Source organism: Spermophilus citellus (genome assembly GCF_964194105.1).
Source record: "Spermophilus citellus genome assembly, chromosome: 2".
Taxonomy (NCBI): Eukaryota; Metazoa; Chordata; class Mammalia; order Rodentia; family Sciuridae; genus Spermophilus; species Spermophilus citellus.
In genome coordinates, this window is record NC_138183.1 from 12,656,545 (window position 1) to 12,728,633 (window position 72,089).

Here is a 72,089-nt window from a genome sequence, read left to right on the forward strand (position 1 = left end):
CAATAATAACCCTAAATGTTAATGGCTTAAACTCACCAATTAAGAGACACAGGCTAGTTGAATGGATCACAAAACAAGACCCAACAATATGCTGCCTACAGGAGACACATTTGATAGGAAAAGATATACATAGACTGAAGGTGAAAGGCTGGGAATCATTCCACTCATATGGACTGCGGAAACAAGCAGGAGTGTCCATACTCATATCAAATAAAATAGATTTCAAGCCAAAGTTAATCAAAAGGGATAAAGAGGGACACTGCATACTGCTCAAGGGAACCATACACCAACAAGACATAACAATCATAAATATATATGCCCCAAACAATGGTGCAGCTATGTTCATCAAGCAAACTCTTCTCAAGTTCAAGAGTCTAATAGACCACCATACAATAATCATGGGAGACTTCAACTCACCTCTCTCACCACTGGACAGATCTTCCAAACAAAAGCTAAATAAGGTAACTATAGAACTCAATAACACAATTAATAACCTAGACTTAATTGACATATATAGAATATACCACGCAACATCAAGTAGTTACACTTTTTTCTCAGCAGCACATGGATCCTTCTCAAAAATAGATCATATATTATGCCACAGGGCAACTCTTAGACAATATAAAGGAGCAGAGATAATACCATGCATCTTATCTGATCATAATGGATTGAAACTGAAAATCAACGATAAAAGAAGGAAGGAAAAATCATGCATCACTTGGAGAATGAACAATAGGTTACTGAATGATCAATGGGTTATAGAAGACATTAAGGAGGAAATTAAAAACTTCTTAGAGTTAAATGAAAACACAGACACAACATATCGGAATCTATGGGACACATTGAAAGCAGTTCTAAGAGGAAAATTCATTGCTTGGAGTTCATTCCTTAAAAAAAGAAAAAACCAACAAATAAATGATCTCATACTTCATCTCAAAATCCTAGAAAAAGAAGAGCAAAACAACAGCAAAAGAAGTAGAAGGCAAGAAATAATTAAAATCAGAGCTGAAATTAATGAAATCGAAACAAAAGAAACAATTGAAAAAATTGACAAAACTAAAAGTTGGTTCTTTGAAAAAATAAATAAGATCAACAGACCCTTAGCCATGCTAACGAAGAGAAGAAGAGAGAGAACCCAAATTACTAGCATACGGGATGAAAAAGGCAATATCACAACAGACACTTCAGAAATACAGAAGATAATCAGAAATTATTTTGAATCCTTATACTCCAATAAAATAGAAGATAGTGAAGGCATCGATAAATTTCTTAAGTCATATGATCTGCCCAGATTGAGTCAGGAAGATATAGACAACCTAAACAGACCAATAACAATAGAGGAAATAGAAGAAACCATCAAAAGACTACCAACTAAGAAAAGCCCAGGACCGGATGGGTATACAGCAGAGTTTTACAAAACCTTTAAAGAGGAACTAACACCAATACTTTTCAAGCTATTTCAGGAAATAGAAAAAGAGGGACAACTTCCAAATACATTCTACGAGGCCAACATCACCCTGATGCCTAAACCAGACAGAGACACTTCAAAGAAAGAAAACTACAGACCAATATCTCTAATGAACCTAGATGCAAAAATCCTCAATAAAATTCTGGCGAATCGGATTCAAAAACATATCAAAAAAATTATACACCATGATCAAGTAGGATTCATCCCTGGGGTGCAAGGCTGGTTCAATATACGGAAATCAATAAATGTTATTCACCACATCAATAGACTTAAAAATAAGAACCATATGATCATCTCGATAGATGCAGAAAAAGCATTCGACAAAGTACAGCATCCCTTTATGTTCAAAACTCTAGAAAAATTAGGGATAACAGGATCATACCTCAACATTGTAAAAGCAATCTATGATAAGCCACAGGCCAGCATCATTCTGAATGGAGAAAAATTGAAGACATTCCCTCTAAGATCTGGTACAAGACAGGGATGCCCTCTCTCACCACTTCTGTTCAACATAGTCCTCGAAACACTGGCCAGAGCAATTAGACAGATGAAAGAAATTAAAGGCATAAAAATAGGAAAAGAAGAACTTAAATTATCACTATTTGCAGATGATATGATTCTATACCTAACAGACCCAAAAGGGTCTACAAAGAAACTATTAGAGCTAATAAATGAATTCAGCAAAGTGGCAGGATATAAAATCAACATGCATAAATCAAATGCATTCCTGTATATCAGCGACAAATCCTCTGAAACGGAAATGAGGACAGCTACTCCATTCACAATATCCCCCAAAAAAATAAAATACTTGGGAATAAACCTAACAAAAGAGGTGAAAGACCTATACATTGAAAACTACAGAACCCTAAAGAGAGATATAGAAGAAGACCTCAGAAGATGGAAAAATATACCCTGTTCATGGATAGGCAGAACTAACATCATCAAAATGGCGATATTACCAAAAGTTCTCTATAAGTTCAATGCTATGCCAATCAAAATCCCAACAGCATTTCTTTTAGAAATAGATAAAACAATCATGAAATTCATATGGAATAATAAAAGACCCAGAATAGCAAAAACAATGCTAAGCAGGAAATGTGAATCAGGCGGTATAGCGATACCAGACTTCAAACTATACTACAGAGCAATAGTAACAAAAACAGCATGGTACTGGTACCAAAACAGGCGGGTGGACCAATGGTATAGAATAGAGGACACAGTAACCAATCCACAAAACTACAACTATCTTATATTTGATAAAGGGGCTAAAAGCATGCAATGGAGGAAGGATAGCATCTTCAACAAATGGTGCTGGGAAAATTGGAAATCCATTTGCATCAAAATGAAACTGAATCCCTTTCTCTCACCGTGCACAAAAGTTAACTCAAAATGGATCAAGGAGCTTGATATCAAATCAGAGACACGGCGTTTGATAGAAGAAAAAGTTGGCTATGATTTACATACTGTGGGGTCAGGCTCCAAATTCCTCAATAGGACACCCATAGTGCAAGAGTTAACAACTAGAATCAACAAATGGGACTTACTCAAACTAAAAAGGTTTTTCTCAGCAAAAGAAACAATAAGAGAGATAAACAGGGAGCCTACATCCTGGGAACAAATCTTTACTCCACACACTTCAGATAGAACCCTAATATCCAGAGTATACAAAGAACTCAAAAAATTAGACAATAAGATAACAAATAACCCAATCAACAAATGGGCCAAGGACCTGAACAGACACTTCTCAGAGGAGGACATACAATCAATCAACAAGTACATGAAAAAATGCTCACCATCTCTAGCAGTCAGAGAAATGCAAATCAAAACCACCCTAAGATACCATCTCACTCCAGTAAGATTGGCAGCCATTATGAAGTCCAACAACAACAAGTGCTGGCGAGGATGCGGGGAAAAGGGTACACTTGTTCATTGTTGGTGGGACTGCAAATTGGTGCAGCCAATTTGGAAAGTAGTATGGAGATTTCTTGGAAAGCTGGGAATGGAACCACCATTTGACCCAGCTATTCCCCTTCTCGGTCTATTCCCTAAAGACCTAATAAGAGCATGCTACAGGGATACTGCCACATCGATGTTCATAGCAGCACAATTCACAATAGCAAGACTGTGGAACCAACCCAGATGCCCTTCAATAGATGAATGGATTAAAAAATGTGGCATCTATACACAATGGAGTATTACTCTGCATTAAAAAATGATAAAATCATAGAATTTGGAGGGAAATGGATGGCATTAGAGCAGATTATGCTAAGTGAAGCCAGCCAATACCTAAAAAACAAATGCCAAATGTCTTCTTTGATATAAGGAGAGTAACTAAGAACAGAGTAAGGACGAAGAGCACGAGAAGAAGATTAACATTAAACAGGGATGAGAGGTGGGAAGGAAAGTGAGAGGGAAGGGAAATTGCATGGAAATGGAAGGAGACCCTCATGGTTATACAAAATTACATACAAGAGGAAGTGAGGGGAAAGGGAAAAATAATACAAGTGGAAGAAATGATTTACAGTAGAGGGGGTAGAGAGAGAAAAGGGGAGGGGAGGGGAGGGGAGGGGAAGGGGGATAGTAGAGAATAGGATAGACAGCAGAATACATCAGTCACTAGAATGGCAATATGTAAATCAATGGAAGTGTAACTGATGTGATACAGCAATTGGTATACGGGGTAAAAATGGGAGTTCATAACTCACTTGAATCAAACTGTGAAATATGATATATTAAGAACTATGTAATGTTTTGAACGACCAACAATAAAAAAAAAGAACTCAAAAGGCTAAGCACAAAAAAAAACAAATAATCCAATCAATAAATGGGCCAAGGACCTGGACCGACACTTTTCAGAAGAGGAGAGACAATCAATCAACAATATATGAAAAAAAGTTCATCATCTCTAGCAATTAGAGAAATGCAAATCAAAACCACTCTAAGATATCAACTCACTCCATGGCAGCTATTATGAAGACAAACAACAACAAGTGTTGGTGAGGATGTGGGGAAAAGGTTCACTCATACACTGCTGGTGGAACTGCAAATTGGTGCAGCCAATATGGAAAGCAGTATGGAGATTCCTTGAAAAACTGGGAATGGAACCACCATTTGACCAGCTATTCCTCTCCTTGGTCTATACCCAAAGGATTTAAAAACAGAAAATATTGAAATATTAACACAAAATTCAGGATACCCATTTCCTTCTGAGAGGAAACATAAGAGTAGCTTGTGGGTAACACAAAAGTAGATTAAAATGTTTTATTAAGAATAAATATTTATGAATGGAAATACAGCATGCATAGAACTAAGCATACAGTAAAGGCACAATCTGATGAACAATCCCATAGGAAACACACCTACGTAGCCATCATTAAGATAAAGAAATAATCCTTCATATTGCCCCTTTCCATTCTTTCACTTAAGCGCTAATCTTATAGAAAATTATTCCAATTAAACCAAGTATCACTTTGGAGAATGTTTAACTTTTCATCTTGGTATCAGTACCCTGAGAAAGAACATAAAACTTAGATAAAATGCAATATTACTGAGTGTTCTCTAATCTATAACTAAAATTATTTCTCTTTCTATAGAATAAGCTTACATTTCTGATGTAATATCTTTTTTGGAAGTAGGAGGTTCACATATGTTTACATTGTAACAAATCATCTTTTTTTAGAGAGAGAGAGAATTTTTTAATATTTTTTTTTTGTTTTCGGTGGACACAACATCTTTATTTTATTTTTATGTGGTGCTGAGGATCAAACCCAGTGCCCCATGCATGCCAGGAGAGCGCATTACCCCTTGAGCCACATCCCCAGCCCAAGTCATCTTAACTCTTCAGATTGATGAGACAGCATGTTTACAACTATAACTCTTACACTTGACAAAAGTGAAGGTTAATCTGAATTTCTCTCTCACTCGAGTTTTATACCAACCTTATAATATGTGCATTGTTATCAGTGTTCTTGGAAAATGTGAATAATCCCATGTCTGCAAACACTGAACAACAAGACTTCCAGGAAGGACATTTGTTTGTTTGTGTGCTATAAGATCCATTCCCTTACCAAATATCCCTGCACAATTTACTTTCAGCGCCCTTTCTACTTAGGGGAAATCTGCAAACATACAAGAGAATAATGGAGTGACTGCCAACAATACTCCCCTCAGCATGGCATGGAATGTTCTCACCCTCCATCCTCTAAATCAGCAATTCTCAAAGCAGGTGATTTATCAGAGTCTCTGCAAAGTGGGGGGGCATAAGTAGCAATGTGGAAACAGCAGGGCTTTTCTCCATTGCTTTCTTTGTGTTTAGCCTTGATATTGAACATAATTTCTAGTATAAAACCAATATAATACAAGAGAATAATGTTTCCTGTAATTTAGGATTAGGTAATAAAATTGAAGATCATGGTTAAAAGTTAAATTTCTTTACCATCTCCTGGTTTTCTCTTAGTCTCCCAGCTATACATTCAGACATTCATAATATCATAAACTGTGACATCTAAAGATGGAAACAGGAGTTCCATGAACTCGGGTCACTCAAAGTCTCACTTTTTCTTCTTGCAGTGGCTGTTTGACTTTGAGCATCTGGGATAGGCTGAGCTAATGCCCATTCTTTATTTGTAAATAATTTTTATATTAATAGTTATGTCACATGAAAAAACTGAGGGTTACAGGAGAATGACATGGACAAGAGATTTCCTAAAGCTAAGATTTTGAGGAGCATCATGGTGTGTCTGTGAACCTGCATGTTTGACAGACAGGAAGTCTTAGAAGATGGGAAAGAAACATGGAATTATCAAATCCAAGCAGGGGACCAAGAGAGGAAATGGACCGTTGAAATAAAGAGAAGTTTGGATCAAACCAGTGGTAAGACCAGTAGTTGTATTAGTTAGCTTTTGCTGCTTAATAATCCCCAGACTTGGTGCTTTAACCAGTAGTTGGTGAGATGATCCTATAAGCTGGAGATTTGGCCTGGGCTGGGCTCAGCTGGAAGGTGCATCTTGTCTTGGCTAGGTTCAGCTGATCTCAACAGGGACTCATTCATGCCCCCACAGTCACTGACCAGATCACCTGGAAGCTGGCTGTTAGCAGAGGCACCTTTGTTCTCCAAGTGGCCTCTCATCTCTGTGCAGCCTAGCATAGGCTGGCTTACCTGGTGGTCTCTGGTTCCAAAAGCAGCAGGAACACACTCTGCCTCAGCTTGGAAATATAATAACATCGTTACTATATTATATCATTACTACAAAGCTATAGTCAAATTAAGTCACAAGATCTGCTCAGATTCAAGGGGTGAGGAAATAAATTCCACAATGGAAAGGAAGGGATGCAAAGGGAGAGAAAAGGGAAATTGCATGGAAATGAAGGGAGACCCTCATTGCTATACAAAATTACATATAAGAGGTTGTGAGGGGAACGGGAAAATAAACAAGGAGAGAAATGAATTACAGTAGATGGGGTAGAGAGAGAAGATGGGAGGGGAGGGGAGGGGGGATAGTAGGGGATAGGAAAGGTAGCAGAATACAACAATTACTAATAGGGCATTATGTAAAATTGTGGATGTGTAACCGACGTGATTCTGCAATCTTCATTTGGGGTAAAATTGGGGGTTCATAACCCCCTTCAATCTAATGTATGAAATATGATATGTCAAGAGCTTTGTAATGTTGTGAACAACCAATAAAAAAAATAGTAAAATTTTTAAAAAAATAAAATAAAATGATTACAGATTTCAAAAAAAAAAAAAAAAAAAAAGGAAGGGATGCAAAGTACTGTGACCACTTTTGCAGTCTACTACAGCCACCTGCACAAATTTTGGGGGAATTATCTCAAGAAGCATCTCTAGAAGAATTAAGAACATGAGTGGGTAAACATCACTTGGTAACTGTAACCACTTTTCTGTAAAGCATCCTCAGAGCCAATTTCATGTCTTTATTCCTCAGGCTGTAGACAAAAGGATTCAACATTGGTGTCACCACTGTATACATAACTGAAGCAATGACATCCTTCACTTGGGAATTGTTTGAGGAAGGAAAGAAATAAATAATTGCCAGGGTCCCATAGTACAAAAACACCAAGAAGAGGTGAGAGCCACAGGTGGACAGAACTTTGCAGATCTTCTTAGTGGAGGGGACCCTTAGAACAGTGGCCCCAATGCAGACATAAGAGCCCAAAATAGCACTCAAAGGCAGGAGAGTTAACACTCCCCCCTCAACAAGGATAACTAGCTCATTGAGGGAGTCATCTGAGCAGGTCAGCTTCAAGAGTTCAGTGAGTTCACAGAAGTAGTGAGGGATGGTGTTGTCAGCACAGAAGGACAGGTGGGACAGGAGGAGGGTATGCAAGAGGGCATGTATACAAGAGAAGAACCAGGACCCAGCCGCCAGTAAGACACACGGCTCCTTCCTCATGATGATGGCGTAGTGGAGGGGGTGGCAAATGGCCACATACCTGTCATAGGCCATCACTGCAAGAAGAAAATTGTCAACACATACAAAAAGTAAGAAAAAATACATCTGAGAAATGCATCCCTCATAGGGGATGGATAAGTGCTGAGTCTGCATGTTCCTGAGCATCTTAGGAACAGTGACAGATGATAAAGAGACATCAGAAAAGGCCAAGTGGCTGAGGAAGAAGTACATGGGGGTGTGCAGGCGAGAGTCCAGCCTGATGAGCAGGATGATGAGCAGGTTCCCCAGCACCGTGGTCAGGTACATGCCCAGGAACAGGGCGTAGTACATGCCTTGCTGCTCTGGCCGGATGGGGAGCCCCAGGAGGAGGAACTCAGACACACTGCTTTGGTTCATGGCGCTCTTCTCCTTCTTGGGGACAAATGAGTAGGAAGTGTGAGAGATGAGATGTGGTGGTTTTCCTCACCAGATGTGCATCATAGCCACATGCTGTTTTCTCTGGGGACTGCATTAAAATTCAGAAAAACTTCACACTTTGCTGTCTGACTCTACAGTCGGCCTCATTCTGGAAACAGGTCATCAGATTTTCACTGCAAACAAGGTTTCCTGCAAGGGAGACAGTGTAAATTTATTCACTTACTCAACCACATCCCACACACTATTTTTGGTACTGGGAACCTCACAGAAAATTAGATTCCCTAAGTCTCTTCCCTCTTGTAGCCCACACATTATAAGCATTTTATAGACAACTGAGCAAGACGGATGGCTTCGTGGCCTGGAGCCTTGAGATGGATCTCTAACTCAACAGTTCCTCACCTGAGTGGCCTTGGCAGCTGTCTCAGTGTGGACCTATGCCCCCCTTCTATAACATGATAATACTATTATTACCTGGTCATGGGGTTCTGGAGGAAATAAACAAGTTGATACTGTAGTAAGCTTAGATCAGAGCTCCACACACCGAAACATGCACCAGGGCCAGCCAGCTGCTCTGGCAGTATGAGTCCAACAGATAATTCTGATATCAAACTCCAGGAACTCAATAGAAGAGAAAAGTGATGTTGGCATCTGATCAGGCAGTTTCAGGCCTAGGGGAACAAAGGTTTAAATCTAGGAAATTTCACACCCTGAGAATCTGCAGAGGCCCAGATCCTGAACCCTGGGGATCAATTGCTTGATTGCAATGACATTAAAAATATGTTTTCTTCATTTCACCTAACGTCAATTCATCTCTCTTCCCCTCTCTCTCATTCTCTCTTTCTCCCTCCCTTCTTCCCTCCTTCTCTCTCTTCAATGTAAGAATCCTTACACAGAGAATATGCTCCCAGGAAACTTCCCATTCCAGAAACCTAAGAATTTCCTGATGTTGTCCATATGGGGATGTCTATTACATATAATTTGTAATTATTTAATTTTGACCATTTCTAAAATGTACCTTACCATTGATAATAGTTGCTGAACTCCTCGTAGGAAAAACCATTATTAATGTTAAAAAATTAAATTTAGGCATCAGGAAACTAAAGCTCAGGGTGGTTTAATAATTAGTCTAAAACCACTAGGGTAATAGTGGAGACAGTCACAATTCCAAATTTTGCCAGTGTTATCAGATTCTCTTCTCAACGATTCTACTGGGTGTTCACCTCATTTGTTTTGTTATAAAATCCTGGACCCTGTTATGAATTGCTTCAAGATTTCAAATTTATCCCAAGTTACCTGCTTGATTTTCTGCCAACACTCACATATATGATGTCACTATGTTGTGTTAGGAACTTGGAAGTGTGGCCACATTTAAGAGCGAAAAAAGAAGCTGTGCAATAATTGTACCAATACAACAGGTCTACTCCAGAGCTTTCCTGGGCTAACCAGACAGTACAGCCACTTGCTTATGTCAGACATTGAAATTTGCAAAGGGCTCTTATGTGCATTTACTTCCATTAATCAGCAAACCTGAGTGCTTATGAAGCAGACATTCCATTTTTTCATGTTCCTATGTGGAAACAGAGATGTAAGACATACTTCAAAGGCATACTCAAGAGCCATTTGTGGATCCAATATCGAGAATAGAACTTCTGACAGTGTTTGCAAAAGACTTAGGGACTCCTCCACTGAGAGTTAAATCCGAGTTAGAAGTTGCATACAGAAGTCCTGGAAAGGGAATCCAGTGGGAGACTATCACTCCAAGGCACCGGCACCTGACAGAAGAGCTTCTTCAAAGAGCAGAGAGGAGCTCAGGCTCCTCAATCAGTGGGAAGGACCAGAAGGAAGAAGTGACAGATCTCTGACAGGGACCTGACTACCCACTGGTGTTCACTGGACCAGACTTCTTCTGGAACTCAAACATCTCTGGAAGAAAATTCAGAAGTTAAATGTCAACAAAATTACCTTGATATTTAAAAAGATAACCTTGATTCAAGTCACACTGTGTGAAAGGCAGCTGGACACAGCCTCATGGTTGAAGAAGGGAGCAGGGACGTGGAGTGTGAGAGTTCTATTTTTATAGTAGTGGGGCTTGAACCAGCCCTAGGCAAGCGCTCTTCCACTCTGTCACATCCCCAGCCCTGACAAAAAGCCTTTGAATAAGCATGTTTCCTCTATCCTTGTGTAAAATACTCTTCCTTGGATAGCCAGGAAATAACTAATGGGTTGAGAATCTCCAGCATTTGAGCAATGATTGTGTTCCCATTTATTTCATGTTTATAATATGCCACACGCTGAGTTAAATCTTTAGTCCCATCACTTTGTACAGTTCAGGCTGCTGAGCTTCACAGAGGTTCAAGTACAACTATAAAGAGTCAAAAAGCTTCATAAAGCTACAAAGAGTCCAAAGTTGAGGTTTGAACCAAGATGTGTGTAACACCAGGGCCTAAGCACTTAATCACTATCTCATTTCCCAGAGTGGAAATATGGCATTGTTGAAGGCCAAAGTGCCCAGACAGGGCTCATTATGACATAGCATACAAGCCTGAAACATAATTTGCTCCATTTTAGTTCACAGTCCTTCCTATTCCCCTCCCCTGCCCCATTCCCCTTCCCCTACTCTGCTGATCCTCCTTCTATTTAGCTATAGTTTTTTTCCATTAGTGTCTTATAGATATACATAAAGGTGAAATTCACTGTGGTATATTCATACATGTACCAAACATAAATTGGCCAATGTTGCCTGTAATGTGAGAGAACAATGTGCTGTTTTCCCAATATAAAATACATGCATACACACACACACACACACACACATTTCATAATTTTAGTTCCATCTTCCTCTATTCTACATTAAAATAGAATGTAAGTATGTTATGTGTAAAGTGTGTTATATGTAGACACATGTAAGTAGTGACATACACACATACTCACAATCACAGATCTCTCTGACCTATTTTCATTCTAGGAAAAACAGTCAAGAGTTGTACAATTTTCACACAAATTTACACACAATAGATAAATAAAACATTGTTACATACAACACAGCCCATTAACATCATACCTAATCATCTACATAGAAAGCACATACTACATACACACATGCAGCCATGTAATCAAATATGTCAGAGATGACATGTGTGCACATGTGTGTGTGGAAGAGGAGATTTACAGCTCTCCATAGTCTATATATACTTTCTCTATATAAAAAAAGAGTAGGTGTGTAAGTCACTTACTTACTAAATACATTGTATTATATAAAACAAAATAAAAAAATACATGTGCATGCATATGCTCACATAAACACACATACCCAGTGCCAGGAGATGATTCTCCTTCTTCCTCTGACCTGCAACAGTCTTTGGTGAGCTCAGAAACCTTCTGTTCAAGGTGATTTCCTGAGCCCTCACTTTCTGTTCAGAAGGACCAATATTCAATGAAGAAATTCTCCTGACCTAAGAATCTTTCAAATGTTGCACAGCTGTTTACAACTTGCAGGAAAATGGCAAGAAGATCCTCATTTACCAATAAGATTAATACCCCAGGGAAAATAGCCACATGCTCTGCTTAGGGAGAGAGCCAGCATGGGCTAATTGCCCAATTTCCTGCCTTGCCCATGGGAGGGAACCTGTGAAGGGACCAGAGGGGGAGCCACAGAAGTCCCTGGAAAAGGGGTACTTGGAAAGCCTCAGGGCCCTAGTTATCTTGGCTTCTGAGGTAGCACAGCATGGAGCTGGCCTCTCCCAGTCACATGCTGGTGGAGAGAAAGGCCACAGATTCTGACCCTTTAGAGAACACACTCACTGCCATCTGGGATTGTGCAGGTCTCCCCTCTCCTCTGAGGTACTCCATGGGGCAGGCACTGGGCTTGTTTAGTAGAAGGTGGACTGGACCCAAGGTCATCAAGCACAGACTGACCTGACTTTGCTACCAGCTCTCCCCTGGCACACTGGGTGCTCTAGCAAGGGCTGAAGTTCCCTGAGGACCTGTTTCCTTGGACCCATGATGGAGAGGGATAGCACCTTGCTCAGGAGGTTATCATGGGAGTTAAATGGAACACTATACATTAAAGCCCTGAACCCAGCCTAAGGGACTAACACCCTAATCAATGTGCCAAATGTGACAGTCCCCTTAATAACGGTTCCAGTTACTATAGCTGTGTAACACACTGACCCAAGACTTCATATCACTGAACAACCATTTTATAAAGCTCACACATTCTGTGGGTCAGGAATTCAGAAAAGACACAGTCTCTGATCCTCGGCTGGGAAGAACTGAAGAGGGGGTGTTACTTGAAGGCTCAGTCTGGAGTCATCTGGAGGCACAATCAAGCAAGTGTCTGACAGTTGATTTGGGTTATTGGCTGGGACCTGAGCTGGGCTGTCAGTAAAAACACCTGGGTGTGGCCTTTCCACACTGTCTGGGCACCCACGTCATGTTGGCTTCTACAGTGGGAGCCCTTAAATGCTGGTTCATACATTCACAGCTGAATGACCCAAGAGAACTAGGCAGAAACAGAGTGGCCTTTTCTTTTGTATATAAGAAGCACTCTTGGAAATACATTTTTAATTGATTTTATTTTTTAAATACATGACAGAGGAATGCATTACAATTCTTATTACATATAAAGAGCACAATTTTTCATATCTCTGCTTGTATATAAAGTATGTTCACACCAATTCATGTCTTCATACATGTACTTTGGATGATAATGATGTCCATCATATTCCACCATTCTTGCTAATCCCCTGCCTCCTCCCTTTCCCTCTCCCCCCACCTCTTCCCTATCTAGAATTCATCTATTCCTCCCATGCTCCCCCTCCCTACCCCTCTATGAGTCATACTCCTTATATTAGAGAAAACATTCGGCATTTGTTTTTTTGGGATTGGCTAGCTTCACTTAGCATTATCTTCTTCAGTGTCATCCATTTACCTGCAAATGCCAAGATTTTATTCTCTGTTATTGCTGAGTAATATTCCATTGTGTATATATGCCACATTTTAATCCATTCATCTACTGAGGGACATCTAGGTTGGTTCCACAGTTTTGCTATTTTGAATTGTACTGCTATAAACATTGATGTGGCTGTGTCCCTGTAGTATGCTGTTTTCAAGTCCTTTGGATATAGCCTGAGGAGAGGGATAGCTGGGTCAAATGGTGGTTCCATTCCCAGATTTCCAGGGAATCTCCATACTGCTTTCCATATTGGCTGCATCAATTTGCAGTCCCACCAGCAATGTATGAGTGTGCCTTTTTCCCCACATCCTTGACAAAACTTATTGTTGTTTGTCTTCATAATAGCTTCCATTCTGGCTGGAGTGAGGTGATATCTTAGAGTAGTTTTGATTTGCATTTCTCTAATTGCTAGAGATGTTGAACATTTTTTCATATATTTGTTCATCGTTTATTGTTCATCCTCTTCTGAGAAGTGTCTGTTCCGTCGTTGGCCCATTTATTGATTGTTTTTTTTTATGTTTAGCTTTTTGAGTTCTTTATATACCCTAGAGATTAGTGCTCTATCTGATGTGTGAGGGGTAAAAATTTGCTCCCAAGATGTAGGCTCTCTGTTTACCTCACAGATTGTTTCTTTTGTTGAGAAGATGTGTCCATCCCATTTATTGATTCTTGGTTTTAATTCTTGCTCTATAGGAGTCTTATTAAGAAATTTGGGGCCTAATCCCACATGATGAAGATTAGGGCCTACTTTTTCTTCTAATAGACACAGAGTCTATGGTTTAATTCCTAGGTCCTTGATCCACTTTGAGTTGAGTTTTGTGCATGGTGAGAGACAGGGGTTTAATTTCATTTTGTTGCATATGGATTTCCAGTTTCCCCAGCATCATTTGTTGAAGAGGCTATCTTTTCTCCAGTGCATGTTTTTGCCACCTTTGTCTAATATAAGATAATTGTAATTTTGTGGGTTAGTCTCTGTGTCCTCTATTCTGAACCATTGGTATATGTGTGTCTCTAAATTCTTCACTAAATGTAGTACAAGGTGTCACCACACCCACTGTCTGAAATGACACATCCCTCAAAGGGATGTGAGAAGAGCAGTCTTAGAAACACCTCATGTTTTATTGTGTATAAATTTAAGGTGCACAATAGGACATCTTGATATGCATGTACATAATGAAATGAGTGCCATAGTAAAGCCAATCAACACTTTCATCATCTCCCATACTTATCTCTTTTGTTTATTTTTAATGAAGATATAAAAATAGTATATATATGAATATATATACATATGTGTGTGTATATATATATATGGTATACACTATGATAAATGTATAAATAAAGAATAAAAATCTATAGAACTAAAAAATACAACTACTAGTTTATCATTAACAGACATGTAGAATATTTCATCCATCATTGACTAAATACACTTTCATCACAGCAGCACATGGATCCTTCTCTAAAATAGACCACATCGTAGGCCACAAAGCAACTCTTAGCAAGTACTAAAAAAAAAATAGAGATAACACCTTGTATTCTATCAGATCATAATGGAATGAAATTAGAAATGAGTGATAAAATAGAAAATAGAAGTTTCTATAACATCTGGATACTGAAAAATACCTTTTTTTTGAGAGAGAGAGAGAGAGAGAGAGAGAGAGAATTTTTTTAATATTTATTTTTAGTTTTCGGCTGACACAACATCTTTGTTTGTATGTGGTGCTGAGGATCGAACCCAGGCCACATGCATGCCAGGCGAGCGCGCTACCGCTTGAGCCACATCCCCAGCCCTGAAAAATACCTTATTGAATGACAAGTGGATAGCTGAAGGAATCAGGGATGAAATTGAAAACTCAGCCCAGGTTCCCGTCAACAGATGAATGGAAAAAGGAAATGTGGTAGATACACACAATGGAGTCTCTTCAGCCATAAAGGAGAATGCAATTATGGTATTTGCTGGTAAATGGTAAAACTGGAGGACACCTTGCTGAGTGAAAGAAGCTAGTCTTCTAACATCGGGGGCCATAGGTTTTCTCTCATATATAGAAGCTAAAGCAAAATAATGGGAAAGGGGGGTTGCATGAAAATAGAAGGGAGTTCAGTGGAGTCAAGTGAAGAGGTTGAGGGGGACAAAGGAGGAATGGGGAAAAGAAGGAACTGGGAAATGAACTTGACCACAGTATGTTATGCTCATGTATGAACACACCACAGTGAATTCAGCTTGATATCTATAAAACACCAATTACAAAACCAAGAAGGAGAACAGGGGAGGAAGGAGAGGAGAGAAAGAGGACGTACTGGGTTCTGAAATGGAGCAAATATATTCCATGCATTTGTGATTGTCAAAGATGAACCCCACAATTATGTGTGACTATAATGTACTAATGAAAACATTTTAAAACTATCTTCATCTCAAAAATTTGTTTTATGAATCCAATTAACTTGCATTCAGATAACACTTGTGTGTCCTTACAGAAGGAGAAATTGCTGCTCAAAATTCCATTTAAATTCCTCTAAATTTGCAGTGTGGGTTCTTAACAGAATGGTAGGCTGGAGAGTCGCTTTCCCTCAGGAGGTTAAATTTTAACCATCATAGGTGACACTTTGCTCCCATACAGAAAGCAATCTCATTACCTTTGCCATTCTCAAGCTATGCCTTCTTTCTGGAAAACAGGAAAGGAAATTCTAGAAAGCCTAATCCTGCTTCATGCCTGTCAACGGAGGTGGAGGTGAACCAATGATACCTACACAGAGAAGCCCAGTCGGATTAAAAGGTAATGAATGGAAAAGAGATGGGCAGGGGGGGAGGTGTGGCAGATGAAAAGAGATATGATAATGAGAAATGATGCCCAGGAAAGGAGGTGTCACTCTTTTCTTAAGAAAATATTATCCTTATTTTCTTTAAGAATACTATTCTTAGCTGTTCTGTCGTATGTGGTGTGCAATGGAATGGAAGAAGGTGCCCAAGATTCATCTTGCCCTGATAAGGAGAACTGGACTGAAGCCACACTGCAGCAGTTACCTGAGACTGGCAGTATGAGGTTTGGAGAGAAGACAGCAGAGCTCCTTGATGGGCTGCCCATGTCACAGGAGGTTAGGGTTACTGCTCTCGTCACATTGTGCTGTGCTGCACATTATCACATTGTGTATCCACACATATATTTCAACTGTATATGTTTATGTTATTTTGCTCATATGTTTCAATACTTTTATGAAGATGAAAATACAGTTTTCTATATTTTCATGGGGAAAACATTACAAATATTTGAAAAATAATCATAGGACTTAAAGGGCTCCTGCTACTTTTTTGTTGGCCTTTTGAGGCCCTGATCCATTCTGTCTGGGTCTTTGTCCTGATCCTGTATGGAAAACCTTCTCATTCAGGAGAAAAATGTTGTATCCCTAGCTGCCACCACACCACTACAAACAATGAATAAAAAAAAATGAGGACAATGAATAAGAAATTATAAAAAAAAAACTGGGGAGACTATGAGGGAAGTTGGGGAGACAGACAGAAAAAGGCTGGCCAGTGAGCATTAAAGAAGAAAAAAGTCTGGTGTTATTTGGTTGTAGGTGATTAAAGGTAAAGATAATATACTGTACATTGGAAAACAGTCACCAGAGGAGTTTTTAAATGTTTTTACCACAAAAAAAAGAAGACAATGGAGAAAAATAAATATACTTATCTTAATTTGTACATTACACAATGTACACATTTATCAAAACATCACATGGAACTCTGTAAATACATCAATATTCTGGGCCAATAAAAACAAATATATACTGATATAATTTTCCCAAACTCATATATGAAAACAACATAGTGAATCCCACCACCATGTCTCTTCATAAGAATGGAACTCTAACTAGAATAAGATATATTCAGTATATTCCATGCTTGAATAATTATATCAAAATGAATTTTGCCATCACGTATAACCAAGAAGAACCAATAAATTAAAAAAGAAAAAAGAAAAAAAGGAGTGACAAGTGAAGGAAAACAAGTTTTCTGATTAAGCTTACCAACAAGTAAATTCAAATTTAAATACAAAATTTAAACCATCATGAATCTATCAAAAGAAAATGTCTTGTCATCTTGGGGGAAAAAGCTTTGCTTTGAAAACTTTGCACTATCAAAAAAAAAAGCGGGGACTAAAATCTGCAATTACATTAAACTTGAAACTGTTTGATCCAGACACAGTGGTGCACACCTATAATACCAACTCCCCAGGAGGCTGAGGCAAGAGATTCCAGCCTGGGTAAAATGGGAAGGCATAGTTTCAAAGTAAAAATAATAAAATGATCTACAGGTATAGCTCACTGGTAGAACACTTGTCTCACACATGTAAACTCCTGGGTTCAATCAAAGTACAGCAAAAGAAAATGTTGACTGGTTGATCAAATCATGTTGAACCCTTATTTTTATAAGGGATACCTTATGAAATAAATAAATAATTTAAATAAGAAAGAATAAGGAGAAGACAGGAGTACAAGCATGTTGCAAAGCCTTTTCAAAAACTCTCAAGATCGACAAAGAAAACCTATACCCAAGGTGAAACACAATCTGAAAAACAGTGCCATATTGAGATTGACCAAAAACATCAAGTCAGAGAGGAAAGGATGTATGTGCAGGACTGAGGTCTCATTTCTAGTTATAGGAAACGCAAAGCACATCATGCTGAAAATATTGCTCTCCTGAGGAGCTCCTTTCATATCCCTATTCCTCAGACTGTAGATAAAGGGATTCAGCATGGGGGTGACCAATGTGTACAAAACAGACACAATGACATCCTTGTCATTAGTGCTATTGGATGAGGGGACAATATAGAGTGCAATAATGGCTCCATAGTACAGAGAAACCACAGAGAGGTGGGAGCCACATGTGGACAAGGCTTTGCAGATGCCCTTTATGGAGGGTCTTCTCAGGACACTGGCCCCAATGTGGCCATAAGAGACCAGAATGCACAGGAGTGGCAGGGTAATGACCACCACTCCTACAGTGAGGATGACCAGCTGATTGATGGTGGTGTCTGAGCTGGACAGCTTGAGTAAGGTAGAGAGGTCACAGAAGAAGTGGGGCAGAGTGTTGCCTCTAAGGAAAGAGAGACGGGCTAGGAGGAGGGTGTGCAAAAGGGCAATGGCAAAGGATAAGACCCAGGACACAACCACTAGCAGGAAACAGAGGCTCTGCCTCATCATTCTGGTGTAGTGAAGAGGGTGGCAGATGGCCACATACCTGTCATAGGCCATTGAGGTCAGAAGGAAACTGTCAAGATCCACAAAAGATAGGAAAAAATATGCCTGGCAAATGCACCCAGCATAGGAGATGGATTGAGTCTGCGTCAGCATGTTCATGAGCATCTTTGGGGCCGTGACTGAGGAGAAAGAGATGTCGGTGAGGGCCAAGTGGCTGAGGAAGAAGTACATGGGGGTGTGCAGGCGAGAGTCCAGCCTGATGAGCAGGATGATGAGCAGGTTCCCCAGCACCGTGGTCAGGTACATGCCCAGGAACAGGGCGTAGTACATGCCTTGCTGCTCTGGCTGGATGGGGAGCCCCAGGAGGAGGAACTCGGACACACTGCTCTGATTATCCCTCCTCATGTTCTTCTTGGTGCTTTTTGCTGGAGATGAAAAAAAAAAAGACACAGAAATGATAAAGAAGAAGTCCTTAAGACTATTACAAAATAAAATCATGGTTTTGTACTAGTCAGTAGGTGTTTTTTAACTGGAACATCTCAAGCTTTTTGCCACACTAATATGCTAGGGATGGTCTGGACAAAGCTAGTTATTTGTCTACCTAGGAACCAACACAGTATATTTTGGAGAAACCATGAAACATATGAATGATCATCAGATGAGACCAGGAGCCAACTTGAGAAACTCGGAAGTTATAATGCAAATCTGAGATTAGGGAATTAAGGATTGTATATTCACAATTTTGGTAGAATGTCATATTACAATTCTACCAATTTTCTTCCAATTTTTCTCTAGCGGGCACAAAATGCAGTGCAACAGGTGGTTAAACCCTACAAATCTCAAAGTTCCACTGTGACAGGAAGGAGACTTACAAGTTTAGAAATATTTAAGATGCATAACTGGAAACATTTTTTCACAGATCCAGAGAAATCAGAGTGAATTCTAAGTTGTCAAACCAAACCATGGAGATGCCCTGGGGGTCAATCACATTATCCGCAGGTCAACTGCTTCTTTGCCTTTGGCCCCCTTGGGAGAAGAACTACTTGTTGAAGCAGCTTGAGAACTCGCTCTTGGAGGAATAATGATAATGTGACTCACAAAGCTTCTTACCTTCTGTTGAATTGGGAAAATGTGGTTCAGAATCCATAACAAACCAAGCTTGAACTTGAATTTGATAACAAAGTTTTTGGCTTCTGACCCCATGCTAAATCAAGAACACTAGAAGCACTCTAATCCCATCACTCTCTGAACAAGAGTCAGGAGCTTATAACTCATCATCATTCCTGGACCCAGGGAATGCAATACAGTTCCTACAAATCTTGGTCTCTTACTCAAAAGCTGAGTTGTCAACATTCTGCTGATGCAATTTACTTGCAAAACCATAAAAGAGCCACTCAATGTATGATTTCACTCAACCCCGCACAAAAATGACTCCAAATCCATCGAATGCATCTGCAACTCCATTTCTTAATTGCTTCACAAACAATGAACATCTTGCGCTCAGTATTCAAGGTGAAGATGTATGAGTATTTGTTATTAATTAGTTTAGCTTTAAAAGAACAAATAAGGGCTAGGGTTGTGGCTCAGAGGTAGAGCTCTCACCTACTATGCATGAGGCTCTGGTTCAATCCTCAGCACCACATAAAAATAAAATAAAGATATTAAAATAACTAAAAAATAAATATTAAAACAAAGAACAAAGTAAAAAGTAAGTTAGTTCAGCTTATGTTAGAAATAAACCTTTACATGGAACTGCTATTTGAATAAAGAAATCCTATAAGAGATTTAGACCTCTGGAATAGTTCTGGGTCCTATGGGTCAAGGTTGACCATCTATTGCCTGGATTATAATGATCCTTTGGACCCACCTGTTTCCTAAAAGTCAAGGATTGACAATACTTCCTTCCTTCTCACTCCAGAACTCCATTGTCCCCTCCCCTTCCCTGCATTCATAAAGATATACAACAGAATAGCAATGATTCTGCATAATTTTTCATCTGATTAAACAATGTGAGGAAAAAGAGCTCTTTCAACTAACAACTGACATTACTGCTTCCCCTGATTCTGGATACCTAGAGGACCTTCATCTGTATCATCTTTCACACCAACTTTATCCCATCTTTCTCATTCCCATTTCTCTCTTGCCCCCTTTAACAGCTTATTATTTAGTAGTAAACTACACTACCATATGTGTGCAGAAAAAAATTGAAAAGCAGCCACATAAGATTGAAAAGGATTTCTGGCAAAAGATCAAGTGGGATGATAAGCACTGAAGTAGATGATCAGCCTTGCTGGGTGCAGTGGTTCACAACCATAATCCCAGAAACTTTGGAGGCTATGGAAGGATATTTAAATGTACAAGGCCAGCCTGGGCAACTCAGCCAGATACTGTCTCAATATAGAAATTTAAAAAGTCCAGGGGCTTAGCTCAGTGGTAAAGCACCCCTGTGTTCAATTCCCAGTATGATCAAAAAAAATTGTCAACCTCAATAATAATCAGAACATTAAATTAAATCCTCAATAAATCCAATTTATATCAAGAGTTTGAAAAAGTTAAGTTGGAGGATACTCTGATGACAATGGTGTATAACTGGAAATATTAGTCACATGTAATAGAGAATTTTTGTAACATGATTTACAGTTTAAAATGTGCATTGCCATAGACCATCCAATTTTACTGGCAGTTTTATAATCAAAATATGATCTGCATATGTCCTACTGGAGATGTAAATAAGCAGGTTCATAGCAATATTGTTCATGATGCTAGCAGGAAAAATAATTACAAAAAGAGTTGAGGTATTTTTACATAAGGAATATTGTGGAAATTCTAACCCACATAATATATGAATTAAAGAAAGTAATAGGAGGAAAAATGATACCAACACTATAATAGAACAGAGAAATAAAGAAGTATATGTATGTGCATATTTAATTTGGGTGGGTAAAAAAATGCCAAACCACTGGGGTCCATTAGTTTGGATGTTGGGAAAGATATTTTCATTTGGTTTATTTTGGGGCCCTGAAATCTGCATCATTGGTCTATGTGTCCTCAGGTTCAATTTTTGGTAGGTTGTACATAGCCAGAATTTTCTCCATTTCTTCTAAATTTCACAATTGTTCCATAATAGCCCCTAGTGATCCTTTGTGTTTCTGTGGTATCTGTTGTAGTATTTCCTTTATCATCTCTGATTTTATTTATTTGGGGTCCTCTATTTGTTTCTTGATTAGTCTAGCTGAGGTTTCGTCAATTTTGTCTATCTTTTCAAAATATGAACTCTTCATTTATGGTAATATTTTGTATTTTTTTATTCTCTATTTTCTTTATTTCAGCACTGATCTTTATTAGATATTTCCTTCTTCCAATTTGGAATTTGGTTTGTTCTTGCTTTTCTTGTTCTTTGAGTTCTATTACCAGGTTGTTTATTTAAGTTTTTCTTTTTTAGTTTTTTAGTTTTTAGTCAGATGTTTGATCACTGTGACCAAAAGCCCTGACAAGAACAATTTGGAGGAGGAAAGGTTAATTTGGCACTCGTGATTTCAGAGGCTTCAGTAATAGACAGCCATCTCCATTGCTCTGGGCCCAAGGTAAAGTAGAACATCATGTCAGAAGAATGTGGTGGATGAGAGCAGCTCAGGACAAGGCACCCAGGAAGCAGAGAGAGACTAAGCTCAGCTCACCAGGGACAAAATATACCCCAAAGGCATGCTCCAGCCTGCCTAAGGTGATTACCAGTTAATTCATTCAAATGTACTAATGCACTGATTATATATAAGACTCCCATATCCCAATACTTTCACCTCTAAACTTTCTTTCATTATCTCTCACATGAGCCTTTCGTGTAAATCTCATATTTAAACCATAACTCTGCCACTGGTTCCCAAAAGTTCATGCACATCTCACAATGCAAAATACATTTAGTTCATTTCCAAGAGTCCTGATAGTCTTAACAGTTTTATCATTTCCCAAAACTCTAACTCCAAAGTCTCCTCTGAGACTCAAGGCAAACTCTCAATGTGAGCCCCTGTAATAATCAAAAGCAATCCAATATATAAAGGAAAGGTGTAAATATTTCCATTTCAAAAGGATTATTTAAGGGCATAGAAAGAAGGAATGGGACCAAAGAAAGATCAAAAGACAGCTGAAAAAATATGCTCCATGTTCAACATCTGACATTGTTCTCTCCAAAGAGCCTGGGCAGCTCTTCCTCTGACTTTACTGATGCAGCTCACATGCCTCTCTCTTGGCTTTCTGTGCTCAATTCCTTCAGCTTTTCTCAGCAGATGTCCCACATTACTGGCATTTCTTAATCTCAGAGGTCTCTAGTGCTGCTTTGGCTCCCTTCTCACATTGCCATGCATCACCCTATCAGGGACAACCCACAGGAAATCGAACCCTGCTGCACACTGCCTGGCCTTCCAGACCTTCCTTTCAGATCTCAGTGGAAACCTCCATGAGCCCCTGTCTCCAGAAACCTGCACCTACAGAGCCAGCACCATGTGATTGTCACCAAGGTCTGCCACAATCTCCATCAGTAGCCAAGCCTCCAGGGACCACATCTAAAGCAGCCCTCTGAATGCCCGGGTGACTGAGCACGGTGAAACAACATCCTGGGCTCCATCGTACAACCCTGTACCCCAATGGTCTCTCCTCAAAAGAATTTTTACTTTTACACTCTTGAGCCTAAGATGGGGTTGTGAAGAGCGGTGACAAAGAATGGGAGAGCAGTGACTGAGTTTGGGGATCTCTGATGACTTCATGGCTGTGGCACACCTGCTGCCCGGGAATGTTTCTGTGCAAGGGCACAGGACGCCTAGCTACTATGTTAATGCCCCAGCTGAGGAGGCTCAATGCAAGAGTCTTATCAGCTTCAAACTTGACCCCAGGCACATAGCTCTCAAGAACAGAGGAATAACTGTGACTGAGGCAGCATCCAGCCAGTGCCCAAACACTCACCAGCTGTGGCCACAGGTCAGGCTGGATGCTGTTGCTCTCTATGCTGCCTTTGACCCAGGTAACTTTCCATCTTGACCAACCTCTCAATGGTCACAATGGGGGACCTTCCCTTTAAGCGTCCTGGGAATCGGGCAACTTCTTATCCTGGCCTTCCGCCAACTACTGCCACAATTGGGGAACCATCCCCATGTGCTGCTGGAGTCCCAGGCAGCTTCCCCCTGGGACATACCCAACAAAAATTGATCCCCATCAAGACCTCACTGGCAGCAGAGGTCTTGATGGGGGTCAAAGCTACCCTCCCACTTGGATCTGAGCTCTCATTTCCTGCCACAGTGAATTGCAGGCATCTGCTCCTTCTCTGCCTGGCTTCCATGGAGGCTGTGTGGAGCTGGGTTAGGCTCACACTTCCTGGGGCAGGTCTGCTGCACCCACTGCCCTTTTTAAACTCGTAGTGATTCCTCTACAAGATCTTTCTAAAGGGATGCTTAAGAGTCTCACTGCAGGAGTGCTCCGTCTGGTTTAGTCTGCTGCTATCTGGAGGTGGGAAGATGCAGTGTGGATTCAAAGGGCAACTGGTCACCCTTAAATGGTTGTGGACCTCAGCCCGGCTTTCCAGTCACACTTTGGTTCTAAACTGTTTGACTTACTTTGAGGACACCACGGGTCCTGTCATGCTTTAATTATTTATTTATTTATTTTTCCCTTATGTTGACTATTTTATTTATTTTTTTATTTTATTTTTATTTTTATTTTTTTTTATTGGTTGTTCACAACGTTACAAAGCACTTGACATATCTCCTGTCATGTTTTAATTTGGTCTTGTTTTTCCCAAATGTTGTTACAGGAGTGAGCTTATGTGGTTTTCTGATCCCTCCCACCTTTCCTCTCCCTGGTCCAAGTTCAGGGTTAGCCAACTCTGTGCTTGTTTTCTGCTGCAGTAACTGACCTTCTAGTCTCTCCAGATCTCAGACTTTATAATACTGGGTCTTAGAGCATTTATTCTGTCACCCACCTCTCAGATCAGCTGTTCCTTCACTGCCTCCTTTCTGTGTTGTGAGGAGATCAAGAACCACTTCCTAGTTGTGCTCCACCATCTTCTAATCCTGACAAGTGACTTTTACAAACTATTAAGACTGTATTCTCGTGTGTGTCTGGTCACTAAACGTTCTGTGAGCTTAGTCATCAACTAGTGATTTAATAAAAATTTCCTAGTTTCCTGGATCCAAAAAGAAGAAAAGAGCTCTCCTGTTCCTTGCAGATTCTCTGTCTTGGGGTACTCTTTTCATGCTTATCTAGGTAGCTATGACTCTACCTTATTCTTGCTGCTTGCATGCATGATAGAGATTGGCCAGAGCTGAAAGCACAGGGTCTCCTCTGATCATTCTAAGCATGTGTTTATCCCTGAGCATACACATGAACTTCCAGACCCCTGAAATGTGCAGAGATTTTCACAGCTCTTATCCCCCATATACTTCCATCCTCAGACTCTTCCTCTGTGGCAAAACAATCTTGAAAAATAAGAACAAATTTGAAGGCCTCACACTTCCTGATTTCTAAACATGCTACAAAACTGTGGTCATAAAAATGATGGCACAAGGACAGATATGTAGATTGAGCTGCTGGACATGAGAGTCCAGAAATAAACCATATATGTGTGTACAACTTATTTTCAACAGGGTGCCAAGACCATTCAATGGAGAAAGAATAGTTTCTTCAACACATGGTGATGGTATAACATATCCACAGAGGAAAAAAAAAATAAGATTGAATCTTATTTCACACCACATGCCAATTTAACTCAAAATAATCCAAATATGTAAATATAAGAAATGAAACTATACAACTTTTAGAAAACATGGAATTAATCTTCTTTCCTTGGATTTGTTCATGGTTTAGAACATGACATGACACACAAAGTATAAACCACAAAAATTAAAAATTGGACTTTATAAAAATTTTGAACTTTTTAAAAAAAATTGTAGTTGTAGACAGACAGAATGCCTTTATTTTGTTGTGGTGCTGAGGATCGAACTCTGTGCCTCACACATGCTAGGCAAGTGCTCTGCCATTGAGCTACAGCTGCAGCCCCATAAACATTTTAGTATAAAAGGACAGTATCATGAAAGTGGAAACAATTCACAGATGGAAGAAAATATTTGCAAATAATGTGTCTTATGAATATCTAGTATCCAGAATATATAAAGAACACTTATAGTTCAACAACAAAAGACAAAGAAAAATTATTTTAATGGGTAAAGAAAATGAACAGGCATTATTCCAACAAAGATATAAAAATGTTCAACAAGGACATAGAAGATTCTCGGCATCATTAGTCATTAGGGAAAAAGCAAGTCAAAATTACAGTGAAATACCACTTCATATCTCCTAAAATGGAAATAAAAATAAACCAAAAAAATTTTTAAAAAAACACAAGATTGGCAAAGATACAGAAACACTGGAGCATTTAAACATTGTGGATTGGAATACAAATTGCTCCATTCGCTGTTGAATAGCTTATTCCTCAATAATTAAATAAAAACAATTCTGCCCCTAGATATATATCCAACAGAATTGAAAAAGTTTTTAAATGAAAACTTGCACCCTGATGTTTATAGAAGCTTTATTAACAATAGCCAAGGGGTAGAAATAATGAAATGTCCATGAATGGATGTATGGATAAATAAACTGTGGTATATCCATACAATGGAATAGTATTCACCCCAAAATAGGAATGAAGTACTGACACATGCTGCAGCATGGATGGACCTTGCAAACATTATGTGAAAAGAAGTCAGACACAAAGGTCACATATTTTAAAATTCAATTTATGTGAAATATCCTGAATAAGCAAATCCATGAAGCCATTGGAGTTTAGAATTTCCTAAGGACTGAGCTGATTGCCTAATGGACATGCAGTTTCTTTGGGAATGTGAGAACGAGAGACTGGTGGTGACTGAACATTATGAACATACTAAATGCCACCAAATTATGCATTTCAAATGGTGAAAATGGCAAATTTTATGTCATGTATAGTATTCCTCAATAGAAACGTTTTAAATAGAAAGCAAGTAGCAATTTTTAGAAATGCCCCAAATTAGTGAAATAATAATAATGTGTGATTAACAGTTCATAAGAGGGAAATAGAGAAAATTTGAAACAAATGCCCCCAAATAGAACAGCATACTATAGAAAAGCAAATCCAACTGTATCATGGTTACATTAAATATAAATACTATAAATTGAATTCCCCAAAAAGTAATTGTCAATGTACATAAAAAGAGCAAAGCTCAGCTTTACACTGTTTACGATGGACACATCACAAAGAAAAAGATGTAGAAAAGTTTCAAGTAAAAAGATGGAAAAGAAACACCAGGCAATCATTAACCTTGAAAGAGCTGGTACATGTAAACTAAAATGAGAAGCAGATGAGATGTTAGGTAGGGGTCATCTATAAAGATGAAGTGAAACATCTTCTAACTACAAATGCTATGGTTGCTGCTGAATGAATAATGAATGTCTACAGCATCTGCCAACTTCCTTGGGGTAATTATTCCCATGATGGCCACTTTTAAGCTACCAAAATAATGTAAGTGTGGAGCCAGGAAGAAACATGCACAATCAGCTTTAACCAGGTCCAAACCTGCTTGAGCACAACACTGCTTGAAACAGCCAGTGCCCCAGGAGTAGATCATAATGCTAAAACTATGTGTCCTCGGTAACATAGTATTAAATCTAAAGAAGCCAAACGAGACAAATCCAAAAGTCAAAACGGACAAATTCACAATCAAAATGGTGCAAGATGTTTTGCGTAAGATTTTGCGTACATCTTATGAGATGATGAATAAGCAAAGAGTAATTAAGGGTAGAGGGGACCTAGCAACCCAAGTACCAAACTGGATCTGGCTGATATATTAAGAACACGGCAGGCTGGGGCTAGAGCTTCACAGGAGAGGGCTTTCCTCGCATCAGTCAAACCCTAGGTTTGATCACCAGCACTGAAAAAACAAGCATTGTATATAATAAAATAATATGAACTATTTTACATCTACATGGAGTTGAAAGCTGGGCACTGCGGCACCTGCATGTAATCCCTGCTACTTGGGAGACTGAGGCAGGAAGATAGCAAGAGAAAGGCCTGGCTGAGTAACTTAGTGAGACCTCGTCTCAAAATAAAAAAAAATAAAAAGAACTACGAATGTATCCCCAGTACACCACCCTCCCCCTAAAAATATATGGAATTGTCAATGATAGCAGAATTCTAACACATATCTCTCTGTGCTTATGACTGAAGTGAGTGGATTTAGTGACTGTCACTTAAAGAAGTTAGCCCTACTGACAAATATTTCCAGGGCCTGTTTTATGTCTCTGTTCCTCAGGCTGTAGATGAAGGGGTTCAACATGGGTGTCACTACTGTATAAATGATAGAAGAGATAAGGTCCTTGTCACTGGAGTTCTGTGACGAAGAGAAAAAATAAACACCTGCAAGTGTCCCATAGTATAAAGACACTACAAAGAGATGGGAGCCACAGGTGGAAAAAGTCTTCAAGAATCTCTTGGTGGAGGGGACCCTCAGGACAGTCATCCCTATTTGGATGTAAGAGCCCAGGATGCTACTCAAAGGCAGGATGAAAAGCATTCCTCCCTCAGTGAAGATGACCAGCTCATTGAGGGAGATGTCTGAGCAGCTCAGCTTCAGGAGGGCAGTAAGGTCACAGAAGAAGTGGGGGATGGTCTGGTTAGCACAGAAGGACAGCTGGACCAAGAGGAGGGTGTGCAACAGGGCATGGACGCAAGAGAAGAACCAGGATCCGGCCACCAATGAGACACACAGCTCCTCCCTCATGACAGCAGCGTAGTGCAGTGGGTGACAGATGGCCACATACCTGTCATAGGCCATCACTGCAAGAAGGAGATTGTCCAGACAGCCAAAAAGAACAAAAAAGTACATCTGAGAAATGCACCCCTCATAGGGGATAGATTGTTGCTGGGTCTGCACATTCTCCAGCATTTGGGGAACCGTGATAGAGGAAAGGGAAATGTCAGAGAGGGCCAGGTGGCTGAGGAAGAAGTACATGGGGGTGTGCAGGCGAGAGTCCAGCCTGATGAGCAGGATGATGAGCAGGTTCCCCAGCACCGTGGTCAGGTACATGCCCAGGAACAGGGTGAAGACCATGCCCTGCTGCTCTGGTCGAATAGGGAGCCCCAGGAGGAGGAACTCGGCCATGCTGCTCTGGTTCTCGGTCCTCATGCTCTTCTTGTCTCTCTTGGGAAGTGGACAGTGTGGGGAATGCCTGTGAACATGACCATCACATTACAGTAATGCCTCGTTAGTAGGAGAATTCTTAAATCTAGCTATACTTCTGTTTGTTTCTCGTATGTACTGATTCATGGATCAAAAGTCTGTCCATTCTAGCTCCAATGGAACATCAAGCCCTCACTGTTTTAGTCAAGTTTTTCATCACTGTGACAAAAAAAAAAAAAAACCAAGAACTTAGAGAAGGAACAATGTATTTGGGCTCATGGTTTCAGAAGTTTGGTCCATGGTTGGTGGACCCCATAGCTCTGGGCCCAGGTGAGGCAGAACATCGTGGAGGAAGGGTGCAGAAAGTAGCTCAGGATGTGACAGGCAAGAAGCGGAGAGAGCTCCACTCACAACAGACAAAAGTGTAAAGCCCCAAGTCACTCCTCAGGGACCCACTCCCTCCATTCACACCCCACCTGCCTACAATTACTACCCAGTTTATCCGTATCCGTAGATGAATCCACTGATGAGGTCACAGCTCTTGTAAGTAATGAGCCACCTCTGAACATTCTTGCATTGCCTCATATAGGAGCTTTGGAGTGGGGGATACTTCATATCTAAACCTTAACACTCATACTAGTGAGGAATCTGAATTACAGACACCTGAAGTTACTTCCCAAGATCTCAAAAATGTACAGGAACCAGGCTGAGGAGAGGGCCAAGTATGACTTCCTGTAATTGCTGCTCTTACCCGTTATGTATGCCCAGTGGGGGAAACTCACAGGAGCCTCCTGCCCAATGCAGAGACATGACTGTCGAAAGACAATTGAGGAAATATTTGAGTCCATAGGAATCAAACAGAAGCCCCTAAAATACAAATGTGAAACACACACACACACACACACACACACACACACACACACCCCTACACATCACGCAAACATGCACACACTTCAATTGCTGACTTGTGATTTCTTACTATCTGTAACCTACAGTGATCCTAAAGAAAGGGCAGTAGCTGTGTGTAACTGAAACATAAAAACAAACTCACAAATGACACATAAGTTTTGATTCACATCACACAAATAAACTATCAAAACTGCACACAAACACTTGCGTGGTCTTAACACAAACATAATACAATGAGCAAGACAAAAAAAATCACAAATTGAGGGTATAAACCCACACTCTGAGTACAGGCTCACACAGTTGGACACATGCTAGACAAAAAAAAAAAAAAAAAACACTAGATCAAACACATCACATAAAAATCAAACAAGAGCATACAATGACATATATCTGCCTTTTCCCTGTTAGGCAATAAACATACACAGTCACACACCTACACCCACCCCTTGCAGAATGAAGTTCCCAGCCCCACCACTATGACCAAATAGAAGGAGGTGGTCAGTCAGTGAGGCTCTTGAGCCCTTTCACTCACAGGCACCAGCACGTAAACACTACCTACAAATAAAACAAACAGCAAACACACACACACACACGCAAATACATGTAATCTCAAACACATATAATCATACACATATAACTCATAGACAAAATGCAAGATCACACACACCTGCATCACTGAGTAGAGATTGCTGGTTATGAGCAAATAGAGAAGACTTCTGCTCTCAATGGCAGAATACACCTAACTTCTTCAGACTCTGCAATCTCATCTGCTTATCTATGATTCTTGTCCATATATGAAAATGTGGGACTTACAGGAAGAGAGTGTGGCAAATATTTGAGATCAAAGAGCCTGCTTGAGAGATCCCAAAACACATACACAGACGACTTACCTTGCTTAATGTGAGCCTGCTTAAAATTGTTATGTTCTGGGTCTTAGAAGAAAAGGCTGGAAATCAATTCTATATCACACCAACACACACACAAACACAACAGACACATACACACAAAGTTTGCCAAGACAAAGGTAGATATGCCTATACTGGATAAGCAAAGAGATACCATACAAAAATACATCTGGAATGACGTGGAACACATATGCAGACCCCTAGACCCAGAGGCACACTTTGCCCAATTAGAATTCCCAGCTCCCTCTGACCTCTGCCAGCTCTTGGTGAACTCTGGCGCCTGCTAATCCAGTTTTCCGGGTCCTCAGCTTCTGTTGAGGACATCAAGAAAAAAAAAAAGTTAGGAGAAGGCCTTCTGTGAGCCCAGGGCTTCAGGCCTTTCTATGGCTGTCCTTGGCTTCAGGACAATAGGCAGGACACACCATTTTATCAACTACATAGGAGACTCATAAAAATCCCTAAGCTCCTGGTTAAGGAGAGAATCAAAGTAGATTAATTGCCTCCAATTTCTACAAGGCCTTGGGGAGGTGCCTGGGCAGGAGAGATTGAGCTGCTCACCTGAGAGTCACCTAAGAGTGTGTCTAGATATCAGAGACACCGTGTTAGTCAGCTTTCCACTCCTTTATCAAAAGAGTTTATTTTCTCTCCCAGTTTGGTCCATGATCCCTTGTCCGCATTGTTTTGGACCTGTGTCAAGGCAGTACATCATGTACCTCATTGCAGGCATGCATGGCAGAGCAAAACCTACTCACCCCTTTGCCAGGAAGAGAGAGGACTTGGAGTCTCACTATCCCCTTTAAGAGCATATCCCCAGTGACCTAGCAATCTCCCCAAAAGCCCTACATCTTAAGGGGTCCATTGCCTCCCAATGCCACCACCCTGGGACCAAGCATTTAACACATGGGCCTTTGGGGGACACCTGAGCTCCTCTTTGTCTGTTCATAGTTTTAGCCAGAAAGAAAGAGTGTCTAGGGGCTGGGGTTGTGACTCAGCAGTAGAGCACTTGCCTCAAACATGCAAGGCCCTGGGCTTGATCCTCAGCACCACATAAATAAAATAAAATAAAATAAAGTTATTGTATCTATCTACAACTACAAAAGATAAATATTTAAAAAAGAAAGAAAGAAAGGGTGTCTAAGTTATCCCCCAACACTGATATAACCAATGCCTGGAGTCAGCTTCTCTAAGCAGCACATTATGTTCCAGGTATAGAAATTCTGATTTCTGCAAACTCCTTGCTACTATGAGAGCACAAATCCAGCTTTAACGTACACCCTACAGGTCTCTTCTTTTTTTTAGGAGAGACTATGGGATATAGAGATGTGTCTTTTCCAAGAGATTATAGAGGGAAAACACTGAGCCTTTGGACTCAATCCTCAAAGAGAACTGGATCTGAGCTGTGTTAGTCACTGATTTTCTTTTTTTAACCCTGACTATGCAAGGTAACCTTTCCTTCTTACTTCATAAATTGTAAAATGCAGATAATAATCACATTGTCATAAAAAAGTTATTAAGATTAAATGAAATAGTTCATTCTAAAGCACATGAGAAATTCACAATAAATACCATTTATCCCTCCCATTATTTCTTTTTTAATTTTTTAATTTGTTTTAATTAGTTATAATGACAGTAGAATGCATTTATGCACTTTGTTATATCATACACAGATGGGATATAATTTCTCATTTTCTGAGTGTACATGTGTTGAGAGCCACAGCTGAAGGGGCCCCAGCAAACTTCCAGCTGCCAGCTGATGATTGGCTCACAGCGGCCCCAGCAACATCTAGCTGATTGGCTCCTCTGCAGTGATGCTCATTGGGCTGTTTCCCTGCCCTTTCAGACCACAGAGCTGCTCATTGGGGGACTTTTTTGGCTCTGCCCACGTGACCCAGCCAATCGGCCTCAAGAGCAGGAGGATTGTGGGAGGTGGAGAGGCTTGTGGTTGTGGGAGAGGCTTGTGGGAAGCCGGTGGTGACAGTTGGGCTCTGAAGGTTTTCCTGAGGAGCTGTTTTGTTTGGCGTGTGTGGTTCTAAAAATAAAGTTCATTTCTTTTGACAAGTGGCTCCTGAATTGTGCCCAGCCAGACTGCGGCATACATGTTGTAGAATCATATTGGTCATGCAGTCACATATATACATACAGTAATAATGTCTGTTTCATTCTACTATCTTTCCTATCCCACATCCCCTCTCCTCCCCTCCCTTCACTTCCCTCTACCTAATCTAAGGTAATGCTATTCTTCTCTAGTGCCCCCCACCTTATTGAGAATTAGTATCTGTATATTAGAGAAAACATCTGGCCTTTGGCATTTGGGGATTGGCTTATTTCACTTAGCATGATATTTTCCAAGTCTATCCATTTCCTGGCAAATGCCATAATATCACTCTTCCTTAAAGCTGAATAATATTCCATTGAGTAATCCATATTCTACGTTTTCTTTATCCATTCATCTATTGAAGGACACCTAGGTGGGTGGGTTCCATAGTTTAGCTATTGTGAATTGAGCTGCTATGAACATTGATGTGGATGCATTACTGTAGTATGCTGATTTTAAGTCCTTTGGGTATAAACAAAGGAGTAGGAACATATTTCTAAAATCATTTATGTTAATACAGGTTTGATATGAATGAGTTAATGAATTGATCATAAATTCTTCAGAGCTAATAAGGATCTCTCTTTTTTAAGAAAGACCTAACCTATTCCTACAGAACAAAATTTTGTCATTCAAATTTCAACAGATCAGTCAACCCCCCTTTACTCCTCCTTTCTTTCATAAACGCTAATCAACACCTCCATCGGCTGAGTGACTGCCTGGACTTCTTTCTCTCAGAATTTTCAGGAAATGGCCATTTTCATAGAATCTTTTTCAATGTTCTCCTCCACATTTTGGCCAGTTTCCAGCCCTCAGTTCCAGATTTTGCCACATACAACATTGCCTACAATCCAAGGCATATTTATTTCCCCCAAAACCTATAAGCACCTCTCAGACAGAGGTTCTGTAGTTTGCTTGTCCTTCTGCCCTCCCCTGGCAGCCTGACATGGGTCCAGACACAGGCAGGGCATCAGGAACCCACCCCCTCGCAGCCAGGCAGAAAGCCCCCAGCAGACTCTCCCAAGGCCAGTGCTTAGCTCTCAGGGGTTTTATTTTACTATCTTTAACTTCTGATTCAGAAAAAAAAATGAACTAATGTGAGTTAAAGATTCTCCTAGAGGAGATTCTGTACTGCTTTATTTACATAGAACCAGACTAATTCATTAAGGATAAATTAATCAAATAACCAGTCCTACAACTGGTCATCTAAAAATGCCATGAGGTAAATAAAGTGAGAAATTAACTAGGAATTAATAATAATATGATTTTCTATTCATTGCTAAATTTAAATATTGAGTGAATATCTTACTTGAGAAGTTGACAAAGGCATCTTAATATATCATTAAAATATTTTTTAAAAGACTTGAGTAAGAATGCAGATGAAATCCATTGTAAAGCTGAAAAGCTGCCATTCCAACCACCAAAACACTTCTAATTGATTATGAAATATAATTTTCATAAAAATGAATGCAAATATAAGAAATCTAAAGCATTCCATGACTCCTGGCTTTCAAACCTTCAAGCATTCTTTACAATACTGCCATATAGACTCAACAGATGTATTTTTAAAAAGTGTTTTTAAGATCTTCAAAAAGACTAAAACTAGAATATTCAACACTTCTATAAGCTAATTCACTTTTTAAAGGAAGTAATTTTGTAAATCAGAACTTTCTTAACAGTTCAAGGGAATGACATCAGCAAGGCAGTAGAATACAAGGTTCTAGCCCTCAAAGCCCCACAGAAACACTGATTTGGGGCTGGGGATATAGCTCAGTTGGTAGAGTGCTTGCCTCACATGCATAAGGCCCTGGGTTCACTCCCCAGCACCAAAAAGAAGAAAGAAAAAAGAAAGAAACCCTGATTTTATCAACCACCCACGGACAAGAATACTTTTCTGGAAACCCAGGAGTCCAGCTGAAGGATTCCAGCTCTCCACTAGAGAAAAAAAAAATCAAAATCAAAATATAGAGGCACTGAAGAGGATAAGAAGACGTTTCCACTTACCCAGGGCATCCCTCCCCCACAGTGGCACAGTTCAGAGCCCAGAGAAATCTTTTGGTTCGGGGTTTCTCTCAAGTGAGAGCAGAGTGCGTGCCTGGCTTTGCCAGCCGTGTGGGGTGCTGTCCAGAGGCTGCTCCTGTCTTGCTCCACCCAGAACACCAAGGGGATCAGCACGATGAGTAGGTTTGGGACGGCTAGGATCAGAAAGAGGGGAATAGGCCCACGGCAACCAGAACAACTGAAGAACAACTGCCCACAGGTCCTGATTGCTGGCTCCTGAACTCCACCAAGAGCCCCACCCACAACCCTGCAGGACACCCCCACCTGCAGACCCCCAAGCAACCCCAGCACTAAGCACTGCTCCCCCAACCTAAGTGGTGCCTCAGGGTCCTCCACAGATGGCAAACACCCTCCTGCACAGACAGCAGACAGGTTGACTCTGATAAATAGAAAAAAGACACAACTTTCACACTTCAGGGCACTGCCCTAGGGAAAATAAGGGGGACTCGCCACACCTGATCTGTTTTCCTGGGATTCACAGAAAGCATCCAATCCTAAGACAGTCCACAAGGGAACGGAGCAGTGGAGCGGACATAGGAATAGACAAGTTTTTATAGATACCCAGATCTCTTGCCAGGTTGTAGTACAATTTTATCTATCAATGTAAAATATAAAATGTTTTTAATAAAAATGTCATTCCGCTGCCTTCATACCTGTAATGATTCTGACTGGGAGTTAGCAAGCAAGATCAACATTCTTTTCTGTGTATATAATGAATTTTTTGTTTCTGTGCACTTGAGATTTTATCTTTGGATCTCAGCATCTTTGGTATTATGTGTACTTGAGCTTCTTGAATCTGTGAGTTCATTTTTACTGGTAAATATGTAAATTTTCAGCCTTATTTCTTCAGATATCTTGTTCTGATCCCACATTCTCTATTCTAATCCTTGAACTCCAGTTAGACATAAGTTAGATGATTGATATTTACCACAGGTCATTAAGGGCCATGTTCATTCTTGTACGATTATTTCCATTACATTTTCCTCTGAGTCACGTTTCATGTGTTCTATTATTGACTTCTAGAATTGCTTTCTCTTTTGCAGTTTCCATTCTCTTTTTAGTTCCTCCATTTGGGCACTTATAATGCTCATTTTTTCCTTTAAATCATTAAATATATTGGTGATGGCTGTTTTCCAATTTTCAGGTACTAATTGTAACACCTGTGTAATCTCTGCATCTTTTTCTGAATAATTTGATTCTTCATTAAAGTCACATTTTCCCATGGCTTTTTGTGTCTGTTTCTTTTCATTGATATCATAGATGATACAATGACAAAAGACTGGACTTTATTGTTTTCCTTAAGAATGTTGAATTTTATTATGGAATGTAGTTAACTTACTAGAGGTTCAGCTTGATCTTCAAGCTTAGTTTTAGGTTTTGCTAGATAAGATCCAGAGTAGCCCAATTCTACAGAACTATTTTTAATTAGTGTATTATAGTTATATATAATTTGTGGTTTGTTTTGATATAATTACACATGCATGAAATTTAATTTGCTCCACTTCACTGCCAAATTCTTCCTCTTTCTCTCCCTTCCTCTGTCCACTATTCCCCTTCCTCTACTCACCTGGTCTTTCTTCTATTTAATCATAGTTTTATTTTTAATTAGAAAATTATAGATATACATAAAGGTGAAAATCGCTGTGGTATATATCCATACACACACACACACACACACACACACACACACACACACACACACATTGTAATATTTGGTCAGAATCATTTCACTATTCCATCCTTTTCCAATCCCTCTACCTTCCCCCTAAATTCTTTCATATATTCCACTGATCTCACTAATGTTTTCTTGGGATTTCTCCCTCCCTTTTTCCCCTTATTTTGGTCTACTCTTCACATATGAAAAAAAATTCAAAACATTTGAAATTCTGGATCTGGCTTATTTCACCTAGTGTGATAGTCTTCGTTCCATCATTGACCAGCAAATGCAATAATTTCATTCTTCTTTATGGCTGAGTAAAACATCCTTGTGTATATGTACTACATTTTTTTAATCATTCATCTGTTGATAGGCACCTGTTCTGGTTCCATAACTTGGCTATTGTGAATTGTGCTCCTGTAAACATTGATGCGAATGTATTATTATAGTTTGCCAATTTTAGATATTTGGGATATATACCAAGGCTTGGAATAGCTGGGTCATATGGTGGTTCCATCCCTAGTTTTTTGAGGAATCTCATACTGCTTTCCAGAGTGGCTGTACTAGTATGCAGTACTACCAGCAACATCTGAGTGTACATTTTTCCCCTCATCCTTACCAATATTTATTATTGTTTGTGTTCTTGATTATTGTCATTCATTATAATGAGCTGAAACCTTAGTGTAGTTTTGGTTTACATTTCCCGGGTTTCTAGAGATGTTGAACATCTTTTCATCTATTTTTTGGCCATTTGTAATCCTTCTTTCTATCCAGTTCCTTTGTCCATTTTTTAATTTTAATGTGGTATTTTGGATGCTTTTTGTGTTCTTTATATATTCTGCATATTAATTAATCTCCTGAGGAACAGGTGGCAAAGATCTTCCTCCCTTTCTGTAGGCTCTCTCTTCATGTTCTTAATTGTTTCCCTTGTTATGCAGAATCTTTGTGTGTGTGTGTGTGTGTGTGTGTGTGTGTGTGTGTGTGGTAATTTTTTTTTTTTTTGAGATGGTGTCTTGCTATGTTGCCCAAGCTGTTCTTGAACTTGTGAGTTCAAGCAGTCTTATCTCCACTTCCCAAATATCTGGAACTACATGTGTGTACCACTGTACCTGGTTAATAGTGTAATTTTTTTTGCATTTTTAATTTTAATTTGTTATATATAACAGAAGAATGCATTACAATTCATATTACACATATAGAGCACAATTTTTCATATCTCTGGTTGTAGACACAGTAGAGTCACACCATTCATGTCTTCATACATGTACTTAGGGTAATGATGTCCATCTCATTCCACCATCTTTCCTACCCCCATCCCCCCTCCCTTTCCCTCCCTCCCCTTTGTCCTAACTAGAGTTCATCTAATCCTCCCATGCCCCCCAACCATATTATGAATCAGCATCCTTAAATCAGAGAAAACACTCAGCATCTTTTATTTGAAGATGTCCCACTTATTGATTGTTTGTCTTATATTTTAGAAGTCTTGTTAAGGAAGCTAATGCCTATGCCAATATGTTAGAGTGTTGAACACATATTTTCTTCCAGCAGTTTCAGTTTGGGGTCTAATTCCTAAGTCTTTGATTCACTTTGGGTTGACTTTTGTGCAAGGTGAGACATGGGGGTGAAGTTTTATTCTTCTACATATGCATATATAGTTCTCTTTGTTTAAAAGGCTACCTTTTAACAATGTATGATTTGTATGTATGTATGATTTGGCACCTTTATTTAATATCTGATGACTGTATCTATTTTGATTTACCTCTGTGCCTTCTATTCTATTACATTGGTCTTCATGTCTGTTTTGATGCCACTACCATGCTGGTTTTGTTACTATAGCTCTGTAGTACTATTTGAGGTCTGGTGTTATGATGCCTCCCACATTGCTCTTCTTGCTCAGGATTAATTTGGCTATTCTGGGCCTATTATTTTTCCAACTGAATTTTAAAACTGTTTTTTCTGGTTCTGTGAATGATGTCATTGATTTTGATGGGGATTTCATTGAATCTTTTGGTAACACTTTCTTTGTTCAGTGTTCTACAGTTTTCATGGCAGAGGTATTTTACCTCCTTGGCTAGATTTTTTCCCAAGTATTTTTTTGAGATTATTGTAAATTGGATAGTGTTCGTAGTTTTTTTTTCAGCTGAATCACTATGGAAATATAGCAAAGTGATTGACTTATATATGTTGATCTTGTATCCTGCTATTTCACCAAATTAATTTATCAGCTCTGGAAGTCTTCCAGTTAGATAATTATAAGATCACATCAGCAAAGAGAAAATTTGGCTTCTTCTTTTCCTATTTATTTCCCTTTAATTTCCTTCTCTTCCCTCATTGCTTTGACTAGAATTACAAGGACCATACTAAGTTGGAGTAGTGAGAATTGGCATTCTTGCCTTGTGCCTGATTTTTAGATGAAATGCTTTCCATTTTTCTCTGCTCAGTATGATGTTGCTTGAGTTTGTAATATATAGCTTTTACAATTTTGAGATAAGTTTCTTCTATTCCTACTTTCTCTAATGTTTAAAACACTAATATACTTTGTCAAATGTTTTTTCTGCTTCTATTGAAATGATCATGTGATTCTTGCTCTGTTTATGTGGTGAATTACATTTATTGATTTATGCATGTTGAACCAACCTTGCATGCCTGAAATGAGACCAGTTTTATCAATTTTATCATTGGTCTATATACTATCTTCTTTATGTGCTTTTGTATATTGCTTGCCAATATTTTAACTAAAGATTTTTTGTATCTATGTTCATCAGGGATATCAGTCTGAAGTTTATTTTCCTTGATGTGTCTTTGTCTGATTTTGGTATTGGGAGAACATTGGATTCATAGAATGTTCTTGGAAAATTTTTTCCTTTTTTCTATTTCATGAAATAATTTGAGGAGGATTGGCACTAGTTCTTCTTTAAAGGTCTGATATAATTCAACTGAGAATCCATCTGGTCCTGGATTTTTCCTTGTTGGAAGACTTTTAATAGCTGCTTCAATTTCATTATTTGATATTGATATGTTTATATTTTCTATATCCTCATGGTTCAATGGGTAGGTCATATGTCTCTAGGAATGGGTCAATATCTTCAAGATTTTCTAGCTTGTTGAAGTATAAATTTTCAAAATGGTTTGCAATGATTCTCTGTATTTCAGAAGAACCTGTAGCAATAGTTCCATTTTCATTGTATTTTTATATGCTAAGATTTTCCCTGCACCCTAAAATATGACCTATTTTAAAGAAGGTTTCATGTGCCACTGAGAAGAAAGTGAATTCCATTGTCAAAGGATGAAATACTCTATAAATATCTGTCAGGTCCACTAGCTTAATAGTATTTTTCAGTTCTTAAGATTCTTGCATTGTTATAGTATAGTTTTCACAAGTTAACTAATATTGATATATTATAATTAATGAAAGTCCATAGTTTACATTAGGGTTAATGTTTCTTGTATAGTTGTGGTTTCTTTGGTTTTTATTTTTGGTTTTAACAAAATATGGAGACATATTTAAAAAATTACAGCATTATACAAATAATTTTTCTGTCCCAAAAATCCCCTTTGCTATACCTACTCATCACTCTAGCTTACCACAAACCCTTAGCAACCACTGATTATTTTCCTATCTCTGTACTTTTGCATTTTTGAGGATGTCGTATAGTTGGAATCAAATAGTATATAGTAGCCTTTTCAGATTGGCTTCTTAGTGTAACTATTTTTTAGAAGAGTTTGGCAGTGATAGTTATATTGGATATACACATGCCCAATAATCCAGTGATTCTTATGTTTTAGTCAGCTTTTGACCAAAAGACCTGACAAGAAGAACTATGTGGAGGAAAAGTTTAATTTGACTCATGATTTCAGAGGTTCAGTCAATGGTCAATGATGCATAGCTTTGGACCCAAAGTAAGGCAGAACATCATGGTGGAAAGACATGGCAGATCCACTCCAGACATGGCAAACGAACAGCAAAGAGAGAGCTCTGCTCACCAGGAAAAAATATATACCCCCAAGGAATGTTCTTCCAGCCACATCCTATCTGCCTCCAGTTACCACCCAACTATCCACTCAAGTGTGTTAATCCACCAGTTAGGTTATAGTTCTCACAATCTAATCATTTCACCTCTGAACATCTTGCATTGTCTCACATGAACTTTTGAGGGATTCCACATATCTAAACCATACTATGTCAACATACAGCTTATAAAATGTATTTCATATGCACATTCACAATAATGCTATATAGCTCTGTTGTTCATAGTAGTAAAATGCTGGGGGTGGAGAAGTGGTCACTGAATATCAAGCAGATAAGTGTGTTATACTGTCAGAGTGGAAGTTGAAAATACATAGATGTTGTAACTGATGTGATTCTGCAATCTGTATATGGGGTAAAAATGGGAGTTCATAACCCACTTGAATCAAAGTGTGAAATATGATATATCAAGAACTATGTAATGTTTTGAACAACCAACAATAAAAATTAAAAAAAAAAGAAAATACATAGATTAATTTTATATGGACAATAGAAGACAATAAAAGCAAAATGTAGTAGAATAAATACAGTCCAATTTCTTTTATGTGTAGTTCTACAATGGACACAATTGAGGGATTACTACCAAAGTGTTAAAATTCAAATAAGTGTAAAGGAATAATTTAAAATAGTCAAGGTACTGGGTACCTTCAAAGGGAATGCAGATACAATTGAGGAGGGTTTATAAGATTTTCAATGATATTGTTAGCTTTCTATCATTTAAGCTTAGAGATAATTAAAGAAATTTTTAATATTACTATTCTAAATTTAAATGTTCATATGTCACATTTGAATACATATACATATATATGCACAGTACAACATTATGTATCCACATTTATATTTCAACTGCATATATTTATACTGTTTAGTGTGTATATTTCAATATTTTTATAAAGATGAAAATACAATTTCCAGTAAAATGGGAAAAATATCACTGAGGTTTGAGAAATATGTTCACAAGATTTACAGTTAAGCTTCTGTTTGTTACTTAAGACCCATATCCATTCTGTGTTGGCCACTGTCCTGGTCCTTTATGGAAAGCCATTTTATTTTTACTTGTGACCGATTTTAAGGGGGGAAATTTGTATTCCTAATTGTAATTATTAAAACAAAAATAAAATGTGGACAATTAATAAAAATTATAAACAACTAGGGAGAATATGAGGAAAGGAAGGATGCAGAACGGTTGATCAATAAGCACAAAGTTAGACAGAAGAAATAAGTCTGGTCAGTGGGGTAATTAAAGATAATGGTAATGTCCTATATACACAAAAAAAAATTACAAAAAGAGATTTTAAATGTTCTCACCACAAAAAAATATATATATATATACAATTGAGAAAGAAATTATGCTTACCTTAATTTTTACATTATTCAATGTACCCATATATCAAAACACCACATGAAACCTCATAAATACACAAAATATTATGAGCCAATCAAATAAATGTATTTTAAAAATTACAAAGGAAAACAGGTTTCCTAATTAAGCTTACCAGCAAGTAAATTCAAAATTTATCATACAGTTAAAACAAAAATAAAAATCATGAATCTATCAAAATAAAATTTCTTGTTATCTTGAGAGAGGAATAAGCTTTACTTTGAAAGCTTGCAGTATCAAAAAAAAAAAAGACTAAAATCTACAACTACATTAAACTTTAAACTGTTTGAGCCAGACAGAGTGGGGCATACCTGTAATCCCAATCTCTGGGATGCCGAGGCAAGAGATTCCAAGCTGGAGGCCAGTCTGGGTAATTTAATAAGACACAGTCTCGAAATAAAAAATAAAATGAGCTTCAGGGATAGCTCGATGGTACAACACTTGCATGTGTAAGCTTGGATTCAATCCTAAATATTTTTAAAACTTTTTAACTTTCTGATGAATAGGAATACCCTTATGAATACAAAAAAAAAAATAGGGAAATACAGTAGCACAGCTATGTCTTGAAAAACTTCCCAAGAAAATGGATATACATATGTAGAAAATGAAATTAGATCCCTTACATTCAACTCACAAAATATCAACTCAAAGTGAATCAAGTATTTAAATATGAGACAAGAAACTTCACAATTACTGGGGGGGTGGGGAGCGGGAGGAAGAGGCTCAACATTCCAACATAGTGGTATAGGGACTGACTCCTTTAACATGACCCCTAAGGCTGAAGAAATTTTAAAAAAAGAACAAATAAGTGGAAAGAATTAAAAGGCTTCTGCACAGCAAATAGAGCATTAAGAGAGAGCCTACAAAATGGGAGAAAATCTTGGCCAGCTACTACTCTAACAGAAAATTAATACCTAGACTATATACAGAATGGAAAAAAAAAAACGTAACACCCAAAAGAAACAAATAACCTAATTAACAAATGGGGGAAAATAACTAAAAAGTTATTTCTCAAAAGAAGAAATACAAATGGTCACCAAATATATGAAAAAATGTTTAACATCCCGAGTTATCAGGAAAATGCAAACCAAAACTACACTGAGATTTTATCTCACTCCAGTCAAAATGTCAATTTTTAAATACAAATAATAAGTTAGAAAGGATGTGCAGGGAAAATGTACACTCATGCATTGTTGACGGGACTGTAAATTAGTGTAACCACTCTGGAAAGCAGTATGAAGATTTCTCAAAAGACTATAGATGAAACCACTGTATAAACCAGCGATTCCACTCCTTGGTATTTGTCCAAATGAATTAAAATCAGAATATTATAGTGACACAGGCACATCAATGTTTAGAGCAGCACAATTCACAATAGCCAAGCTATAGAAAAAGTCCAGGTGCCCAAAAACAGACAAATGGTAAAGAAAATGTGGCATATAGAGAGAACAGAGTGTTACTCAGCCAAAAAGAATAAATTATGGCATTTGCTGGTAAATAAATGGATGAAATTAGAGAACATCAGTAAGTGAAATAAGCCAGACTCAGAAAGTCAACAGCCAAATGTTTTCTCTCATTTGCAGAAGGTAGAATAAGCAGGAAAAATGGGGGAATATCATGACAATAGAATGGAAATCAATGGGGAATAGACAGGGGCAGGAGAGATGAGGGACAGGAAAATGGAGGAACAGTGAAATGCAATTGACCAAATTATGTACACTATGTACTTACGTGAATATAGCAAAGTCGATTTCACCTTTATGTATATCTCTAAAGCAACAATTATGGAAACAAAGTTAAAGAGGTCAGTCCCAAGAAACCAAAGGTCAAATGTCCTCTCTGATATGTGGATGCTAACCCCTAACAAGGGACCATAAGGAGGAGAAAAACAGAAGTTCAGTGGATTAGACAAAGGGGAATGAAGGGAGGGAGTGGGGATGGAAATAGGAAAGACAGTAGAACGAATCCGATGGTAACTTTTATATACTCATGATGAATGCACGACCTGTGTAACTCCACATCATGTTCAATCAGGAGAACGGGATCAGAATTGTAATGGGTTGCACCCCATGTACGTATAATATGTCAAAATATACCCTACTGTCATGTATATCTAAAAACAACAAAAAATAATTAATTAATTTAAAAAGAAAGGAAGACCCGGGCACGGTGGCACACGCCTGTAATCCCAGCGGCTAGGGAGGCTGAGACAGGAGGATCACGAGTTCAAAGCCAGCCTCAGCAAGAACCGAGGCAGTAAACAACTCAGTGTAGACCCTGTCTTTAAATAAAATACAAAAAGTAGGGCTGGGGATGTGGCTCAGTGGTCGAGTGCTCCTAAGTTTAATACCCGGTACCCCCCCAAAAAAAGGAAGAAAGGAAAAGAAACAATAAATAAATGGAAGAAAAAACAGTAGAATAAAAGGAGGGCAAGAGTGGGAGGGGGAGGGAAGAGAAGAGGAAGTGCTGAGACCTAAAATGTAGCAAATTATATTCCAATGCTTCCAGAATTATGTCAAATTAACCCCAATATTATGTATAACTATAATACACTAATAAAAATCCCCAAATTGTCAGGACCAAGACAATCAAACACAGAGTAAAACTATATCCAAGGTGAAACACAGGCAGAAGACAATGAGTGCCATATCAAGATTCACTAAAAGCACCAGTTCAGAGAGGAAAGGATTCCTGTGCAGGACTGAGGTCTCATTTCCAGTTAACAGGAAACAATGCCATCACGCTGACAATGCTCTTCTGCTGAGAATAATTCTCAGAGCCCCTTTGATATCCCGATTCCTCAGAGTGTAGATGAAGGGATTCAGCATGGGGGTGACCAGAGTGTAAAACACAGACACAATGACATCCTTGTCATTAGTGCTATTGGATGAGGGGACAAAGTAGAGTGCAATAATGGCTCCATAGTACAGAGAAACCACAGACAGGTGGGAGCCACATGTGGAAAAGGCTTTGCAGATGCCCTTGATGGAGGGTCTTCTCAGGACACTGGCCCCAATGTGGCCATAAGAGACCAGAATACATATGAATGGCAGGGTAACAACTGCTGATCCTACAGTAAGGACAGCTAACTGATTGATGGTGGTGTCTGAGCTGGACAGCTTGAGTAAGGCAGAGAGGTCACAGAAGAAGTGGTGAAGGGTGTTGCCTCTAAGGAAAGAGAGACGGGCTAGGAGGAGGGTGTGCACAAGGGCACCAGCAGAAGACAAGACCCAGGACAAAACCACTAGCAGGAAACAGAGGCTCTGGCTTATGATGGTGGTGTAGTGCAGGGGGTGACAGATGGCCACATACCTGTCATAGGCCACTGAGGTCAGAAGGAAGCTGTCAAGACCCCCAAAAAATAAGAAAAAAAATGCCTGGGAGAGGCATCCAGCATAGGAGATGGATTGAGTCTGCGTCAGCATGTTCATGAGCATCTTTGGGGCCGTGACTGAGGAGAAAGAGATGTCAGTGAGGGCCAAGTGGCTGAGGAAGAAGTACATGGGGGTGTGCAGGCGAGAGTCCAGCCTGATGAGCAGGATGATGAGCAGGTTCCCCAGCACCGTGGTCAGGTACATGCCCAGGAACAGGGCGTAGTACGTGCCTTGCTGCTCTGGCTGGATGGGGAGCCCCAGGAGGAGGAACTCGGACACACTGCTCTGATTATCCCTCCTCATGCTCTTCAAGTTCTCTTTTGCTGGAGACGAAAAAGAGATGGAAATGGAAAAGAATGAGAAATTACTGGGTCTATTACAAAATAAAATCAAGGTTTCAAACCATGTACGTGCATTTTAACCTGAATATCTCAGCCTTTTTGCCATACAAATGCACTAGGGATGGTCTGGACAAAGTTTATTATTTGCTCACCTAGGAACCAACACAGTATCTTTTGAAGAAACCATGAAACATGAAGAATCATCAGATGAGACCAGGCACCAACTTGAGAAGTCCAGGATTTATGATACAAACTTGAGATCAGGGAATTAATGAGTACATATTCACAATTTTAATAGACTGTCACAATACAAGAGACTAGAGTACTGAGGTCCAGTTTATTTTTTTATGTTTTATTTGCTATTTTTATATATATATGACAGCAGAGTGTATTCAGACATATACATATATGTGGGAGTATAACTTATTCTAATTAGAATCCCATCCTTGTGGTTTACATGATGTGGAGTTTCACTGTGGCGTACTCACATATGAACATAGGAAAGTGATGTCCAGTTCATTCTACTTTCTTTCCTATTCCCATCCCCGTCCCTTTTCTTCATCCCCCTTTGTCTAATCCACTGTGAGGTTCAGTTTCTTATGTGTTCTGAACATAAGAATCTGTCATGAAGATTAAAATGCAAACACTCCCCTTAAGTTGCTGGAGAGGTCGGGGTTAGGGCATTGGAGGATCAGAGAAATTGAAGAGCATATCATCCTGCAAAGGACATGGAGTGGAAGAATTTTGAGGAGCCCGAGTACGTCAGGCCTCTGACACATGGAAAGTCTCAATTCTATTCTCAAAGCCAAAGTATAACCAAGAAAATGCTTCAGTAAACATGTGACTGAAAGTTTAAATATCTTGAGTTTTCTGGGTAGAGAATCAGACTAGAAAGGTAAGAGTGTCAGCAAGAATCTGACTAGGAAGCCATGGCAACAATTTCATTTTACAACTGGATTAAGGCAGTGGAGATGAATAAAATTAGAACCATTTGGTTTAAAATTTGAAAGAAATACTAACAAGACTTAGTATGGATTAAAGATAAACAAAATGAGGCATATTTTTATAACATCTCAAAATTAGATCAGTTTGAGAAAATAATTCAACATGGAAATTTGGGTTTATCCAACTCTCTCAAAATTGGATAGATACTCAGCTCAAGATAAATTATTTTACATGGAGCTATTTGTCATATTGTGTGGCATGAAGTACCACACTGCACACACACATACACAATCATAAACTTATATTTAATGTAATTTCTGCTCCTGCTCTAACAAGGCCCCTTAGATGATAAGCTCAAGTACCTTCAGCTACAAGCCTTGGGAAGGTCCTTCTATTTCTCTCTAGAAGGTGCAAAATACATGAAACAGGTGGTAACTCTGTAGGTCTCAAAGTTCTACTGTGACAGGCAGAAGACTCAGCAGTTAAGAACCATCCAAGATAGATATACCAATATATGTTTATTCACAGCTCTCAAGAAGTCACAGTGAGTTCTAAGTTGACAAACCAGGGAGATGCCCTGGGGGTCAATCACACTATTCCCAGGTCAACTAAAGACAAACAGGATATAATTGCTTGGTTGCCTTTGGCTCCCTTGGGAGAAGAGCTATTTGTTGAAGCAGGCATAGGAGAATTCACCCTTGAAGGAATAATGATAATAACCATTAGGAACTTGATGATCCACAAAGCTCTTTGCCTTCTGTTTACATTGCAATAATGTGACTCAGAATCCATAATAAACCAAGCTTGAACTTGAGTTTGATAACAACATTTTTTTGCTTCTGACCCCAGGCTAAATCAAGAACACTGGAAACATTCTAATCCCATCACAAGAAAGTCAGGAGTTTATAACTGGTCGTCATTCCTGGACCAGAGAATGCAACACAGTTTCTATAAATCTTAGTCTTTTGCCTAAAAGCTGAGCTGTCAGCATCTGCTGATGCAAGTTACTCACAAAATCACGAAATAACCATTCAAAGTATGATTTCCACTCAACCCCTTTAAAAAAATGATGCCAAATCCATTGCATACATCTTCATCTCCCTTTCTTCAATACCTGGTAGTCAATGAAAATCATGTGTCAATTATTCAAGGTGAAGATCTGTGAATATTTATCAATGTTATTAATTGGCTCAATTAAAAATCAATCTGTACATGAAGCTGCTATTGAGTGAAGAAATCCTACAATAAGTTTAGACTTCCCGAATGATTCTGGGTCTGATGGGTCATGGTTAACCATCTGTTTCCTTGATGATAGTGCTGCAGAGGACCTCCCTGTTTCCTACAAGTCAAGGATTGACAAATCCTACCTTCTCAAGCCAGAACTTCATTGTCACTTCCCCCATCCCTGCATTCATGGAGTTAAAAATGTCAATGACCCCCCCATGATTCCTCAACTGATGAAACAATATGAGAAAACATCTCTTTCAATTAACAACTGACATTACTACTTCCCCAGATCTGGATACCTAGAGGACCTTCATCTCTATCATCTTCCACACAACGTTTATCCCATCTTTCTCATTCCCATTCATATCTTTCCCCTTTATTATTTAATAGTAAATTAGATCCATGTATCCATACAGAAAAGCTGAAAATCAGGCAAATAAGATTAACAAGGCTTTCAGACAAAAGAACCTCAAATGAGCTAATAACCACATAAGAAGATGGTAAAAAGGTCAACCTCAGGAACAAGTAGAGAGAAACTAAAACCTCAAAAAAAAACATCTATTTATATCAAGAGAGTCAAAAAATAATTTGAGAGTGTTCTTTGCTGATGATGCTGTGTCTGAAATCTTAGTCACTTGCAATATGGAAATATTGTGACATTATGTTTAGTTGAAATTGAACCCCAATTCCAGTGTAAGATTTATAGCCCAAAGATGACTTGTGTATGTTCTACTGGATACATAAATAAGAAGTTTCATAACAATATTGTGATAGCAGAAAAATGGAAAATTATTTCAGCAAGTTGTGGTGTTTTGGGTTTGTTTGGTTGGGGTTTTTGTTTGGTTTTGTTTGCTTTCGTATCAGGGATTGAACCCAAGGGCGCTTTATCACTGAGCATCATCCCCAGTCCTTTTTATATTTTATTTTGAGAAAGGGTCTCAGTAAGTTGCAGAAAGTTCTAAGAAGTTGTGATATTTTTACATAAAGAATATTGTAGAAATATTATGCCATAAAAATAGATAAATTAAAAAATGTAACATCAAAAGAAAAAACAAGACTCCAATAATATAGCAAAACACAGAAATAAAGAATTATATGCCTATGCATTTCTTAACTGAACGTCTGTGTCTGGCACTTCCTCAAGAAAATATATACATTGAAGCCCTAATTCACTGTTGTCTGTATTCAGAAACGAGATCTCTAATACAGTAATATTAAATGAATCACAAGGATGGGGCCCTGGGCAAAAAACAAACCACCAGAATCTTTAACACCAAATACAAAATAGTTATCTCCTCCTAAGAGGAGACAGGAGAGTAACATGGGTAACTCAAAGATGGATTCAAATTATGTCTTATTAGTAATAAATACTTGTTAATGGAAGTACAACATACTTCCATTAACAACACTAAATAGAGAGTATCAACAATACACTAAATGCACGATTTGGTGAATAATCTCAAAAGACACACACCTATGAAGCTGTCCATCAGACAAAGAAATAAACCTTAGTAGTGCCCCTCCCAGTCTCTTCATTTAAGTTTTAAATTGTGAAATTTTATTCTAAATAAAGAAGAGTATCATATCACATTGAGAATTCTTTTAAACTTGGTATCAGTACCTTGAGTAAGAAAATAACACACTATTAATCTAATCTATGTAAAATCACTTCTCTTCAAAAAGAAAAGCCTTTTTAAAATTTGTTTTCTTAATTATACATAGCAATAGAATGTATTTTACATATCCTACATACTTGGAGTATAACTTTCCATTCTTGTGGTTGTACACAATGTAGAGTTACACTGGTCATGTATTCACATATGAACATAGGAATGTTATGTCCAATTCTTTCTACTGTCTTTCTTATGCCCCTCCCACTTTCCTTCCTCCCTGCCTCCAACTATTATGAGTCAGCATTCACATGTCAGAGAGAACATTCGGCTTTCGTTTTTCGGGGATTGGCTATTTCCCTGAGCATAATATTCTCCAGCTCCATCCATTTGCCTTCAAATGCCATAACTTCATTCTTCTTTATGGTGAATTAATATTGCATGTGTTTATGTACCACACTTTCTTGCTCCACTCATTTGTTGAAGGGTACCTAGATTGGTTCCATATCTTAACTATTGTGAATTGAGCTGTTATGAACATTGATGTGACAGTGTTGCTATAGCATGCTGATTTTAAGTGCTTCGGGTATATGCTGAGGAGTGGGATAACTGGGTCAAATGGTGGTTCCATTCCAAGTTTTCTGAGGAATCTCCATATTGCTTTCCAGAGTGGTTGCACCAATTTGCAATCCTCATCAACATTTATTGTTACTTGTATTCTTCATAATTGCCATTCTGACTAAAGTGAGATAAAAATCTCAGTGTAGTTTTAATTTGCATTTCTGTAATTTCTAGTGATGTTGAACATTTTTTCATATATTTATTGATCATTAGTATTTAAGAAGAGACATATTGCTAATGTAATATTTCATAAAAATAGGAAGTTCATGTATTTTTACATCATAAATCCTTCATCTCTCTTCATATTGATGAGGCAGCATATTTACAAGTATTACTCTTACACTTGACAGAAGTGAGGGTTATAAAAGAATGGCATGAACAAGAGATCTGCCTAAAGCTAAGAATTTGAGGACCATCATGGAGTGTCTATGAGCCTGTGTGTTTTGAAGACAGAGAGTTCTAGATGATGGGAAAAGAGCACAATCCCAGTAGGTGACAAAAAGGGGAGGACCACTGATATCAGGGAAATTTGGATCAAACCAGTTGACCTTTGTGCTTAATAATCCTAAGATTCAGTACTTTAACCATATGTTGGTATGATGATTCTACGAGACCGAAATTTAGCCTGGGCTGGCTCAGCCAGAAGGTGCATCTGGTCTTGGCTAGGTTCAGCTGATCTCAACAGGGACTCATTCATGCCCCCACAGTCACTGACCAGGTCACCTGGAAGCTGGCAGTTAGCAGGGGCACCTTTGTTCTCCAAGTGGCCTCTCATCTCTGTGCAGCCTAGCATAGGCTGGCTTACCTGGTGGTCTCTGGTTCCAAGAGCAGCAGGAATAAACTCTGCCTCACCTTGGAAATATTATAGCATCATTACCAAAAAGCTAAAGTCACATTAAGTCACAAGATCTGCTCAGATTCAAGAGGTAGGGAAATAAATTCCACAATGGAAAGGAAAGGGTGCAAAGTACTGTGACCACTTTTGCAGTCTACTACAGCCACCTGCACAAATTTTCAAGGAATTATCTCAAGAAGCATCTCTAGGAGAATTAAGAACATGAGTGGGTAAACATCACTTGGTAATTATAACCCCTTTTCTATAGAATATCCTCAGAGCCAATTGCATTTCTTTATTCCTCAGGCTATAGACAAGGGATTCAACATAGGTGTCACCACTGTATACATAACTGAAGCAATGACATCCTTCACTTGGGAATTGTTTGAGGAAGGAAAGAAATAAATAATTGCAAGGGTCCCATAGTACAAAAACACCAAGAAGAGGTGAGAGCCACAGGTGGACAGAACTTTGCAGATCTTCTTAGTGGAGGGGACCCTTAGAACAGTGGCCCCAATGCAGACATAAGAGCCCAAAATAGCACTCAAAGGCAGGAGAGTTAACACTCCCCCCTCAACAAGGATAACTAGCTCATTGAGGGAGTCATCTGAGCAGGTCAGCTTCAGGAGTTCAGTGAGTTCACAGAAGTAGTGAGGGATGGTGTTGTCAGCACAGAAGGACAGGTGGGACAGGAGGAGGGTATGCAAGAGGGCATGTACACAAGAGAAGAACCAGGACCCAGTCGCCAGTAAGACACACGGCTCCTTCCTCATGATGATGGCATAGTGGAGGGGGTGGCAAATGGCCACATACCTGTCATAGGCCATCACTGCAAGAAGAAAATTGTCAACACATACAAAAAGTAAGAAAAAATACATCTGAGAAATGCATCCCTCATAGGGGATGGATAAGTGCTGAGTCTGCATGTTCCTGAGCATCTTAGGAACAGTGACAGATGATAAAGAGACATCAGAAAAGGCCAAGTGGCTGAGGAAGAAGTACATGGGGGTGTGCAGGCGAGAGTCCAGCCTGATGAGCAGGATGATGAGCAGGTTCCCCAGCACCGTGGTCAGGTACATACCCAGGAACAGGGCGTAGTACATGCCTTGCTGCTCTGGCCGGATGGGGAGCCCCAGGAGGAGGAACTCGGACACAACTGCTTTGGTTCATGGAGTTTTTCTCTTTCTTGGGGACAGAAGGAGAAAAGTGAGTAGGAAGTGTGAGAGATGAGATGTGGTGGTTTTCCTCACCAGATGTGCATCATAGCCACATGCTATTTTCTCTGAGGACTGCATTAAAATTCAGAAAAACTTCACACTTTGCTGTCTGACTCTACAGTCTGCCTCATTCTGGAAACAGGTCATCAGATTTTCACTGCAAACAAGATTTCCTTCAAGGGAGACAGTGTAAATTTATTCACTTACTCAACCACATCCCACACATTATTTTTGGAACTGGGAATCTCACAGAAAATTAGATTCCCTAAGTCTCTTCCCTCTTGTAGCCCACACATTATAAGCATTTTATAGACAACTGAGCAAGACGGATGGCTTCATGGCCAGGAGACTCGAGGTGGATCTCTAACTCAGAGGTTCGTCACCTGAGTGGCCTTGGCAGCTGTCTCAGGATGTACCTACGCCCCCCTTCTATAACATGATAATACTATTATTACCTGGTCATGGGGTTCTGGAGGAAATAAACAAGTTGATACATGTAGTAAGCTTAGATCAGAGCCCCACACACCGAAACATGCACCAGGGCCAGCCAGCTGCTCTGTCAGTATGAGTCCAACAGATAATTCTGATATCAAACTGCAGGAACTCAATAGAAAAGTTATGAGGTCATCTGACCAGACAGTTATGGGCCTAGGGGAAAAAAGGTTTAAATCCTAGAAAATTTCACACCCTGAGAATCTGCAGAGGCCCAGATCCTTAATAGCAGTAACATTAGAGACATTATTTGTTCCTCACCCAACTCTTCTCTCTTGTCCTCTCTTTTCTCTCTCTTCCTCTGTCTCTCTCTGCAATATGAGGACGCACAGAGAGACGCATGAAAATTTGCCCCATCCAATTCCAGATACCTAAAGATTCCCTGATGTTCTGTTTACCTAAAATTCATAGTTATCTAATTCTGACCAATTCCTAGTATTTACCTAGCATTGATAATAACTGACAAGCTCTTATGATAATAAATGTATTAATAACTTTAAACTGTTAAATTTAGGTACCAGGAAAGTAAATCTCAGGATAGTTAAGTAATAGATTCAAAGTCACCAAGGTTATAATGAATATAGTCACAGTTCCAATCTTTGCCATTGTTCTCAGATCCCCTACTCCACTGGGTCTTCATCCTCATTCATTTTGTTATAAAATCCTGGACACTGTTAGGAATTGCTTCAGGGGTTCAAAACTACTCCAAGCCACCTGCTTGATTATCTGCCAGTACTCACACATATGATGATACTGCATCATATTAGGTGCTTTGAAATATGGACACATTTAAGAGTGGAAAAGAAGCTGTAAAATAATTGTACCAGTACAACAGGTCCATACCAAAGCTTTCCTGGGCAAATCAGACTGTACAGCCTCTTGCTTATATCAGACATTAAAATTTGCAAAGGGCTCTTATGTGCATTTAATTCCAGTATCAGCAAACATTTACTGAGTGCTTATGAAGCAGGCATTCCATTTTTTCATGTTCCATGTTTCATGTGAAAACAGAGGTATGGATCACACTTCAAAGGCATACTCAATGGCCCTGGTAACCAGGGCAGGAGAAGAGGAGGATTTGATCATGGAGGCATGAGCAGAGGTGGGCAGGGAGGAGGATGAGGTGGAATGGGCAGTACTGAAGAATGAGGCGGCTTCAATAAGGCTGGTGGACCCATGGATGAAGGACCAGATCTTGATCAAGGCCCCCCAGTAGATCCTGAGGAAGACTCTGACAACAGTGCAGTTTATGTGCAAGGATTAAATGACAATGTGACTCTTGATGATCTGACAGACTTCTTTAAGCAGTGTGGGGTTGTTAAGATGAACAAGAGAACTGGGAAACCCATGATCCACATCACCTGGACAAGGAAACAGGAAAGCCCAAAGGTGACACCACAGTGTCCTATGAAGATGTCCAACATCCAGGGGAGACCATCACTCCAAGGCACCGGCACCTGACAGAAGAGTTTCTTCAAAGAGCAGAGAGGAGCTCAGGCTCCTCAATCAATGGGAAGGTCCAGAAGGAAGAAGTGACAAACCTCTGACGGGGACCTGACTACCCACTGGTGTTCATTGGACCAGACTTCTCCTTGGAACTCGGGCATCTCTGGAAGAAAATCCAAAAGTTAAATGTCGACTAAATCCTCAAGTTCAATGGCTGGATCAGCAAAAAAGACAAACTTGATTCAAGCCACACTGTGTGAAAAACGACAGCTGGACACAGCCTCATGAACCAAGAGTGGAAGTCGTCAGGAAGAATTTGACAAAGGTTTTTTGGGAAGTTGTTTTTATTGGTTTTTTGTTTGTGCAGTATTGAAGATTGAGTCCCAGCCTTAGACAAGTGTTTAACCACTGAGTTACACCCCAGTCCTAATACAGTGACTTTATATGAGCCTGTGTCCTATATCCTTGCACAAAATACTCTCCCTTGGACAGCCCAAAACTAACAAATTGGAAAGCTCACGCATTGAGCAATGATCATGTTCCCATTGATTGCATGCTTACAATATGCCACGTGTTGATTTAGATCTTTAGTCTCAACTAAATTTCAGTCTGATGAGCTTCACAGAGGTCAGATCCAAGTTCAACCAGCACATGAGCACTTGATCACTATGGCATTCCCAGTAGTGGAATATGGCATTGCTGCTGGCCAGTGAGGAAAAGAGCCCACACAGTACACTGAGCTCTTCAAGTCACACAGGGAAATTCTGCCCACTTACCTTCAGAAGGGTCTTGCTGGGAGCTGCCTGTTTTGTTAGAAATAAGAGATGAGATGTGAGAAGGGAATTCAGACACATGAATTCAAACACATGAATGTGCACACACACGTTGCCAGGTCATAATTTTTATTTTCTCTTTTCATCTATTCCAGATTAAATACTGTGTGTGTTATATGGAAAAACATGCATGTTGTTACACACACAGAGGATCATGGACCACTCTAACCTATACTCATTCTAAATAAAAAGTCACATTTTCACACAAATTTGCACACAACTAATAAATAAAACACTGCTCCACACAACACAGCACACGAATATCACACTGAGTCATCCACATAAAAAGCACATACAGGGGGCTGGGGTTGTGGCTCAGTGGTAGAGTGCTCACCTAGCATGCATGAGGCACTGGGCTCGATCCTCAGCACCACAAAATATAAAATAAAGATATTTATTTAAAAATAAAGGATTGGCTAGCTTCGCTTAGCATAATCTGCTCTAATGCCATCCATTTCCCTCCAAATTCTATGATTTTGTCATTTCTTATTGCAGAGTAATACTCCATTGTGTATAAATGCCACATGGTAATGTAACTGATGTGACACAGCAATCTGTATATGGGGAAAAAATGGGAGTTCATAACCCACTTGAATCAATCTGTGAAATATGGTATATTAAGAACTATGTAATGTTTTGAACAACCAACAATAAAATAATTTAAAAAATAAATAAATAAATAAATAAATAGCACATGCTATGTACATGTGTGCAACCATGTCATCAAATACAACACACAAACAACATACATGCACACACACACTCATACACACACCTCATTGAAAAGAGATTATTTATAGCTCTATCTATGTGAAAAGAGTAGAGTGTAAGTCAGTTACCTATAAATACACTGTATTATACAAGCAAAACAAAAATACACACACATACATACATATGCTCACATACACACACACACCCAGTTCCAAGTGATGATTCTCCTTCTTCCTCTGACCTGCAACCGTCTTTGGTGAGCTCAGAAACCTGCTGATCAAGGTGACTTCCTGAGCCCTCACTTTCTGTTCAGAAGGACCAGAATCCAAGGATCCTCCTGACCTAAGGTCTTTTGAACATTGCACATCTGTTTTGGAACAGCAGGAAAATGGCAAGAAGATCCTCATTTACCAACAAGATTAATACCCCGGGGAGAATGCCACATGCTTCTGCTTAGGGAGGGAGCCAGCATGGGCTAATTGCCCAATTTCCTGCCTTGCCCATGGGAGGGAACCTGTGAAGGGACCAGAGGGGGAGCCACAGAAGTCCCTGGAAAAGGGGTACTTGGAAAGCCTCAGGGCCCTAGTTATCTTGGCTTCTGAGGTAGCACAGCATGGAGCTGGCCTCTCCCAGTCACATGCTGGTGGAGAGAAAGGCCACAGATTCTGACCCTTTAGAGAACACACTCACTGCCATCTGGGATTGTGCAGGTCTCCCCTCTCCTCTGAGGTACTCCATGGGGCAGGCACTGGGCTTGTTTAGTAGAAGGTGGACTGGACCCAAGGTCATCAAGCACAGACTGACCTGACTTTGCTACCAGCTCTCCCCTGGCACACTGGGTGCTCTAGCAAGGGCTGAAGTTCCCTGAGGACCTGTTTCCTTGGACCCATGATGGAGAGGGATAGCACCTTGCTCAGGAGGTTATCATGGGAGTTAAATGGAACACTATACATTAAAGCCCTGAACCCAGCCTAAGGGACTAACACCCTAATCAAGGTGCCAAATGTGACAGTCCCCTTAATGACGGTTCCAGTTACTATAGCTGTGTAACACACTGACCCAAGACTTCATATCACTGAACAACATTTTTATAAAGCTCACACATTCTGTGGGTCAGGAATTCAGAAAAGACACAGTCTCTGGTCCATAGTATGTAGGGCCTCAGCTGGGAAGAACTGAAAAGGGGGTGTTACTTGCTGGCTCAGGCTGGAATGATCTGGAGGCACAATCAAGCAAGTGTCTGACAGGTGATTTGGGTTATTGGCTGGGACCTGAGCTGGGCTTTCAGTCAAAACACTATATATATATATATTGAAATGATTGTCATAGTAAGGCCAATCAACATATTCATCATCTCCCATATTTATCTTTTTATTTTTAATAAACACATAAAGTAGGATATGTATTTATAAATGCATATGGTAAGCACCATGATGTTTTGAAATATGTATACAGCAGAATGGATATGTTGAACAAATTTATATATATATATATATATATATATATATATATATATATATATATATATATTTAAATATATACATATATGGGGTTAAGATCTCTTGAAATACACTCTTTTAAGAAAATTTCCAACATATTATTAACTGTTGTCCTCATGCTATACATTGGATCTCTAAGCTAATTCATCCTATATAACTGCCACATTTTATCTTTTGACTACATAATCCAATTCCATATCTACACCCTCCTCTGGTAACCACAAATCTCTTTCTGATTCTACATATTCAACATTTTTTAGGTTACATATATAATAAAGATCATGTAGTCTTTTTCGTTCTGTGTCTTGTTTATTTCACTTAGCATAGTGCTGCCCCTCCGTGTTGTCACAAATGGCCCAATCATCTCTTTGAAGGCGGAATGGTATGTCATTGTATGTGCATAGCATAATTTATTCATCCATTCATCATTCACAGACTGGTTGATTCCATGTCTTGGCCACTGTGAATAATCATGTAGGGAGTAAGGGAAAAGATATCACTATAAAGTGCTGACTTCATTTGCTCTGGCTATACGCCCAGAAGAGGGATGTTAGATCACATGAAAGTTCTGTTCTTAATTTTGTTAGGAATCTCCATTCTGTTTTCCGTAATGATTGAGGCTTCTTACATTCACACCAACAGTGAGCCAGGGTTTACTTTTACCCAAATTCTAGAAAAATGATTGTTATTTCTTGCGTTTTTAATGATAGCCATCTTAACAGGTGTGAAGTGGCATCTCACTGTGGTTTGGATTTGCACTTTCCTGATGATTAGTGATATTGAACTGCTTCAGGGTATCTGTGGACATTATGAAATGGTTGTTCAATGTCACAAATTTGGTCATCTGAATGTCTTCTTTCAAAAAATGTCTGTTCAGGATCTCTGCCCGTATTCTAATCAAATAGTTTGTGGTTTGTTTTCTTTTCACTATTGAGTTACATGAGTTCTTTATATACTTTGAATAACAATCTTTTATTAGAAACATGGCTTGCAAATATTTTCTCTGATTACATAATGTGCCTTTTATTTTCATGTCTTCTTTTAAGAAATGTCTGTTCAGGTCATTTGCCCACTTTCATAATTGGGTTATTTCTTTTTTTTATTTTTTTTATTGTTGGTTGTTCAAAACATTACATAGTACTTGACATATCATATTTCACATTTTGATTCAAGTGAGTTATGAACTCCCATTTTTACCCCGTATACAGATTGCTGAATCACATCATTTACACTTCCATTGATTTACACATTGCCATTCTAGTGTCTGTTGTATTCTGCTGCCTTTCCTATCCTCTACTATCCCCCCTCCCCTCCCCTCCCCTCCCATCCCCTCTTCTTTCTCTACCCCCTCTACTGTAATTCATTTCTCCCCCTTGTATTATTTTTCCCTTTCCCCTCACTTCCTCTTGTATGTAATTTTGTATAACCATGAGGATCTCCTTCCATTTCCATGCAATTTCCCTTCCCTCTCGCTTTCCTTCCCACCTCTCATCCCTGTTTAATGTTAATCTTCTTCTCATGCTCTTCATCCTTACTCTGTTCTTAGTTACTCTCCTTATATCAAAGAAGACATTTGGCATTTGTTTTTTAGGGATTGGCTGGCTTCACTTAGCATAATCTGCTCTAATGCCATCCATTTCCCTCCAAATTCTATGATTTTATAATCTTTTAATGCAAAGTAATACTCCATTGTGTATAGATGGCACATTTTTTTTATCCATTCATCTATTGAAGGGCATCTGGGTTGGTTCCACAGTCTAGCTATTGTGAATTGTGCTGCTATGAACATCGATGTAGCAGTGTCCCTGTAGCATGCTCTTTTTAGTTCTTTAGGGAATAGACCCAGAAGGGGAATAGCTGGGTCAAATGATGGTTCCATTCCCAGCTTTCCAAGAAATCTCCATACTGCTTCCCAAATTGGCTGCACCAATTTGCAGTCCCACCAACAATGTACAAGAGTACCCTTTTCCCCACATCCTTGCCAGCACTTGTTGTTGTTTGACTTCATAGTGGCTGCCAATCTTACTGGAGTGAGATGGTATCTTAGGGTGGTTTTGATTTGCATTTCTCTGACTGCTAGCGATGCTGAGCATTTTTTCATGTGCTTGTTGATTGATAGTATGTCCTCCTCTGAGAAGTGTCTGTTCAGGTCCTTGGCCCAATTGTTGATTGGGTTATTTGTTATCTTATTGTCTAATTTTTTGAGTTCTTTGTATACTCTGGGTATTAGGGCTCTATCTGAAGTGTGAGGAGTAAAGATTTGTTCCCAGGACGTAGGCTCCCTATTTACCTCTCTTATTGTTTCTTTTGCTGAGAAAAAACTTTTTAGTTTGAGTAAGTCCCATTTGTTGATTCTAGTAATTAACTCTTGTGCTATGGGTGTCCTATTGAGGAATTTGGAGCCCGACCCCACAGTATGTAGATCATAGCCAACTTTTTCTTCTATCAGACGCGGTGTCTCTGATTTGATATCAAGCTCCTTGATCCATTTTGAGTTAACTTTTGTGCATGGTGAGAGAAAGGGATTCAGTTTCATTTTGATGCATATGGATTTCCAGTTTTCCCAGCACCATTTGTTGAAGATGCTATCCTTCCTCCATTGCATGCTTTTAGCCCCTTTATCAAATATAAGATAATTGTAGTTTTGTGGATTGGTTTCTGTGTCCTCTATTCAGTACCATTGGTCCACCCGCCTGTTTTGGTACCAGTACCATGCTGTTTTTGTTATTATTGCTCTGTAGTATAGTTTGAAGTCTGGTATTTCTATACCGCCTGATTCACACTTCCTGCTTAGCATTGTTTTTGCTATTCTGGGTCTTTTGTTTTTCCATATGAATTTCATGATTGCTTTATCTATTTCTACAAGAAATGCCGTTGGGATTTTGATTGGCATTGCATTAAACCTATAGAGAACTTTTGGTAATATCGCCATTTTGATGATGTTAGTTCTGCCTATCCATGAACAGGGTATACATTTCCATCTTCTAAGATCTTCTTCTATTTCTCTCTCTTTAGGGTTCTGTAGTTTTCATTGTATAAGTCTTTCACCTCTTTTGTTAGGTTGATTCCCAAGTATTTTATTTTTTTTTTTTGAGGATATTGTGAATGGAGGGTTTTTCCTCATTTCCATTTCAGAAGTTTTGTCGCTGATATACAGGAATGCCTTTGATTTATGCGTGTTGATTTTATATCCTGCCACTTTGCTAAATTCATTTATTAGCTCTAATAGTTTCTTTGTAGACCCTTTTGGGTCTGCTAGGTATAGAATTATGTCATCTGCAAATAGTGATAATTTAAGTTCTTCTTTTCCTATTTTTATGCCTTTAATTTCTTTCATCTGTCTAATTGCTCTGGCCAGTGTTTCGAGAACTATGTTGAACAGAAGTGGTGAGAGAGGGCATCCCTGTCTTGTTCCAGATTTTAGAGGGAATGCCTTTAATTTTTCTCCATTCAGAATGATGCTAGCCTGAGGCTTAGCATAGATTGCTTTTACAATGTTGAGGTATGTTCCTGTTATCCCTAGTTTTTCTAGAGTTTTGAACATAAAGGGATGCTGTACTTTGTCGAATGCTTTTTCTGCATCTATCCAGATGATCATATGGTTCTTAATTTTAAGTCTATTGATGTGGTGAATAACATTTATTGATTTCCGTATATTGAACCAGCCTTGCATCCCAGGGATGAATCCTACTTGATCATGATGCACAATTTTTTTGATATGTTTTTGAATCCGATTCGCCAGAATTTTATTGAGGATTTTTGCATCTAGGTTCATTAGAGATATTGGTCTGTAGTTTTCTTTCTTTGAAGTGTCTTTGTCTGGTTTAGGAATCAGGGTGATGTTGGCCTCGTAGAATGAATTTGGAAGTTCTCCCTCTTTTTCTATTTCCTGAAATAGCTTGAAAAGTATTGGTATTAGTTCCTCTTTAAAGGTTTTGTAAAACTCTGCTGTATACCCATCCGGTCCTGGGCTTTTCTTAGTTGGTAGTCTTTTGATGGTTTCTTCTATTTCTTCAATTGATATTGGTCTGTTTAAGTTGTCTATATCCTCCTGACTCAATCTGGGCAGATCATATGACTTAAGAAATTTATCGGAGTCCGCGGCGCCCGCGCCAAGCAGTCCGCGGCGCCCGCTGTTCGAGCACCCCCGAGGTCCCTGGGCAGCTGAGTGTGGTTTCGCCGCTGCCAGGCCCGCACCGCCGGAGCCCCGCGGAGCCGATGCCTGGGACGGAGCCTAGGCCTGTGATTGAAAACATCAAGTCATGAGCCAAGGTGGAGGGAATCCATCACGACTTCAGCACGAGCAGTAAGGCTGCAGCCCCAGGTGCACGGCTCTATCGGCCCCATCTCCTTCTCCTCTCCGCCTCTCCGCCTTGCTTCTCCCCAGCTGTCCCCCTCCCAAGCTCAGTCTCTAAATCTAGATTTCAATTTCTTTCCCCCACCCCGCCCGCTCTCCCGCGTGTCCGGTACCCGGCCCCCGCGGCCCGAGGCGCCGCCTCCCCTCCCCCAACCCGCACCCCCTCTCCGGGGGTCCCGAAGGCCGCTGCTGCCACCGCTGCTGCCACCGCCTCCCACAGAGCATCATAGAGCAGACTCTTCACCGCGCGAATGAGCTGCCGAATTAAATGAAACAGCCGATAAGATGAGAGACAATTTAAAATCCAAGTGAACCGAGAACACACACTGAGCCCTGATCCGCTGAATTCAAACTCCCGGTCACCTGCTTCCCGCAGACAAACAGCTATGACTCGGCATTAATCCATCCGGCTGAAACAACTGGTCAGCCCTTCTCATCATACGAAGGTAAATGCCTACCGAGCCTTCATAAGTAGTGGCCACAGGTTTGAAACGGGGCTTGGGAGAGACAGTAAGGACCCACCCGTTGCATTGGTAGCCCAGCAAAGGGAAACAACGTCATCAGACTGCTGTGGAGGAGATAACTTCGTTGAAACCGACAGCTACAGGTGTGTGATCCCACAGCCTTCCCTCTCCACACATCGGGAAAACCTTAAGGGCCACTCCCAGCTCTCCCGCAAGGGCCCCTCCCAGCTCTCCCACGAGTGCTACAGCCAGCCCGAGGGAATCAGAGGTGGTGCGGGTCCTCGCAGCGCGGATCTACCGCTCCCACCAGGGCTGACTGCTGAGGTCTCTTGCACCAGCTACGGGGAAGTGGATACAGGAGGGCAAGTAAAATCCGCTGAGGATTCTCAGCCCCAAGCTCTACAAACTTAGGGTCTGAGGGAATGGCAAACTGGAAGAGTGTGCCCAGTCGTTCATGAAAACAGGGCTCCCGGGAGCAGCAGACCTGGCTTGTAGCCAGTATTGTGGTGAGAGGGGCCTGGCTAGAGAAAAAGTGGGAAGTGACTAGACACAAGAGGAGGCCCTAGACACTCAGGATTGGAGACTCGCCCAGTCTGGGAGGAGCTGCTGCACAGTGATTGGTTCCCGCGTATCGACAGGAGAAACTTGGCCTGGTGGACAAAGTGCCACCTACTGGAAGAGAAGTTAATCAAACTCTAAGACAGCATTTATTAGGTTTTTTTTTTTTTTTTTTTTGATTTGGGTTTTTCTTTCAGTTTTATTTTTTTCTTTCTTGTTGTTTAATTAATTTTTTTTTTACAAAATATTTAAAAAAATTTTTTTTTGCTACTAATTTTAATTTAAATTTTTTTTAATTATTTTTTTTAATTATTATTATTATTTTTTTTAAATTTTTTTTCTTTTTTAGTTCCTATTTTTTTCTTCTTTAGTCTTTTCATTTCTCTTATCCCCCCTTTCCTTGAATTCTACCTGCCTACTCTCATTCTCTTTAGTGACTTCACCCCTTCCCTTCAAATACCTTTCCTCCCAAACATCAAATTAATTTATAGGAGTAAACAGTAACCCAGCAGTCAAACAGAACAAGAAGTAACATGAGCAGCTTCAAAAAACAAGGAAGAAAAGGACTACAAACAATGCAGGACAGCCTAAATATTCAGGAGGACGTGGAGTCATCAGAAAAATGGTCATAAAAAGAACTCAAGGAACACCTTAGAGAGATGGAATGGAACCTTAAGGAGGATACAAGACAGCAAATTCAAGCAGCGAAAGAACACATTCAGAATGAATTTCATAAACAGATAAAAGAAGAAGTTAAGCATCTCTATCAGGAGATAGAGATTATAAAAAATAATCAAACAATAATTCTAGAAATGAAGGAAACGATAAACCAAATTAAAAACTCAATTGAGAGTATCACTAACAGAGTGGAGCAAGTAGAAACCAGAACGTCAGATAATGAAGACAAAATATACCATCTTGAAAAGAGTCTAGCCAACTCAGAAAGGCTGGTAAAAAATCACGAGACAAACATCCAAGAGTTATGGGATAACATGAAGAAACCAAACTTACGAGTCATCGGGATAGAAGGTACAGAGATTCAAACCAAGGGAATGAGTAACCTGCTGGATGAAATAATTACAGAAAACTTCCCAGAAATAAAAAAGGAAACAGATATACAAATTGAAGATGCATACAGGACACCGAGCACACAAAATCACAGTAGACCAACGCCAAGACACATTGTTATGAAGATATCCAATATACAGAACAAAGAGAAAATATTAAAAGCTACAAGAGAAAGGAGACAGATTACATTTAGGGGTAAACCAATACGGTTAACAACGGATTTTTCAGCACAGACACTGAAAGCAAGAAGGTCATGGAACAATGTATTTCAAACACTGAAAGACAATGGATGCCAACCAAGAATCCTGTATCCAGTAAAATTAAGCTTCAGGTATGACAACGAAATAAAAATCTTTCATGATAAACAAAAGTTAAAAGAATTTGCAGCCAGAAAACCAGCATTGCAAAGCATTTTGAGCAAAACACTACATGAAGAAGAAATGAAAAACAATAACCAAAACCATCAGTGGGAAGTGCCTCAGTAAAGACAGAGGGCGAGGGGAAAGACAACCATGGTGAAACAAACTAAAATTTTTTTTTTAAAAAAAAAGGATAAACAATCAATCATGGATGGAAGTTCAAACCATATATCAATAGTAACTCTGAATGTTAATGGCTTAAACTCTCCAATAAAGCAACATAGGCTGGAATCATGGATTACAAAAACAAATCCAACAATATGCTGCCTCCAGGAGACACATCTGATTGGAAAAGACATACACAGGCTAAAAAGGTGAAAGGATGGGAAAAAATATACCACGCACACGGTCCTCGCAAGCAAGCAGGGGTGGCCATCCTCATATCGAATAAAATCGACTTCAAGACTAAGTTAATCAAAAGGGATAAAGAAGGTCATTATATACTGTTAAAAGGAACCATTCACCAACAAGACATAACAATTATCAATATTTACGCACCAAATAATGGTGCTGCGACATTCATAAAAAAAATTCTTCTCAAATTCAAGAATCAAATAGACCACAACACAATAATTATGGGAGACTTCAACACACCACTCTCACCATTGGACAGATCCTCCAAACAAAAGTTGAATAAAGAAACTATAGATCTCAATACCACAATCAATAACCTAGACTTAACTGACTTATATAGAATATATCAACCATCATCAAATGGCTATACTTTTTTCTCAGCAGCACATGGATCCTTCTCAAAAATAGACCATATATTATGCCATAGGGCAACCCTCAGTAAATATAAAGGGGTGGAGATAATACCATGCATTTTATCTGATCATAATGGAATGAAACTGGAAATCAATGATAAAAAAAGGAAGGAAAAATCCTACATCACATGGAAAATGAACAATATATTACTGAATGATCAATGGGTTACAGAAGACATAAAGGAAGAAATCAAAAAATTCTTAGAGATAAACGAAAATACAGACACAACATATCGGAATCTATGGGACACAATGAAAGCAGTTTTAAGAGGAAAATTCATCGCCTGGTGGTCATTCCTCAAAAAAAGAAGAAACCAACAAATAAATGAGCTCACACTCCAACTCAAAGCCCTAGAAAAGGAAGAACAAAACAACAGCAAATGTAGCAGAAGGCAAGAAATAATTAAAATCAGAGCAGAAATCAATGAAATTGAAACAAAAGAAACTATTGAAAAAATTAACAAAACTAAAAGTTGGTTCTTCGAAAAAATAAATAAGATCGACAGACCTTTAGCCATGCTAACGAAGAGAAGAAGAGAGAGAACTCAAATTACTAACATACGGGATGAAAAAGGCAATATCACAACAGATGCTACAGAAATAGAGAAGACAATCAGAAATTATTTTGAAAACCTATATTCCAATAAAATAGAGGATAGTGAAGACATCGATAAATTTCTTAAGTCATATGATTTGCCCAGACTGAGTCAGGAGGATACACACAATCTGAACAGACCAATATCAATGGATGAAATTGAAGAAATCATCAAAAGACTACCAACCAAGAAAAGTCCAGGACCGGATGGGTATACAGCGGAGTTTTACAAAACCTTTAAAGAAGAATTAATACCAATACTTTTCAAGTTATTTCAGGAAATAGAAAAAGAGGGAGCTCTTCCAAATTCATTCTATGAGGCCAACATCACCCTGATTCCGAAACCAGACAAAGACACCTCAAAGAAAGAAAACTACAGACCAATATCTCTAATGAACCTAGATGCAAAAATCCTCAATAAAATTCTGGCGAATCGAATACAAAAACACATCAAAAAAATAGTGCACCATGATCAAGTAGGATTCATCCCTGGGATGCAAGGATGGTTCAACATACGGAAATCAATAAATGTTATTCACCACATCAATAGACTTAAAGATAAGAACCATATGATCATCTCGATAGATGCAGAGAAAGCATTTAACAAAGTACAGCATCCCTTTATGTTCAAAACATTAGAAAAACTAGGGATAACAGGAACTTACCTTGACATTGTAAAAGCTATCTATGCTAAGCCTCAGGCTAGCATTATTCTGAATGGACAAAAGTTGAAGGCATTCCCTCTAAAATCCGGAACAAGACAGGGATGCCCTTTATCTCCACTTCTATTCAATATAGTTCTCGAAACACTGGCCACAGCAATTAGACAGATGAAAGAAATTAAAGGCATAAAAATTGGAAAAGAAGAACTTAAATTATCACTATTTGCAGATGACATGATTCTATACCTAGAAGACCCAAAAGGGTCTACAAAGAAACTACTAGAACTAATAAATGAATTCAGCAAAGTGGCAGGATATAAAATCAACACGCATAAATCAAAGGCATTTCTGTATATCAGCGACAAAACTTCTGAAATGGAAATGAGGAAAAACACTCCATTCACAATATCCTCAAAAAAAATAAAATACTTGGGAATCAACCTAACAAAAGAGGTGAAAGATTTATACAATGAAAACTACAGAACCCTAAAGAGAGAAGTAGAAGAAGATCTTAGAAGATGGAAAAATATACCCTGTTCATGGATAGGCAGAACTAACATCATCAAAATGGCGATATTACCAAAAGTTCTCTATAGATTTAATGCAATGCCAATCAAAATCCCAACGGCATTTCTTGTAGAAATAGATAAAGCAACCATGAAATTCATATGGAAAAATAAAAGACCCAGAATAGCAAAAGCAATTCTAAGCAGAAAGTGTGAATCAGGCGGTATAGCAATACCAGATTTCAAACTATATTACAGAGCAATAGTGACAAAAACAGCATGGTACTGGTACCAAAACAGACGGGTGGACCAATGGTATAAAATAGAGGACACAGAGACTAATCCACAAAGCTACAACTATCTTATATTTGATAAAGGGGCTATAAGCATGCAATGGAGGAAGGATAGCATCTTTAACAAATGGTGTTGGGAAAACTGGAAATCCATATGCAACAAAATGAAACTGAATCCCTTTCTCTCGCCATGCACAAAAGTTAACTCAAAATGGATCAAGGAGCTTGATATCAAATCAGAAACTCTGCGTCTGATAGAAGAAAAAGTTGGCTCCGACCTACAGATTGTGGGGTCGGGCTCCAAATTCCTTAATAGGACACCCATAGCACAAGAGTTAACAACTAGAATCAACAAATGGGACTTAATTAAACTTAAAAGTTTTTTCTCAGCAAAAGAAACAATAAGAGAGGTAAATAGGGAGCCTACATCCTGGGAACAAATTTTTACTCCTCACACCTCAGATAGAGCCCTAATATCCAGAGTATACAAAGAACTCAAAAAATTAGACAATAAGAAAACAAATAACCCAATCAACAAATGGGCCAAGGACCTGAAGAGACACTTCTCAGAGGAGGATATACAATCAATCAACAAGTACATGAAAAAATGCTCAGCATCTCTAGCAGTCAGAGAAATGCAAATCAAAACCACACTAAGATACCATCTCACCCCAGTAAGATTGGCAGCCACTATGAAGTCAAACAACAACAAGTGCTGGCGAGGATGTGGAGAAAAGGGTACACTTGTACATTGCTGGTGGGACTGCAAATTGTTGCGGCCAATTTGGAAAGCAGTTTGGAGATTCCTGGGAAAGCTGGGAATGGAACCACCATTTGACCCAACTATTGCCCTTCTCGGACTATTCCCTGAAGACCTTAAAAAAGCATGCTACAGGGACACTGCCACATCGATGTTCATAGCAGCACAATTCACAATAGCTAGACTGTGGAACCAACCCAGATGCCCTTCAATAGATGAATGGATAAAAAAAATGTGGCATCTATACACAATGGAGTACTATGCAGCAATAAAAAATGACAAAATCATAGAATTTTCAGGGAAATGGATGGCACTAGAGCAGATTATGCTTAGTGAAGCTAGCCAATCCCTAAAAAACAAATACCAAATGTCTTCTTTGACATAATGAGAGCAACTATGAACAGAGTAGGGAGGGAGAGCAGGAAGAAAAGATTAACTTTAAACAGAGACATGAGATGGGAGGGAAAGGGAGAGAAAAGGGAAATTGCATGGAAATGGAGGGAGACCCTCATTGCTATACAAAATTACATATAAGAGGTTGTGAGGGGAATGGGAAAATAAACAAGGAGAGAAATGAACTACAGTAGATGGGGTAGAGAGAGAAGTTGGGAGGGGAGGGGAGGGGGGATAGTAGGGGATAGGAAAGGTAGCAGAATACAACAATTACTAATAGGGCATTATGTAAAATTGTGGATGTGTAACCGATGTGATTCTGCAATCTGCATTTGGGGTAAAATTGGGGGTTCATAACCCACTTCAATCTAATGTATGAAATATGATATGTCAAGAGTATTGTAATGTTGTGAACAACCAATAAAAAATTAAAAAAAAAGAAATTTATCGATGCCTTCACTATCTTCTATTTTATTGGCGTATAAGGATTCAAAATAATTTCTGATTATCTTCTGTATTTCTGAAGTGTCTGTTGTGATGTTGCCTTTTTCATCCTGTATGCTAGTAATTTGAGTTCTCGCTCTTCTTCTCTTTGTTAGCATGGCTAAGGGTCTGTCGATTTTATTTATTTTTTCAAAGAACCAACTTTTAGTTTTGTCAATTTTTTCAATTGTTTCTTTTGTTTCGATTTCATTGATTTCAGCTCTGATTTTAATTATTTCTTGCCTTCTACTTCTTTTGCTGTTGTTTTGCTCTTCTTTTTCTAGGATTTTGAGATGAAGTATGAGATCATTTATTTGTTGGTTTTTTTCTTTTTTTAAGGAATGAACTCCAAGCAATGAATTTTCCTCTTAGAACTGCTTTCAATGTGTCCCATAGATTCCGATATGTTGTGTCTGTGTTTTCATTTATCTCTAAGAATTTTTTAATTTCTTCCTTGATGTCTTCTATAACCCATTGATCATTCAGTAACCTATTGTTCATTCTCCAAGTGATTCATGATTTTTCCTTCCTTCTTTTATCGTTGATTTTCAGTTTCATTCCATTGTGATCAGATAAGATGCATGGTATTATCTCTACTCCTTTATATTGTCTAAGAGTTGCCCTGTGACATAATATATTATCTATTTTTGTGAAGGATCCATGTGCTGCTGAGAAAAAAGTGTAACTGCTTGATGTTGGGTAGTATATTCTATATATGTCAATTAAGTGTAGGTTATTAATTGTGTTATTGAGTTCTATAGTTTCCTTATTCAACTTTTGTTTGGAAGATCTGTCCAGTGGTGAGAGAGGTGTGTTGAAGTCTCCCATGATTATTGTATGGTGGCCTATTAGACTCTTGAACTTGAGAAGAGTTTGCTTGATGAACATAGCTGCACCATTGTTTGGGGCATATATATTTATGATTGTTATGTCTTGTTGGTGTATGGTTCCCTTGAGCAGTATGTAGTGTCCCTCTTTATCCCTTTTGATTAACTTTGGCTTGAAATCTATTTTATTTGATATGAGTATGGACACTCCTGCTTGTTTCCGAAGTCCATATGAGTGATATGATTTTTCCCAACCTTTCACCTTCAGTCTATATATATCTTTTCCTATCAAATGCGTCTCCTGTAGGCAGCATATTGTTGGGTCTTGTTTTGTGATCCATTCTACTAGCCTGTGTCTCTTAATTGGTGAGTTTAAGCCATTAACATTTAGGGTTATTATTGAGATATGGTTTGTTCTTCCAGCCATTTTTGTTTATTTATGTTACTAAACATGGTTTGTTTTCCTCTTTGATTATTTTCCCCCCTTTACTGTCCTACCTCCCACTGTTGGTTTTCATTGTTGTTTTCCATTTCCTCTTCCTGAAATGTTTTGCCAAGGATGTTTTGAAGAGATGGGTTTCTAGCTGCAAATTCTTTTAACTTTTGTTTATCGTGGAAGGTTTTAATTTCATCTTCCATCCTGAAGCTTAATTTCGCTGGATACACGATTCTTGGTTGGAACCCATTTTCTTTCAGTGTTTGAAATATGTCATTCCAGGATCTTCTAGCTTTCAGAGTCTGTGTTGAAAGATCAGCTGTTATCCTAATTGGTTTACCCCTAAATGTAATCTGCTTCCTTTCTCTTGTAGCTTTTAAAATTCTCTCCTTATTCTGTATGCTGGGCATCTTCATTATAATGTGTCTAGGTGTGGATCTCTTATGATTTTGCACTTTCGGTGTCCTGTAGGCTTCTAGGATTTGGGATTCTGTCTCATTCTTCAAGTCTGGGAAGTTTTCTCATATTATTTCATTGAATAGATTGTTTATTCCTTTGGTATGGACCTCCATGCCTTCCTGTATCCCAATGACTCTTAAGTTTGGTCTCTTTATGTTATCCCATATCTCTTGGATGTTCTGCTCATGGTTTCTTAACTGTCTTGCTGAGCTGTCTATGTTCTTTTCAAGTTGAAATACTTTGTCTTCATTGTCTGATGTTCTATCTTCTAAGTGATCTACTCTGCTGGTAGTATTCTCAATTGAGTTTTTAAGTTGGTTTATTGCTTCCTGCATTTCTAGGATTTCTGTTTGTTTGTTTTTTATTACCTCTATCTCCCTGTATAGTTGATCTTTTGCTTCCTGGATTTGTTTATGTAATTCATTGTCGAAGTGATCTTTCATTGTCTGATTTTGCTGTCTCATGTCTTCCTTGAGACTCCAGATCATCTGAAGCGTGTATATCCTTAATTCTTTATCTGACATTCCATCTTCTGCAGCTATTACCTCTTCTAAAGTTGAGTTGACCTGCATTGCTTGTGGTCCTTTCTTTCCTTGTCGTTTCATACTGCTCGTGTTTCTTTCTGCTTGGTGAAACTGTTGTGTTTTTGAAATTTTCCCCCTAGATATTTATATTACTCTTGTATAGTTGAAAAGTCTCCCTTGTAGGGCGGGCAGCGGCTGTGCTCCTCCTCCAGTTGGTGAGACGTGTCTACCACGCCCGCGGACCCCTGGGGCTGTTCTGTCGGTCGGTTGTAGGTCTGCCTACCTTGCAGGTGTGGGCGGCGGCTCTGCTCTGCCCTTACACCAATTGGGGTGATGTGTCTACCACGCCGGGGGGTCCCTGGGCCTGTTTCGGGCGTGGGTGGCAGCTCTGCTCTACCCCTACTCCAATTGGTGTGACGTAACTACCACGCTGGCGGGCCACTGGGCCTGTTCAGGGTGCGGGCAGCGGCTCTGCTCTGCCCCTACTCCAATTGGGGTGACGTGACTACCACGCCGGCAGGCCTCTGGGCCTGTCCCGGGCTTGGGCAGCGGCTCTCCTCTGCCCCTACTCCCATTGGTGTGACGTGTCTACCACGCTGGCAGGCCGCTGGGCCCGTTCCGCCGATCGGCCGGTGGTCTGCCTACCTTGCGGGCTTGGGCGGCAGCTCTGCTCAGCCCCCACCGCAGTTGGGGTGAAGTGATACCACGCCAGTGGGTCGCTGGGGCTGTTCCGGATGCGGGCTGCAGCTCTGCTCTGCCCCTCTGGCCCCCACAGCACTCAGCAGGATCCAGACCTAGAAGCAGTCTCCGCGGGTTCCTCAGCCCTGGGTCAGAGCAGCTCCGGGAGCCAGAACTCGGCCGCTCCGAGCTCAGTGCATGCCCTGACAGGAGCAGGCCCCAAGAAGCAGTTTCCACGGGTTCTTCAGCCCTGGGCCAGAGCAGTTCTGGAGCCAGAATTCGGCCGTCCCGGGCTCCGTGTATGTTCTGATAGGAGCAGGCCCCAAGAAGCAGTTTCCGCGGGTTCTTTAGCACAGCACCTGAGTAATTTGTCTGCAAGACGCAGGCAAATGGCAGCCTGAAATTACCTGTTCTATGGTTGAATGAGCTTCAATCAGTCGAAAACAGGGATGATGACATCAACTCTCCAAGATGGTGGCCACTGGCTTCCTCTGTGGTCTGACCGGTGGAGAACCGAACTGGACCGCTTCCTTCCCCCGTCTCAAACCCAGAATTCAGCACTGTGTACAGTGATTGCACAGCTGGCAGGAGCCCACAGAATCCGCAGCGCTGTATCTTTGCGTTGCTGTCTCTTGCTTCCCAGCGCGTGCCGCAGATTCTAGCCGCGGGGCGATTTGCTGAATAAGCAGCGTGACCCTCCGTGCGGACAAATCGCTCGCATTTGAGCCCCTGTAGCTGATCCTCGTGCGATGAAAATCCTTCCACTAGGTTTTGGAGCACCCCAGTTTTGCTAGAAATTCCTAACAAGATAGTTTTTAGTTGTTCTAACTCATCATTCTCCCGAACAGTGACGCGGTACACGGGAGTGATGCACTCCCTTCGCTGCCATCTTCGGGTTATTTCTTTTTAAAAAAATATTTATTTTTTAGTTATAGGCAGACACAGTATCTTTATTTTATTTTTATGTGGTGTCGAGAATCAAACCCAGTGGCTCACGCATGGTAGGCAAGCTC

General features: G+C 39.4%; 2 protein-coding genes and 1 pseudogene across 3 annotated transcripts; all 3 read right to left on the reverse strand.

Moving 5' to 3' along the window:
• Nucleotides 1-7,344: 7,344 nt before the first annotated feature.
• Nucleotides 7,345-8,277, reverse strand: LOC308635394 (olfactory receptor 1J1-like; the record flags this gene model as incomplete). The annotated part of the gene is made up of 1 exon (XM_081269782.1): nucleotides 7,345-8,277. One exon carries the CDS (start codon nucleotides 8,275-8,277, stop codon nucleotides 7,345-7,347), a length of 933 nt encoding a protein of 310 aa, XP_081125908.1.
• A 9,496-nt stretch (nucleotides 8,278-17,773) lies between these two features.
• Nucleotides 17,774-28,650, reverse strand: LOC308635395 (uncharacterized protein; the record flags this gene model as incomplete). Its single annotated transcript, XM_081269783.1, is given in 4 exon segments — nucleotides 17,774-18,926; nucleotides 19,437-19,515; nucleotides 27,716-27,728; nucleotides 27,730-28,650. Coding segments are annotated over 4 exon segments (2,166 nt in total).
• Nucleotides 28,651-44,414: 15,764 nt separating this feature from the next.
• LOC308635397 (olfactory receptor 1J21-like) lies at nucleotides 44,415-51,708 on the reverse strand (annotated as a pseudogene). The gene is made up of 2 exons: nucleotides 50,919-51,708; nucleotides 44,415-45,410 (listed from the first exon to the last, which is right to left on the reverse strand). The product of its transcript is annotated as an olfactory receptor 1J21-like (transcript).
• Nucleotides 51,709-72,089: the final 20,381 nt, after the last annotated feature.